The following is a 68,545-nucleotide window of genomic DNA, read 5'->3' as shown; positions in this document are numbered from 1 at the left end:
AGAGCTACAGAGACCCAGTCTCATAAATAAACAAACAACCAAGCAAACAAGGGATCCATTTCTCAAGTCTCTTTCATTGAAAAACGAAGAGACTGTTCTATTTCTATTGTATTTCAAGTTGAGTTTTCCTTCTCCTGGCAAGCAATGGTAGTTTCCCAATAGGATAACAATGGAAGCTTCCCCTTTTAAGTTGAGGTCCATGGACCAGTCATTATTTTAAATCTCTTCCTCGGGACTCAGCAAAGAGGCAAACAGCAGGGTGTCGGTCTTCCCAACCGTGTCCTTGCTTTCTCTGGGCTTCCCTGTCCTCTACCTTGTTGGAAATCCCAGCTACAACCACCCCAGTCATCCACTGAGCTGTCGGTGTCCTAAAGACAATCCGCACGGCGAAACTGTGAGCCTTGAGACTATCTGTTTTCACTGAACAGAGGAAACTGGGTTCGGGAGAGGTGAAAGACACAAGCCCAGGGCGTCTGGGATTAGAACCCAAACCCCGCCAGCCTGCTAGCCCCCCGCCATCTCCCGCGCAGGTACCCCAAAAATCAGCGCTAACAAGCATGGCAGGGTAACCAGGGGTGCGCTGAGAGAAGGCGCGGCGTGCGCGAGACGACGTCCCACTAAGCAGGTGCTACGGTCGGCTTCGGGCCCCCATTGCACAAAGGAGGAAACTGAGGCTCAGAAAAAGAAATCGCTTATCCGGTCGTAAAGTGTGGCCTCGCGCTAGAACCCGAGAACCCCGGCCACCACCCCGTTATCGCCATCCCTAACCTCCTCCGACTCAGCGCCCCAAACCCGGGCCCGCACCTCACTCACCTGGCCCAGCCCGGCACGCAGTCCAACCGAGCCGCCCGCCGCCCCTCCAGGTCGCGCCAACTGTCAGACACTCCTCCTTCCTCCTGGGCCGCCCGCCCCGGAAGTCCTGCCCTTGATGCCGGAAGCCGAGCTGAACCGCCCACACGCCTCTCTAGCCCTCCAAGCTGCCAACCAGCGAGAGTGTGGCGGTCGCGGTCACGTGACGGCACGCAGGCCTCCCGGGCTCCGCCAATCAGAAACGATCAGGTTCGGCCCCGCCCTCCCCCACACGCTTAACCCGAGTGCGCCTGCGCACAGGTGGGCAGGAAGGCGGGGCTAGGTTCTGGAGTAGAAAAACATGGAGTGCGGCCACCGTGCGATCCGGGGACGCGATGCCTCGTCTGCCCTCGCTGTTGTCACCCTCTCGTCCGTCATGCATCTCTCCTGTGTCGTCCTTGGCCCGCTTAGATGCCCCCACCTCTTCTCTTAAATCATATTCCACTTAAACCGTCACCACCCGGCTCGGTCGCCATGACCTTCCTTTGCGTCGCTTTTAATTATTTGTGGATCTATGACTGAAGTGGCCGGAGGCGATCAGAATACGTCAGAGTCCCTGGGTTTGTTTCAAAGGGTTGTGACACCACACACACCCCGACCGGTTTCCAACTCAGGCCCCGTGGAAAAGCAACATTGTGCTTTTAACTGCTGAACCATCTCTTCAGCATCGTCCCATTCCTATTAAGCCCATATTGGCCCGTATATGTGCAGTTTTCTGTTTGGGTGACGGGGTTCCATGGTAACCCAAGACTGGCCTTGAATTTTTCATCCATTTTTGCTCAGCATCCTGAGCACAGGGATTGCTAGTATGCTGACCCGCCTTCCTATCGTCTCGGTCACCCACGCATCTCTTTTGTTGTCGTTTCTCCTTTATGAAACTCTCATTTCCCCTAATTTTCTTCATACCACTTAGTCCCGTATTCCCCAATTCCATCTCTCCATAGCTTGCCCTACTGCCTCCGGCTCCCCGCTGCACCTGTGGCGCTGACAGCTGCCCTCTCTGGATCTCATGGCTCCAGCATTCCTCACAAGGAGCCACCGAGCCTTACAGCTTTTCCCCCCAGCGAGGGTACACGCTTCACCTATTTCCACAGTGTGAGGTATTATAGCGTAGGGTATGCCAGGGCCCCAAACTTCACCCCAAAACCTGTGGGGTAGCCCTGGCCACCAAACCATGCCTTTTTCCCGATGCCCGTTTTCCCACCTGTAAAATGCACACAGCAGCCAACAGGTTTGCGTGTTTGTAAACCCAGTGTTTAGGAAGTAAAGCAAGATTCTGGGTTTCAGGGTCATTCTCCAGTAAGTAACAAGTTTGAGGTCAGCCTGAGCTACGTGAAACTCTGTCGAACAACAACAAAAGCGCATAGGAAGGAAGAAATGTGAAGATTCTGAGTATGTGTTCCTCTGCCCGTTAGTTTATTGAGTCTTGTGTAGCTTAGGCAGGCTTTGAATTCCGTGGGTAGCCAAAGGTGGTCTTGAACTCCTGACCCTCTTGCCTCTGCCTATGGGCGTTGGCCACCATGCCCAGCTCTAACGAGTTCTTGTAACACAATTAATTTACTGTGGCATTTGGGCTGATGCTGTCACTTTGTTACTGACCATGTCACCCTCCCTCATCTGTGACCACCATCACCACTATGTTTTACGGACCTAGGTAGATGGATCTGTGGGTAGCACTTGGTGTGCAAGCGTGAGGTCCTGAGTTCAGATCCCCTGCACTCAGGTAAAACCTCTGATGTGGCGGCACATCCACCATGTGGGCACTGGGAATTGAATCCAGGTCCTCCTCGGCAAGAGCAGCCAGTACTTTTTAATTGCTAAGCCATCTCTCCAGCACCAGATTCTTCAGTCTTATTACTCAGACGGGCTTGTCAAGTCCGTGAGCTCCAGGTTCAGTAATAGAGAATGTCTTCCAAAAAAAAAAAAAAAAAAAAAAAAATCCTGGTCAGGCATGGCGGCACACAGACAGAGGCAGGGAGAGTTCTATGAGATCCAAGCCACCCTGGTCTACACAGCAATAGAGTTCCAGGCCAGCCAGAGCTACTGGGTAAGACCTCATCTCAAAATCATAGTGCTGGAGGGATGGTTCAGTATTGTTTTTTAAAATTACATGTATTATCAGTAGGCCCGGCTAGCGATCAATTAAGACACAGACACTTGTTATATTTTTTTTTGTTGTTGTTGTTGTTTTTTGAGACAGGGTCTCTCTGTGTAGCCTTGGCTGTCCTGGACTCACTCTGTAGACCAGGCTGGCCTCGAACTCACAGTGATCCGCCTGCCTCTGCCTCCCAGGTGCTGGGATTAAAGGCGTGCACCACCACGCCCGGCTTTGTTATATTTTAAAATAGCCTTGGTTAACCTGGGGCAGGGCAGACATCAATCCTCTAAACTACCTCCCATAGTGGGGCAGGCATGGGATCCCTGCCTCAATCCCATGCCATCTGCTTCCAATAACTTCTACCAAGCTCCCTCCCATCCATAATCCCAAATACTTGCTCATGTTCTTCATCTGGGCTGGATTCTCCATCCACGCAGCCAACCATGTGCTTCTCCTCCAGCTAAGCCATGGCGGCCTTCTCCTCTCTTCCCTTCAGGTCTCTCTCCTTTTCTGGTGGCGGTCCTTCTCCTTCCCAGAATTCCTCTCTCTCTAAGCCCCACCTACCCCTTCTACCCTGCCCAGGTGGGATGGCTTTTTATTAAGCAAAAGGTGGGTCAGACAGCAAGCTGTAATTAGCATCAAAACACGCCAGACCCATCCCCCAACAGTTCAGAGGTTAAGAGCACTGGCTGTTCTTCCAAAAGGTTCTGAATTCAAGACCCAGCAACCACATGGTGGCTCCCAACCATCTATAATGGGATCTGGTGCCCTCTTCTGGCCGGCAGGTGTACATGCAGGCAGAACACTATACAAATAATAAATAAATCTAAAAAAAAAAAAATAATAATAGCAATAACAATAGGTGAAGGATAGAGGAAAACCCTTGACATTGACCTCTGGCTCCACACATGTGCACACACAATTCTCTCCCGTAAACACACAGATACACACACACACACACACACACACACACACCCCACGTGAATCGCACTATCCCAGAGCCTGGCCTGAACTATAATGTCCATACGTCCACTGACCTCACACTGCCACCGCAGCCACACCACCCTAGCAGTCACCTCTGCAACTTCAGCGTCATGGACCCGAAACAGTGGCCTGTGAACTATCAGCAAGCTCGCTTCGGTACTTAAGTCTCCTTGTCTTGTTGGCTTGTGTGACCCTCGAGCGCCACAGTGAGGCCACTTGGGTAGGGGAAACTGTAGCTTAGAACTAGTTCTCCGTCAACTTCTAGAATGTGGGGGCTGGGATGCAGGCAGAGATAGGATGCAGGAACCTGACTTTAGTTAACCCTCAGCTGTGAAATGGTGGCACCCATCTTCAATCCCAACCCTAAGGAGGCTGCTCGATGTCTAGATCCTTAGGAGTTCAGCACCAGCCTGGCCTACATAGGGAGTTCTCGGCCAGCCAAGACTAGAGAGAGAGAGAGAGAGAGACCTTGCCTCAAAAGAAACAAAGTCAAACGTCTGTAGTGACAAGTAACCATGTGGAGAGGTAGCTTAGTCACCCTCCTGCAATTGTTTTGTTTTGTTTTTCAAGACAGGGTCTCTCTGTGTAGCCTTGGCTGTCCTGGACTCGCTCTGCAGACCAGGCTGGCCTCGAACTCACAGCAATCTGCCTGCCTCTGCCTCCCAAGTGCTGGGATTAAAGGCCACGCCCAGTTGTTGCTTGGATTTTTTGTTGTAGTTTGAAACAACATCTCACTATGGAGTCCTGGCTATCCAGGAACTCTCTATACAGACCAGACTGGCTTTGAATTCACAAAGATCTATCTGCGTCTGCCTCCCAAATACTAGGATTGAAAGTGTGAGCCGGGCGTGGTGGTGCACCCCTTTAATCCCAGCACTCGGGAGGCAGAGGCAGGTGGATCACTGTGAGTTCGAGGCCAGCCTGGTCTACAAAGCAAGTCCAGGACAGCCAGGGCTACACAGAGAAACCCTGTCTCGAAAAAAAAAAAAAGTGTGTGCCACCACAGACAACCTTCTTTGGTTGTGCTATTAGTAACTGAATGGCTGCATGCCCTAACAATGAACATATTCCATGATATGCCTGGGTTAACACACCTGCAGCATGGGCATAAAAACATAAAATAAGCCAGGTGTGGGGGCTCACACCTATAATCCCAATATTGTAGAGGCTGCGGCACAGGGGGATCAGGAGTCCGCCACCGTCATCTTTTGTTACATAGTAACTTTGAGGCCAGCCTGGGCTATGTGAGACCCTGTCTTGAGAAAAGAAAAAAAAGTGCTAAAACTGAAGGAAAAAAAAAAAACAAATTACTTGCTCGCTATATTTCCTAAGGATTTATTGTTGTGCCCAATACTGTGCCAGGCACTGGGGACAGATACACGACCAGAACACAAAGTTTCTTTGATCTTATGGGGATCTATGGTCTAGTTGACACAAGAAACAATGAGTAAATAAGAAAGTGAAGCATTTGATGGGTGACAAGGGGGTGCAGAATGCACGGCCAACTTGTAGTTTCAGAGCCTGGTATGATGTCATCCCAGCCCTTAGCAGCTGGAGAGAGGTGGATCTGGAGTTCAAGGTCATCTTCAGCTGCATAGTGAGTTCTAGGACAGCCCGGGCTACATAGAGAAACCGTGTGTGTGTGTGTGTGTGTGTGTGTGTGTGTGTGTGTGTGTGTGCGTGTGCGCGTGTGCGCGTGTGCGTGCGTGTGCGTGTGTGTGGGCGCGCACGCGCGCACATCCCCATTATGGTGACACATACCTGAAATCTAGACTGCTGAGTCTAGAGACTGAGACAGGAGAATCGAGAATCGAGAATTCTAGGCTGAGGCCGGATGGTGGCGCACACCTTTAACCCCAGCACTCGGGAGGGAGAGGCAGGTGGATCTCTGTGAGTTCGAGGCCAGCCTGGTCTACAGAGTGAGTCCAGGATAGCTGAAACTACACAGAGAAACCATGTCTCAAAAAACCAAAAATAAAAAAGGCAGGAAGGAAGAAAAGTTCAAGGACTACATAGTAGAGACACTGTCTCAAAAGGAGCGAATGTGCCGGGGCTGCAGAGACGGCTCAGAGGTTATGAGCACTGGCTGCTCTTCCAGAGGTTCTGAGTTCAATTCCCAGCAACCACATGGTGGCTCACAGCCATCTATAGTGAGATCTGGCGCCCTCTTCTGGTCTGCAGGTGTACATGCAGGCAGAAAATTATATACATACACAATAAATAAATAAATCTTTAAAAATAAAAATAAAAAAGAATGAACGTGCCTGGCATGACGGCACACGCCTTTAATCCCAAAACTCCAGAGGTAGAGGCAGGAGGATCTCTGTGAGTTCAAGGATAGTCGGGGCTACCTAGAGAGACCCTTTCTCAAGCGAAAAAGAAAAAAACGAGAACAGATGCGAGGCTCATAGAAAGCAGCTGCTTTTCCTGGGTTTCCTACGCCTGAGCCCAAAGCCCTGGCTATAGAGTCAGCCCGTTTAACATCGATGCATCCCCTAAGCCCAGACACAAGGTGACCTCACCTCTGTAAAGGAGGCCACTTACGCTCAGAAATGCCAAGACCGAAGCCACTCAGCAGGCAAGTGCAGGGATGGCATCTGAACCCTAAACCATCCCACCACAAAGAATGGATGACGGCAAATAGTACAGAGCGGATCCTCTACTGCTGAAGGGGAGTATACGGGGAGTCCTGGCCCAGCATCTCAAAAGCCCCGCCACGGCTGATGAGGTGGTTCAGCCCTTAAGACCACTGGCTGCAGCTGGGAGCTGGTGTCACACACCTGTGTGGGAGGCAGAGGCAGACAGAACTCCGTGAGTTCAAGGTCAGCCTGGTCTACAGAGTGAGTTCCAGGACAGCCATGGCTACATGGAGAAACCCTGTCTTGAAAAGCAAACAACAACAACACAATAGAGACCACTAGCTGCTCTTCCAGAGGACGAAGGTTCAATTTTTAGCACCCACATGGCAGTTCACAGCTGACTGTAACTCCAGTTCCAAAGGATCTGATGCCCTCTTCTGGCCTCCTTGGGCCCCAGACACATATATGGTACACAGACACATGCAGGCAAAACATTCATACAAATAAACTAAAATTGTTTGGTTTGTATGTTTGGTTTTTTGGGGTTTTCTTTTTTGTTTGTTTTTGTTTTTCGAGACAAGGTTTCTCTATGTAGCCTTGGCTGTCCTGGACTCACTTTGTAGACCAGGCTGGCCTCGAACTCACAGAGCTCAACCTGCCTCTGCCTCCTGAGTGCTGGGATTAAAGGTGTGAGCCACTGAAGCCCTGCTATTTTGTTTTTTTCGAGACAGGGTTCCTCCCAAGTGGTGGGATTAAAGGTGTGCACCACACCTAACATATAAACTTTAAAGATAGATAGATAGATAGATAGATAGATAGATAGATAGATAGATTGTTTGTTACTTTGAAACATGGTTTCTCTGTGTAGCCTTGGCTGCCCTGGAACTGGCTTTGTAGACCAGACTGGCCTCAAACTCACAAAAATCCTCTCTCTCTCTCTTTCTCTCTCTCTCTCTCTCTCTCTCTCTCTCTCTCTCTCTCTAAGCCTCACCTACCTAATCCACCTGCCTCTGCCTCCCAAATGCTGGGATTAAAGGTGTGCGCAGCCACCACCCAGCCAATAAACACATTTTTTAAAAGCTTTATTTATCATTATGTATACAGAGCACTGCCTGCATGTGCACCTGCAGGCCAGAGGAGGACATCAGATCACATTACAGATGGTCCTGAGCCACCATGTGGTTGCTGGGAATTAAACTCACGACCTCTGGAAGAGCAGCCAGTGCTCTTAACCACTGAGCCATCTCTCCAGCCCCATAAACACATTTTTAAAAAGCTCAGCAAATATTGCTTCCTCTTTGTGTACAGGCTGTGGTGTCACACCTGAACATGGACGGGACTGCAGGCCAAGGAACTGGGGGAAGAGTCTGTGGATGGGAAGACGGTGCATTTCCTGCCTGAGGTGCTCCCCATCTACAAAGTGAAACTATCAACTGGGTTGATCATGCTGGAGCCTGATGGAGGTACCGGAGCCTTGGGAATGCCTGCATAAAGGTGGCATGCGCCATGGAGGGATGCCAGCTTTCTGTGCCATGCACACCTCAGTCACACTCTGACCTCTGACCTCTGACCTCCCCAGGACATGTCAGACTCCTGCTCCAGTGGAGGCTGCAGGTCTCCAGAGGAAAAGGATAGGGAGGCAGGACTCACTAACTAGGGGCCTGAGCCAAATTACACTTTAGTTTCTATAGAAATTATGAACATTTGGGCTGGCGGGATGGCTCAATGAATAAAGGCATTTGTCAGTGAGCTTGACGGCCTTATTTCAATCTGCTGGCCCTACCTGGTAAAAGGAAAACTGACTCTTGCCCCCTGACTGCCACATGAGTATCTTGACACACAGAATAAATGTAATTTTAAAAAAGTGTAAAGAAATTAAAAATAGCATTTGAAATCGTCTAACAGTCAGTTATTTTTTGTGATACAGGATTTATGTAGCCCATGTTGGCCTCAAATTTCACCAGTCCTCTTGCCTCAAACTAGCGAGTGCTAAAATGACAGGTGTGTGCCACCATTCCCTGATAACTTAATTTTAAAAAAAGATTTATTTATGTCGGGCCGTGGTGGCACACGTCTTTAATCCCAGCATTCGGGAGGCAGAGGCAGGGAGATCTCTGTGATCTGGTTTACAAAGTCTGGTTTTACAAAGTCAGTCCAGGACAGCCAAAGCTACACAGAGAAACCCTGTCTCAAAAAAAAAAAAAAGCCAGGCAGTGGTGTCATGGGCACGCCTTTAATCCCAGCACTCGGGAGGCAGAGGCAGGTGGATTGCTGTGAGTTCGAGGCCAGCCTGGTCTACAAAGCGAGTCCAGGATAGCCAAGGCTACACAGAGAGACCCTGTCTCGAAAAACAAAAACAAACAAACCCACTACAAACAAAAAAGAAAAAACAACAAAAAAAATAATTTACTTATAAGTGTGTGTGTATATATATGTCATGACCGTAAAAGGGCGTTAGATTCCCAGGAGCTAACATTCCAGGCTATGTGGGCTTCTCCTGTGTGTGTGTGGGGGGGGGGGGGGGCTGAGAACTCAGCCCGGCTCCTCTGCAAGGGAAGTTCTGTGTTCTTCACCACGGGCCCATCCCTCTAGTCAGCTTTATTTTTCTTGAAGGTCAGGCCTGCCTCAAATTTGCTAGAATGCTCAGTGACCACCTTGTGCCCACTGAACCCCATTTCCCACTGTACATTCTTCCATAAAACATTTCTCATCAAAGCTTTCAGAAATTATGAAAACCGACCCTCTCTTTCTCCCCCTTCCCCCCCCCCCCTGTACTTCGCCCACTCAAAAGCTGCTGTCTTCCCCTCAGCCTCAGATTACCTTGGCACTTGTCCTTGCCTGTTGGATCCTGGCTTTTGCTCTTTTCTGAGACGGTCTCTTACTCGGCAGTCCGGGCTGACCTGGACCACATAGACTTCCTGCCTCAGTCTCCCTGGTTATTCAGGAAGCGAGGCTATACTAACAGGAGGATTGCTAAAAGGCCAGCCTGGGTTATATATACCGTGAGCTACAGACCAGCTTGGGCCGCGGTCTGAGACCTTACGGAAAATCACTCGCCTCCCACCCGAAAAGTTCATTAATACTAAGAAAACAGGCTGGGGACGCGGTAGGGCGTTTGCAAAGCTCGGGATCTAGCTCAGGAATACACATACACGAACCAAGAGGGTCATCCATCCCTAGAAGGCAAGCACAGGCCGTTCGTCTCAATAGCAGTGCAGGCGCTGTCTACTTCCTGTGTGTTTGCGAGCCAGCTAAGGGGTGAGGCGTGAGAGGGAGCCGCCTGTTTATTTTTCTAGCTTTAAGTCAAACGTGCATCAACCTGGGCCGTGTGAGATCCTATCTCAAAGACCTAAACTCATAAGTAGCTTTTTTCTTTTTTTAAATCCTACTTGGATAGAATATGGGATCTAGAAGTCTCGGTTTTTTTTTTTTTAATCTCTAAAAATAACGATTGACTTAAAAGGACTACCGTCATCCCAACAGACTCTACCAGAAAATCCACCACCTCCGTTGCCGTCCTCCCGTAGCACTGCGTGGGCTGTCTTCAGCTACATTATTCAACTTTGATCTCCCCGTTTTTATATCCAAGCGTCTTCAGAGACTCCGTCTTTTATGATTTGCTTTCCACTAAGTGCCCTTGTGGTACATAAATTCACATTTGTAGATCAGGAAAAGGGGTGAGATTCTCTGTGACTTCTAGGTCCTGCTCGGGGCGGGGGGGGGGGAGATGGGGGAACTGGGGTGGCGTGTGGCGAAGCCCATCCCCGACCCCCACCCCAACACTGTGCTCTCCCCCACCACACCAGACTGGTTGCTCAGGGCCATCCTCTTCCCCCGGGGTGGGGAGACGCTTGTACTGCGCAGACTCCCCGCTGCAGTGGGCGTGACCCCTGGAGGCCACTCCTCCTCCTCCTCCTCCTTCCTCCAGCCCCTCCTCAGCTGCCTTGGCAGAAGCTGGGGCCCCAGCGAGGTAGAAGCCGCCATCGGAGTAAGGCCGGGGTCTCATTAGGGTGGGGGGTGGGATGTGGAGGGTACCGGGAGGCTGCGATGACCTTGGGGTCTGAGCGTCAGGTGTCTGGTCAGGTAGGTACCTGGGAATAGGCAGACGCTCCACCTGGAACATTACGTGAGTCATGCCAACGCTGGGGGCAAAACCAGGCACAGGGATTCAGAGCTCTAGTGCCCCCCCCCCCAACTAGGAGTGTCTTTTGGGAATAAACCTAGATTCGAGCTCAACAAGGAACAAAAACGGGGTGCCGGTGGGGAGCAACGTGGGTGCGAATGACGGACAAGCTGGACGCTTTGAAAGGCAGCTTGAGGAAAAAAAAAAAAGAAAGAAAGGCAACTTGGATGATGGCATTGGAGTGAGAGAAGGAAAAAAAAAAAACCCTCCAGGGATTTCAACCCCCCTGCTGACCAGCGACCAGCTTCCTTCTTTTTGGGTGACAGACACAGAACCAGGGGGTCTCATGGTTATGGGGGAGGAAAGAGGCTTTCAGTGGATCTCATAAGCCTGAGAACATCCACTTTCTGCAATGCCCTCAGAAACCCCGGAACGCCCTACACAGCGCCTGCTTTTCGCTGACCCGGGTTTCCAGTCCCTGACACACCCACCTTGCCGCCTCCGATCTGCAGTCGCCCCCACCACCACCCCACCCCACGCCCCTCCCACCCCAGCTGCCGGGCAAGATGAAGCCTAAACTGATGTACCAGGAGGTAGGAGGATGGGATGGATTGCCTAGCGGGGAGGGGTTGGGTGTACTGAAGGGTAAGAGGCCCACCAAACCACTCGATTACTCCCACTTCCCCTCTCCCTGGCCCCGCAGCTGAAGGTCCCTGTCGAGGAGCCTGCCAGGGAACTGGCCGTGAATGAAATCGAGGCGTGGAAGGCAGCAGAGAAGGTAGGCGGAAGCCGCTAGCCTTGAACTTTGTCAGACGGCTGCAGGTGACCACCTGGTATAGGCTGACTGCTCTCCTCCCCTCCCCCTGCCCCTCCGTAGAAAGCCCGCTGGGTCCTCCTGGTCCTCATCCTGGCGGTGGTGGGCTTCGGCGCCCTGATGACTCAGCTGTTTCTATGGGAGTACGGGGACTTACATCTGTTTGGACCCAACCAGCGTCCAGCCCCCTGCTATGACCCTTGCGAGTAAGTGGAAGGGGAACTGGACGGTGGGCGGGAGGGGTCCAGCCAGCCCAGGGACGTTGAAATCTGCAAGAGCACCCTGCTCTCTAGTGCACCCGGTACTCCGGTGAGGGGGGAAGGGAGGGTTGTGAGTGCCCCCACAGTCTATACCCACTCCACCCCGCCCCCCTTGCTGTTTCCATGGCAGCCACAGCGTCATCATCCTTTATACGGGTCTGGGAACACTTGGGCACAGTGTCTTCTATCCACATCAGTGGAAGGACACGCACACGCGTGCGCGCGCACACACACACACAACCCTCCCACACTTCTAGACAGAGCAGTGAGACACACACACACACACACACACACACACACACACACATACACACACACACACACACGAGTTTTCTGTCCACATCTGGAGACCAGCATAGCCTTCCTTCTTCTTCTTCTTCTTCCTCCTCCTCCTCCTCCTCCTCCTCCTCCTCCTCCTCTTCTTCTTCTTCTGTTTTTTGAGACAGGGTCTCTCTGTGTATCCTTGGCTGTCCTGGACTTGCTTTGTAGACCAGGCTGGCCTCGAACTCACAGCGATCCGCCTGCCTCTGCCTCCCGAGTGCTGGGATTAAAGGCGTGCGCCACCACTGCCTGGCTCAGCATAGCCCTTCTATCCTCACCTGCCTCTGGCCCCTCTATGACTGACCGGTATCTCTCCCCTCCCCCCACCCGCACCCCCACCCCCATACCTTCAGGGCGGTGCTGGTGGAGAGCATTCCCGAGGGTCTGGAGTTCCCCAATGCCACCACGAGCAACCCCTCCACCAGCCAGGCCTGGTTGGGCCTCCTTGCCGGTGCTCACAGCAGCCTGGACATCGCGTCCTTCTACTGGACCCTCACCAACAATGACACCCACACGCAAGAGCCCTCTGCCCAGCAGGTACCTGCGAGCCTCCCTTCTCAACCCCACCGGCCGTGGGTGGCAGTGGAGAGGGAGGGTGAGGGACTTCCTGCTGCCCTGGAGACAGGCGGGAGTGTCTTACAGGCTGACTGGACACAGGTATTTAAAGTTGTCCGGTCGCACAACCTTCTGAACTAAGGGTGATGGGGTTTTTTGTGTGTGTGTGTGTGTGCGTGGGTTCTGGTTACCTGGGGGCCTCGGAATGTTAAGGGGTGACTTTGGTTATAATGGAATCGGCGTGCAGATGTCACCCTGAATCCTGCGGCAAAGATAGAACAGGTGACAGCCCAGCCCCAGCCTGGCTGTGTGTGTGACCTTAGTTAGGCAGGTCTCCTTCCATCCCAGGCTTCCCTCATCTTATCTGAAAATTGCAAACATGGTACTGAGTCCCTCGCTGGGCTCACGGGACGCTGCAGAGGGGTAATCTGTGTAAATTAGTCCAGTGCCTGGCGCAGACTCAGCCCTTTCTGCCTGTTGACTGTTGAGATAGGGGTGCTGGTGGTGGCGCACGCCCTCAATCCCAGCAGGCCTGAGAGGCAGAGGCAGGCGGATCTCTGAGTGCCAGGGCAGCCAGGGCTACACAGAGAAACCCTGCCTAGGAAAACCTTAAAAAAAAAAAAAGCTGGGCATGGTGGCACAGGTCTTTAACCCCAGCAATCGGGAGGCATAGGAGTTCCAGGGCAGCCAGGTCTAACACAGAAAAACCCTGCCTAAGAAAATCTTTAAAAAAAAAAAAAAGAAGAAGAAGCTGGGCATGATGGCACAGATCTTTAATTCCAGCACTTGGGAAGGCAGAGGCCGATGGATCACTGTGAGTTCGAGGCCAGCCTGGTCTACAAAGAGAGGCCAAGGCTACACAGTGAAACCCCGCGCCACTGCGGTACCGAGTCAAGGGCGAGGGACTGCGGATTTAACTCATACACACACACACACACACACACACACACACACACACACACACACACACACACAATAACAGCGGGTCCTTCGTGCTAAGAGAGCCACAGCAGCGGTTTATTATTCTCCTCCCCCTCAGAGTTCCAAAGAGCCTTTTTTTTTTTCGAGACAGGGTTTCTCTGTGTAGCCTTGGCTGTCCTGGACTCACTTTGTAGACCAGGCTGGCCTCGAACTCACAGCGATCCGCCCGCCTCTGCCTCCCGAGTGCTGGGATTAACGGCGTGCGCCACCACGCCCGGCTTCAAAGAGCCTTCTTATAGGTAGCAAAACAGGACTCCTCCTCCCAGGTGAAATCCCTCCTCAAGAGGTGATTGCACACAGGAGGACAACTCTCGAGGAAGGGAGGGGTGCGTTCTCAGAGCAGTAAACATGACTAGCTAACCCAGATAAACACAGACATGGAAGCTGCTAGAAACGACATGAAACAGCAAGAGAGGCAGGCAGCCCAGGTCGGGCCTGGTTCCTACAAAACCCTGTCTCAAAAAACCAAAAACGAGAGAGAGAGAGAGAGAGAGAGAGAGAGAGAGAGATGATTGTTGATTGTTCTGGAACATTCTGAAGGCTGAATGGAGAGGAAGGTGGAGATAGAGTTGCTGGCCAATCTGAGCTACACAGCGAGGCCTTTTACAAACAGGAACACACATACACACACACGCACACACACACGCACACACACACACGGCGCTTGCTCATACCCACCATATCAGCTCACCCCTCTTCTAGGCTCCCACTCAGCAGCTGAGGCGGGAGCATCTCAAGTTCAAGTCCTGCTGCAGCTACAAGTCGAGTTTGTGGGTCAGCTGTTCCAACTTAAGGAGACTTTATGATAAACTGAAATAGGAAAGCGGGGGTGGGGGGGTGGGGGGGGCAGGCTGGTAAGATGGCTCAGCAGGTAAAATTGGTCGGCACACAAGCCTGACTGTCTGAGTTCAATCCCAGGAACCCACAGTAGAAGAGGAGAACTGACTCCTGAAAGTTTGTCCTCTGACATCCACATGTGTGTGTTACACGCGCACACACACACTTTATAAAAAGGGGAGTGTATATATAACTCCGTGGTAGAACACTCGCCTGTCACGTGTGGGGCTGTGAGTTCCATCCGCAGCACCACACACCCACACAGAAAGAAAAGAAAAAAAAAAGTGAAGAGGTTTAGTATTGTAATCTGTGAGTCCTCTACTGGAAGGTGAGGCCATTTCATTCTTTTTATTTATTTATTATTTTATTTTATTTTATTTTATTTTATTTTGAGACAGGGTCTCTCTGTGTAGCCTTGGCTGTCCTGGACTCGCTTTGTAGACCAGGCTGGCCTGGAACTCACAGCGATCCGCCTGCCTCTGCGTCCCGAGAGCTGGCATTAAAGGCGTGCGCCACCACCGCCCAGCGGCAGCCATTTCATCCTTTTGGGGTACCTGTGAGGGTGACCTTAGGCCAGTGGCTGGCCCTGCCCCTCAGCAGCTGTCTCCCACAGGGTGAAGAGATTCTCCAGAAGCTTCAGGCTCTAGCACCCCGGGGTGTGCGGGTTCGCATCGCTGTGAGCAAACCCAATGGACCTCTCGCTGATCTGCAGTCCCTGCTACAGAGTGGTGAGTGGGCAACAGCCCGGGAAGGGGGGGGTGGAGAGGAGTGGGGGCGGAGGCGGTGAGCCTGGGGCTGCCCAAGCTGGCCCCTGACTGCTGCCCCTGTTGACCACAGGTGCCCAGGTCCGAATGGTGGACATGCAGAAACTAACCCATGGCGTCCTGCACACCAAGTTCTGGGTGGTAGATCAGACCCACTTTTACCTGGGCAGTGCCAACATGGACTGGCGCTCGCTGACGCAGGTCTGTGTGTACATACCCTGCCCACCTCCTTTGATGTCCCCCCTGGACCTCCCTATACACCCTGTGGTTCAGCCTTCAACTGCCTTGTTCCTGCTGCAGCCTAGGGTTCCCTTTGAGGCCTTTGTTTTTTGTTTTCTGTTTTGTTTTTTTTGGCCTCGAACTCAGAGGGATCCTCCTGCCTCTGCCTCCCCAGTGCTGGGATGAAAGGCGTGCGCCACCATGACCCGGCTAAAGATTTATTTATTTATTATGTATACAGTGCTCTGCCTGCATGTATACCTGCAGGCCAGAAAAGGGCACCAGATCTCATTATAGATGGTTGTGAGCCACCATGTGGCTGCTGGGAATTGAACTCAGGACCTCTGGGAGAGCAGACAGTGCTCTTAACCACTGAGCCATCTCTCCAGCCCCCTCCCTTTGAGCCCTGACGGCAGGACACAGAGTCCTCAAGGTCCTGCCCACTTACTTACCTGGCCTTCCTTATACATCCCTTGTGTGTATCTGAAGCCCATCTCTGACCTGGGGAACTCTGGGAACATGGAGGTAACAGGCAAGCCTCCTGGATAACGCAGTTGCCTGTCACCAGGCAGCCACGCCCCAGAGGGCTCTGGGCCTGGGTAGAGAAGGAACAGGCAGAAGTCTGGGGGTTGAGATGATGGTACGGGCAGTGTCAGGGTCGAGGGGTGGGGCGGGGAAGGGGGGGCGTGGCGGTACAGGAAGAGGGTCATGATGGACTATGGTACGGGCAAAAGTGAGGGACAAAATGGGGGGCCTAGGTGTGGGGTTTGAGTGTGGGGTGGTTGGGATGGGAGCAGAATGTGGGTAAGGACATGGGTAAGCAGAATGTTGGGATGGACAGGCAGACAGTGTGGGCTGGGAAGGAAGCGGTACAGGCAGAGGGGGCAGCCGAGACGGAGGTGGAGGCGAGTCTGGGGGTACCCTACAAATAGAGGGTTGGTCAGGGATAGGGGTGTGGGCAGAGAGAGGGTCAAAGCTGAGATGGATAGAGATGAAAACAAGAGAGGCTAGCTGTAAGGTGCGGGGGGGGGGGGGGGGGAAACAGAGGCAGGGGCTTAGAGGTGAGGTTGGGAGTGCCGAGGGCCGGGGTGTCAAGGGTAAAATGTGGAGGTGTGTGTATGTGCGCGCACGTGTGTGTGTGTGTGTGTGTGTGTGTGTGCACATGCATGTGTACGCATGCCTGTGTGTGCGCGTGTGCGTGTGTGTGTGTGTGTGTGCATGTGTGTGCATGTGCCTGTGAGTGCTTGTGTGTGTGTGTGTGTGTGTGTGTGTGTGTGTGTGTGTGTGTGGTGCCGAGGGCTGGGGTGTCAAGGAGAGAATGGAGGTGTGTGTATGTGCGCGTGTGTGTGCACATGCGTGTGTGTACACATGCGTGTGTGTACACGCGTGTGTGTGTGTGTGTACGCTTGCCTGTGTGTGTGTGCATGTGTGTGTGAGTGCTCTTGTGTGTACCTGTGTGTGAATGTATGCAGGAACGTGCGCGCGAGCGTGTGTGTGTGTGTGTGTGTGTGTGTGTGTGTGTGTGTGTGCAGAGCTCAGGGAACACAGTGGACCGAGTGCAGCAGTCCAAAGGAGACACCCGATCCAACCTGAGGCCTCAGGAAGGGTCCCCAAAGAAGGAGATGGCTAATCTCCTTGGCAGGGTCTAGCAGGCAAGGGACTGACTCAGGCAGACTTGACTCCAATTAACCCAGTAAACACTTCCCTAGACTCGGACTCTCAACGGTCAGAGACATGCTGAAGACACAGTATTCCTGTGTGCCTGTCTTCCCGCCCAGTGGGGCAATGGCCTTGTCACCAGAGGGTCCTAGTGAGGGCCCAGGGGAGTACCTGGCACAGCCTGAGGAGCCAACAGCTGAGACTGAGCAGGAGCAGGCTGGCACAGGGTAGAAGTGGCGGGCTCGCAGTGTCTCGGGAAACACACAGTTCCCAGGACCTGCTGCCTGGTCCTCCCAGGTCCTTGGGACTCTGAGGCAGGATGGGGGAAATTTCAAGGCCAGCCATAATTTAGTGAGACCTTGTCGCAAAAAATAAAATAAAATAAAATTTAGGGGCCGGGCATGGTGGCGCACACCTTTAATCCCAGCACTTGGGAAGCTGAGGCAGGCAGATATCTGAAAATTGTAGGATAGCCTGGTCTATACAGAAAAACTACGTCTCAAAAAACCAAAAATAAACAATCTTAAAGGGCAGGGCCTGTACCTCAGTGGTAAAGAATCTCTCTAGAATCCCCTGGTGAGGGGCTGGGATGTGGCTCAGTGGGAGCATCCAATGAATAAGGCCCTTGTTTCAATACCCAGTACCACAAGGAAAAAAAAAAAAAGAACCTGGAACATTGCAATGTTTCTTCAAAGCATAAGCCAAATTCATAGCTGTGCTTTTTTTTTTTTTTTTTTTTTTGGTTTTTCGAGACAGGGTTTCTCTGCGTAGCCTTGGCTGTCCTGGACTCATTTTGTAGACCAGGCTGACCTCGAACTCACAGGGATCCGCCTGCCTCTGCCTCCCGAGTGCTGGGATTACAGGCGTGCGCCACCACGCCCGGCTATCATTTTTTTTTTTTAAGATTTACTTTTTTATACAGTGCTCTGCCAGCGTGTATGCCTGCACGCCAGAAGAGGGCATCAGATCTCCTTATAGATGGCTGTGAGCCACCATGTGGGTTGCTGGGAATTGAACTCATGACCTTTGGAAGAGCAGGCAGAGCTCTTAACCTCTGAGCCATCTCTCCAGCCCCATCGCTGTGCGTTTAAGTTCCAGGATGTTAAGCTCTTCAGAGTTAAAGGCTCAGGAGAGACTGAGTGACAGAGAACGGAGTCGGCTGAGGAGGCCGACAGACCGTGAGCATTCCTGTCGTCTGTGGGCACCGGGCCTACCGTCCCCAAGCTCAGCACTGCTCTCCCTGCAGGTCAAGGAGCTGGGAGTGGTCATGTACAACTGCAGCTGCCTCGCTCGGGACCTGACCAAGATTTTTGAGGCCTACTGGTTCCTGGGCCAGGCAGGTAGCTCCATCCCGTCAACCTGGCCACGGCCCTTTGACACCCGCTACAACCAAGAGACCCCAATGGAAATCTGCCTCAATGGCACCCCAGCGCTGGCCTACCTGGCGGTAAGTTGAGGGGAGCCGCGAATAGGGCCTCACATGTTTCTGTCCATCCACACATCATCTCTTATGGCCTCCACCTAGCCTGCTTACTACTTATTGAGGAGGGAATCTGGATTATCACCCTTGGTCATTCGGCTTCATCAAAAGCCTGGGCAGTATCTTTTATTTTATTATTATTTATTTATTTATTTATTGAGTTTTTTGTTTTGTTTTGTTTTGGTTTTTGGTTTTTCGATACAGGGTTTCTCTGTGGAGCCTTGGCCATCCTGGACTCACTTTGTAGACCAGGCTGGCCTCGAACTCACAGCGATCCGCCTGCCTTTGCTTCCCGAGTGCTGGGATTAAAGGCGTGCGCCACCATGCCCGGCTGTTTTGTTTTGTTTTGTTCGAGGTCAGCCTGGTCTACAAAGTGAGTCCAGGGTGATCAAGGCTCCACAGAGAAACCCTGTCTCAAACAAACAAACAAACAAACAAACAAACAAACCCAAAAAACAAAAAACAAACCCAAACAAACAAAAAAACACCAGGCACCGCAGCACGTGCCAGCAATCCAGCCCCAGGGAGGTGGAGTTTGGGAGATCTCTGGCCAGCCGCCTATGCAAATCTGTAATCTCTGCTTCAGTGAAAGATCTTCCCGCTAAGTGAGAGGACTCCCTACTTAGCCGAGGCTACCCTTGAACGTCCGGTCCTCCTACCTCCACTCCTAGACGCCGACATTACCAGAGCTCCTGCCTCTTTTTCCTTCTGAAACGGGTCTTCCTAGCCCACGCTTAACACCCAATTCTCGATCCTCCTGCCTCAGCATCCTGAATGATGAGTTAGAGGAAAATTGGCCTCCAATCCAGCGTTGACTCTTCCATGGGGCGGATACTGCACATGAGAGACAAAGCACCATGGTTTTCAGCTGTTGCTGCATTTCACAGTTGAGGAAGGCCACTTGGGCTCCCTGTATTTCCCCTTGGGCCAGCAGCCATCAAGCCCAGTGGCTGTGGTAGAAGGTCACGCGTCAGGGATACAGGGAAGCGTGCTCTTTGGTGCCCTTCGTAACCCACAGAGATGACTACTTCCTTCTTTCACGGCCACTTCTCCATTTAGAGTTGCAGTTCCCAAGGGCACCCGGAGCAAAGGGACCATTGTGATCCCTGACACGTGAGAAGTTGCCTGGCTTGGGGCTGGATGTGACAGAGGAGGGTGACTAGAGGAAAGGTCTCCAAACAGTTGCCTGGCGGCCTCACCAAAACCCTATCCCTAGCCAGGGGAAGTGGCTCCTGCCTGTAAGTCTAGCACTACAGGGAGCGGAGGCAGGAAGATCAGGAGCCCAAGGTCACTCTGGCTACAGCAGTAAAGTTAGAGACCAAACTGGACTGCATGAGATCCTGTCTCCAGTAAAACCAACCAACCAACCAAAACCAGAAAAACAACAGTCATGAGCCGGGCGTGGTGGCGCACGCCTTTAGTCCCAGCACTCGGGAGGCAGAGGCAGGCTGATCGCTGTGAGTTCGAGGCCAGCCTGGTCTACAAAGTGAGTCCAGGACAGCCAAGGCTACACAGAGAAACCCTGTCTCGAAAAACCAAAAAAAAAAAAAAAAAAAAAAACACCAAAAAAACAAATTCATAAGGAGCTGGAGAAGTGGCTCAGTGGGTAAAGCCCTTGCCGTCCAAGCATGAGGACCCGAGTTCAAATCCCCAAGGCTCATGGAAAGCCTGGCATAGCTGGAACCCCACACGGCTATCACCCCCCGGCCCCTCAGTAGGAATGGTGCAAAGGGACCAACACACAAGACTGTCCTCTGACCTCCATTCACACACTGTGCCACATGGGCAACATGCATGCACGCATTTATCACACACACATACACGCACACACACACATCATCCACCAAGAAAAAAGAATTTGCATTTCAAGTCGGGCGGTGGTGGCGCACGCCTTTAATCCCAGCACTCGGGAGGCAGAGGCAGGCGGATCGCTGTGAGTTCAGACCAGCCTGGTCTACAAAGTGAGTCCAGGACAGCCAGGGCTACACAGAGAAACCCTGTCTCAAAAAACAAAAAACAAAAAACAAAAAAAACCCAAAAACATGAATTCTGGAACAAAGCAATTCAATGCAAGCTGCACTGATTGACTGATTGGCTGTGTGACCTTAAGCAGGTAGCTTACCCTTTCTGTGCCAGTTTCCTCACCCTCAAAACAGATAATGGAGGCTGGTTTTTAGTGAGTTCCACGGGGCCGGGTTCACGGTGAACTAGGCTCACTTGGGGGCCCACCGTGACACTGCGCCTGGCAGGACACAGGGGCTGACATGTGCTCTCCCCCTCAGAGTGCACCCCCGCCACTCTGTCCGAGTGGCCGCACCCCAGACCTGAAGGCTCTGCTCAACGTGGTGGACAATGCGCGGAGCTTCATCTACATCGCAGTCATGAACTACCTGCCCACCATGGAGTTCTCCCACCCACGCAGGTACTCCGGGAAGGGGCGGGGCTCAGGACGGGGAGGGGCCTCTGAGAGTAAAGGGGCGGGGGGGTGGGGTGGGGGCCCAGGAAGGAAGGCGGATATGAGGTGGCTGAGTGGTGTTACTCAGCCACAGAGCCACAGAGCTCTTGCTGTCGGTCCCTAGTGTCACCAAAAAGAGGTGGGGCGGTGTGTGTGTGTGATTGAATGTGTTTGGATCCCTAGCACCTCAGAAAAAGGGTAGGCATGACGGCGTGCATCTTTTACCCCAACATCGGGAGGGGGCGGGGGTGGGGGGGACACAGAGATAAGCGGATCCCGAAGGTTCACTGGCCAGCCATCTCTGCTGAATTGAGACATTCCACCTCCCACATGCAGTAAGAGACCCTCTCTTTTTAAAAAAGAAAGGTGGATTGGAGCTGTAGAGATGGCTCACCAGTTAAGAGTGTTTCCTGGTGCCTGGAGGTGGTGGCCCTCGCCTTTAATCCCAGCACTCGGGAGGCAGAGGCAGGTGGGGGGGTCTCTGTGAGTTTGAGGCCAGCCTGGTCTACAAAGCGAGTCCAGGACAGCCAAGGCTACACAGAGAGACCCTGTCTTGAGGGGGTAAAAAAAAAGCAAAGTCCAAGCTCACTGGTACACACCTATAATCTGGGGAGGCAGAGGTAGGCTGATCTCTGTGAGTTCGAGGCCAGCCTGGTCTACAAAGCGAGTCCTGGACAGCCAGAGCTCATGCAACACAGAGATGCTCTATCTTGACAAAAAACAGAACAAAAAAGAATGTTTTCTGCCTTTGGTTCCCAGCGTCTACATTAGTTCCTAACACCCACGTCAGGTGGCTCACAATTGCCTGTAATTCGAAGTGAGTGTGCATACACACACATAATACACACTCACGCATGCGCACGCGCGCACACGCACACACGTATGACACAAGAGGAAATCGGGCACGGTGATACATGCCTGTAATTCCACCTTGTTTACTGTCTCAAAACAAAAGATGTGAGGATGAGTTTTGGGGTACCCAAATAGTAGCCAGAAACAGGGGGTTGAGGAATATGGAGGGAGAGGGATGGCGAGCCAGGGCTGGGGTCCTCTGGAGGTTTGGGGAGCCCAAAAGCCCCGAAGCTGAAGGTGAATGCCTCTTCTGGGGTGCTGCACATAGACATGACGGTGAAACACTCATACACATAAGATGAAAGTAAATGCATCCTTTGTGGCTGGAGAGGTGGCTCCAGCGGTTAAGAGCGCCTGTTGCTCTTCCAAAGGACCCGGGTTCAAATCCCAGCACCCACGCCACGTGGCTCACAACCATCGGTAACTGTAGCCCCAAGTGATGTCATGCCTTTGTATTCTTGTGGCCCTTAGCGCTCACATGCACACGCCTACATGCAGACACAGCCGTACGCAGTTAAAACAATATCAAATTCTTTTAAAAAACAAACCAATAAGTATATCTTTTTGGTTTGGTTTGGTTTTGGCTTTTCAAGACAGGGGTGTCTCTCTGTGTAGCCATGGCTGTCCTGGACTCGCTTTGTAGACCAGGCTGGCCTCCAACTCACAGAGATCCACCTGCCTCTGCCTCGAGAGTGCTGGGATTAAAAGCGTGCGCCACCACGCTCGGCAAGTATATAATTTTTAAAAATTAAAAAGAAGGCAGGCAGAGGTAAGCGATCGTTGTGAGTTCGAGGTCAGTCTGATCTACAAAATGAGTCCAGGACAGTCAAGGCAACACAGAAAAACCCTGTCTTGGAAAAGCCAAAAAAAAAAAAAGCACCTGGTGGGGCTGGAGAGATGGCTCAGTGGTTAAGAGCACTGTCTGCTCTTCCAAAGGACCTGGGTTCAATTCCCAGCACCCACATGGCAGCTCACAACTGTCTGTAATTCCAGTTCCAAGGAATCTGACACCTCCATGCCAATGCACATAAAATAAAATTAAATACATAAAAAAAAAAAAAAAGTCTGGTGGTAGAGGCAGGTAGATCACTGTGAGTTCCAGGACAGCCTGGTCTACAGGGTGAGTTCCAGGGCAGCCAGGGCCGCACAGAGAAACCTTTCTCAAAATAAAGCAAACAAAATATTAAAAAGAAAAATGTACCTCTTCCCCCTTCCTTCCTGCACCCCAGGTTCTGGCCCGCCATCGACGATGGGCTGCGACGGGCAGCCTATGAACGGGGCGTCAAAGTGCGCTTGCTGGTCAGCTGCTGGGGCCACTCTGAGCCATCCATGCGGTCTTTCCTGCTCTCCCTGGCTGCCCTTCGTGACAACCATACCCACGCAGACATTCAGGTGGTAAGCACGCATCCCGCTGTGCACAGCCCTGGTGACACAGCCAACATGAACCACAAGCTGTGACAAGGCTGACTCGGAGCGTGCAGCCAAGAGAGGAAACAGTGAAACGTGCCTGGGGTCTGAGGGGTTGCGATGGGTTGGGGCTGACGCAGAGAAGGCATCTACCATATACTGGTGTTTAAGAAAGACTTCCTAAGCTGGGCGGTGGTGGCCCATGCCTTTAATCCCAGCACTCGGGAGGCAGAGGCGGGCGGATCGCTGTGAGTTCCTGGTCTACAGAGTGAGTACCAGGCCTCCACAGAGAAACCCTGTCTCAAAAAACAAACAAACAAAAACCCCAATACAAAACAAAAAACAGGTGAGTGAGGTGGCGCACGCCTTTAATCCCAGCACTCGGGAGGCAGAGGCGGGCGGATCGCTGTGAGTTCGAGGCCAGCCTGGTCTACAAAGCGAGTCCAGGACAGCTAAGGCTACACAGAGAAACCCTGTCTCGAAAAAATCAAAACAAAACAAAACAAATAAATAAAAATAAAACAGAAGGGAGGGCGACTGAGCAGAGACAGACTTTAGAAAAAGGACGTCAGAGATGAGGCTTCGGGTTGAAACAAGAGCCACAGTAGGTCCGTATCCACCCCCACCCCCACCCCCAACCCCGCCTCAGCTGGAATTTACTGAGGACCAGCTGCGCTGGGCCCAATTTTGGTCCAAGGATCCACCCCACCCCAGGGAAGCAGCCAAGCGCCATATGGAGAAGCCACTTATATGCCTACCCTGCCATCGTCTCAGAACTGCTCAGAGCTCCCCCCACCCCGCCCCACTCCGCACCACGCCCCCCCCCGCCCCCCGCACCTCCTCTCACCATCCTCACCTCCGCTGCAGAAACTGTTTGTGGTCCCTGCGGATGAGGCCCAGGCTCGAATCCCCTACGCCCGTGTCAACCACAACAAGTACATGGTGACTGAACGAGATACGTACATTGGTGAGTGCACACCCCTCCCCCACCCATCTCCCCCCATCCCCCGGCCTTCCCCACCCCCCACCCCCCCCCCACCCCGGTACCGGTGGGCATATCGAAGGAGGGAGGGCGTTGGGCACTAGGGCCTGGCCACCCATCAGACCCTTACTCCGCCCCTGTCCCCACAGGAACCTCCAACTGGTCTGGGAGCTACTTCACGCAGACGGCGGGCACCTCCCTGCTGGTGACACAGAACGGGCAGGGTGGCTTGCACAGCCAGCTGGTGTCCGTGTTCCTGAGAGACTGGGAGTCCTCCTACAGCCACAATCTCGACACCTCAGCTGATAACGTGGGCAATGCCTGTCGCCTGCTTTGAGTCCCAGCCCAACGGGACAGGCCAAAGCCTTCCAGGCCCCCTGGGACTCAGCTCTTGCGTCCTGGGTCCACGCGTCCCCACCCTTGCTTCTCTCTGTCCTATTGGGGCTCCACACTCTGCACTACGCTCCTCACCTCGCTACCTCCACTGGCCTGACACTCTGGTCCTTGTGGACCTAGCAGACCTGGGGGAGGGTCAGGCCCCAAATAAGTGGGGGTGCATGCTGGGCCCGGACCTTTGGCCCAACCCCCCACCCCCTCCCAAAGGGGCCAAGATTATAATGAGTAAATAATTGTCTGTACAGCCTGTGCTTAACTGAGTGCGGTGAGGTGGGTGGGATGTTGGTTAGTGGGCGGGTGGCAGGGACTTCCGGTGGGGACAGCATGCAATACACACAAGGCTGGCATGGGCTGGGCATGAAGTGTGTGACCACACTGGCAGGTATGGGCCAAGCTTGCGCATAACCAGCATAAATTGTACTGAGCATGCTGTGTGGGGTGGGGTGGAGCCACTGCTGATGGGGGCGGGGCCGAAAGGGGCCATTGGCAGACAGGCCGGCATAGCTGATCAGAGCATGCGCAAATGTGAGAGACAGAGCATGTGCGAGGGTCTGAATTGATTCCTACCAGTGTGTTTACACTTAGGATGTCCTGATGGTGCGTGAGCAAAAGTGCTAAGCCCATCCCAGATATACAGGGCCAGTGCTTGGCAAACTCTGATGGACACGTGTCCAACACAGAGATCATCCTAAGGGTAGAGTCCCAAGGGGCCAAACTTGGTCTTACTTTAAGCCCAGACTTGTAATTCTTATCCTGCCTCAGTCTTTTTTTTTCCCCCTTTTTGGTTTGTTTGTTTTATTTTTGTTTTTCGAGACAGGGTTTCTTTGTGTTAGCCTTGACTATCCTGGACTCGCTTTGTAGACCAGGCTGGCCTGGAACTCATAGCGACCTGCCTACCTCTGCCTCCCGAGTGCTGGGATTAAAGGCGTGGGCCACCACCGCCCTGGGCTCTCAGTCTTTTTCTGAGTGCTTGGAATTATAAACCCACTCTACCACGCCAGGTTTTATTTAGTGTATTTTTAGTTTTTCCCTTCCAGTGCCATAGTATCTGCTCCTCTGGCTTAGGCCAGTGGCTACCTAGTCACAGTCTGACAGATAGAGGCCCTAGGTGCCAAGCACCCCCCCCCATGGGTGGTGCAGGTTCACCCACTGGTAAGAGGCAGCACCACGGTTTGGAACAGTTATTTATTGCAATACACAGAGGCAGGCAGACCCAGGCATGCTCAGTGGCCAGTGGGGTGCACCCCTCTTCCTGACTCATTGGTCTGGGCGGGGGAGCGGGGCAGCCCTGGGCTGGACCCTAAAGACCTCCAACATGTAGGGCAGGGGAAATAGGAACATTCTGGGTAGCTATTTTTCTGTAAGAATAATCTGTAGGTTCAGAGGATGGCTCTAAGGAGCCATTTTCAGATCAAGAGGGAATGCCAGTCCTGCTAGCTCAGACCCCAGGAAATAATAGGGGGAGGGGGCTCCCCCCATCAGTGGTGCCCTCCAACGTGCTGCAGAAAGCTGGCGGTCCTGGGTGGCCCGTGCGGGTGGGCGTGGCGAGCTGGGAGCCCTTGAGCTCGGGAGCCCCGGATGCCCTCCAGCGTCCGTTCTTGCTCACTCAACCACTCCCCAGGACAGCTGCCAGGATCGAAGAGCTCAGGGCCTGACCTCTGTGGAGGGCAAGAGAGAGGGGAGCATCGGCAAGAAGTATGGGTACCCGCTGAGGTGCGTGCCTGCCTCCTGGGAGGGGTAGGCAGGCGTGAAGGCGCTCACGCCCCAGGCAGGCCTTCCCGCATGGAAATAGGTGTTAGGGACAGATGCCAGGGCCAGCCAGGAAAATGCTCAGCCTCTGAGCCACGCCCCCAGCCCCTCACTGGGGAACCCTAGGCAGATGCTCTACCACTGAGCCACGCCCCCAGCCCCTCACTGGGGGATTCTAGGCAGGGGCTCTACCGCTGAGCCACACCCCAGCCCCTCACTGGGGGATTCTAGGCAGGGGCTCTACCACTGACCACACCCCCAGGCCCTCACTGGGGGATTCTAGGCAGGGGCTCCACCACTGAGACACGCCCCCAGCCCCTCACTGGGGGATTCTAGGCAGGGGCTCTACCACTGAGCCACACCCCCAGCCCCTCACTGGGGGATTCTAGGCAGGGGCTCCACCACTGAGACAAGCCCCCAGTCCCTCACTGGGGGATTCTAGGCAAATACTCTACTGCTAAGTTACATCCCGACCCTCATATTGGACCGTAGGTAAGCACTGTACCTGCTGCCACTGAAGGCGAATTCCCAGCCTCTCACTGGGGGATGCTACACAGGAACTCTACTGCAGAACTAAATCTGCAGCCCTTTGTGGGGGAGGGGCTTGTTATTACTTTGTTTGTTTGTTTGTTTGTTTGTTTTTGAGATAGGATCTTGTGATGTCCCAAAGTGGATTTCACCTTGAGGTGACTCTCCCGTTTCAGCTTCCACGGATTACAGATAATTAGCTATACCGCTTACCACTTTACCCGTTCCTCACGAGGCCCGTCACTAGGTACCTATTTCCTGTCCCAGCCTTAGAGTTAGTATAAGCCTTGTCCTGTCCCCGAGGGTATTAGTGCAAGCCGAGCCTTGTCACCTTGTGTGGGACGTCGGTGTTTACTGAAATTTAGGGCCTGGGGTGAGATGACAAAAGCGCTTCAGTTGCAGGAAACAGCGCGTTCTCATCTGCGTACCAGCTATGCTAAGCTCTGGGTACCAGTCTCCAAACCCCACTCACCTCAGTATCCATGGTCCTGTCTTTGACGCTGGGCCCGTCTCCTTCCCGTTGTGGGATGACAGACGGCTCTGTGGAGGCCCCTCGGCCTTCTCCTTCCTCCCAGCCACTGCCCGGACAAGGTCCAGCATCCTCTGTTGAGGCCTGGCTCAGCCGGATGAGGTTACTAAAGTTGGAGTCAGATTTGGAGCCTGCAGGGGCCTTGCGGGCCTTATGGCGGCCAGTCAAGCGGCTGCCATAGAAGGCTAGGATGGGCTCCGGGCCCGAGTCGGGGACCCTATGGCTGGTATTGGCTACTTTGAGCGGGGCCAACATGTCAGAGACCACGTCGGCCCGGGTGTCGTTCCACAGCCCCCTCCTGGCCTCCTGCAGACTCAGGACATCGAGCTGATCAATGGTTCTCTGCACTCCCGGAGCCTTCTTCTCCTCCCTGAAGAGGGACCCACCCCCCGCCACACCCCCCAGGCCTACAGTCTCCTCCTCCTCAGCCAGGCGGTAGTAGGGTGGCCCGTCCTCTGCGCTGGCTATGACAGGCGGGGGTGGCTTGCCATCCACCTGCAGGGACAGCCGACAGCTACGCAGCGACAGCTGGTAGTAGCGGGTGGCCTCGTGGGCGCTGCGCAGCTGCTGCATGGACACGAAGGGGTGTCGCAGCGCCGCGCTGGGGCTGATGCGTTCGTGAGACTCCCACGTGAGCATGCGTTTCATTAGCTCCACCATGCACTTGAGGTCCGCGTGTTCCGCCAGTGCCTCGCGGTCCGGGAAACTCAAACGACTCACAGCCCCGCCGCCGTTCACCGTCTCGATCTGGTCCAAGGACTTGAGCATGTACTTGCGGCGCTCCAGGGGGCGTACCTGGTGGGACATGGGGCCGGGGTGGGTGGGTGGGGGGCGTCACCAGGTGGACATGTATCTAAAGTCGGGGCCCCTAAAAATCACCTGCTGTGGAAGCCAAGTAGGGTTCCCCCTGAATTCTGCTGTGTCCACCCCACGATCTGACTGGAAGCTGCTTTAGTTGGCTTTTCATACCAATCCTCGATGTCCAAATTCATAGCTCCTCTGCTGCCACGTGACTCTGTTCTTTGGTGCCCCGATCACCTTAACCCAGGCTCCACACTTCACCTAGACCTTCTGTCCAGCCCAGAGACATGGCTGTGACCTTTGGATGGTGCTGTCCCACCAGATTCATTGGCCTACCCCAATCTGACAAACAATTGTCAAGATAGTGGTCCTCCCCAAGGTCTAAACCTAGATTGTTTGTAATATGGCAGCTCCCCCGGCACCCGCCCCCGCGCGCCACCCGCAAAGCGCGCGCGCGCGCGTGCGCCCCCAGCACGGCTTCTCTTCACTCTGCAGGCTCCCCCCTCACACCTTGGTCTCCGCTAAGTAGTCCGCAGAGGACTTCAGCTGCCAGGGGTTGGTGGCGTCAGGGTGAGGGTTGCGCTTGAAGAAGTGGTGAGCCTTGCGGGCGGCGTGCAGCAGGTGGGGCTTGGGCAAGCCCTGCGTCTCGCAGATGTAGCGCACTTGGTCATACTCGTTGTTTCCCGGGTAGAGGGGCCAGCCCAGGTGCAGCTCCGCCATGACGCAGCCCAGAGACCACACGTCCACCTTCTCACAGAAGGGAAGTCCCAGCAGGATCTCTGGGGCCCTGTAGAAGCGGGACTGAATGTACGGCTCCTTGACGTAGCGCACCTCACTGAAGATGCTGGCCGAGCCGAAGTCGATCACCTGTGGAGGGGCCGAGGGTACGGGACACAGGGTGGGTTGGGCTGGTGGCGTGGTGGGAAGGACCGAACTGGGCCCCCTCTGGGATTCACCCCTGCATTTCTCCTGTGTCTGCCTAGCTCTGGACCTTCGAGACTTCTTTCTTATTTATTTATTTATTATGTATACAGTGCTCTGCCTGCATGAACTCCTACACACCAGCAGAGGGCATCAGGTGACATTGTAGACGGTTGTGAGCCACCACATGGGTTGCTGGGAATTGAACTCAGGACCTCTGGAAGAGCAGCCAGCCCTGAGATTTCCTTTTTTGGGGGCGGAATATCCCTCTCTGTTCTCCAGCTATTGCTTCTGGGGTAGGTGTTGGGTCTGACTCTATGTCTCTGGTTCTCTGTACTTGAACTTGTGCCTGTAACAGTTGGGACTCTACCCGGTGCCCCCCCTCCCCTCCCCTGCACTGCAGGGCCGGGGACATAGTAGACAAGTATTCTCCCATATGCGCTTTAGTTTTTGGTTAGTTTTTGTTTGTTTGTTTTGTTTTTGTTTTTCGAGACAGGGTTTCTCTGTGTTAGCCTTGGCTGGTCTGGACTCCCTTTGTAGACCAGGCTGGCCTCGAACTCACAGCGATCCACCTGCCTCTGCCTCCTGAGTGCTGGGATTACAGGCGTGCACCACCTTCGCCCAGCTGCCGGCTATAATTTTAACAACATTTCACATACTATGTATTTCACTTGTGTGTGTAGTTTGGTGTGTATATGTGTGTGGGGGGTTATAGGCATGTATGGGTGGGGTCATCACCCACTTGGGCAGGTGCAGAGGTCAGAGGTCAGAGGTCTATGTTGCGTATCCCTCTGTCACCCTACCCTGTTGTTTGAGGCAGGGTCTCTCACTGAACCTGAAACTCACTATTTTAGCAAGAGAGCTGGGCAACTGAGCTTTTATGGGTGTGCTGGCGGTCTGAGTTTAGGATCTTCTGTGTGTATGCAGCAAGCACTTGGCCCCACTGGGACTGAGAGGTGGCTCAGTGGTTAAGAGCACCGGCTGCCCTTGCAGAGGGCCTAGGTTCGGTTCCCAACACCCATGCCACAGTTCACACCTGTCTGTAAGCCTAGTTCCAGAGGATCCAAAGGCCTCTTCTGGCTTCCTGGAGGACCACACATCGATGCGCAGGCACTCACACAAAAAAATTAACTAAATTTTAAAAAAAAAAGGGAGGGCCAGGTGTGGTGTGGCACACACGCCTTTAATCCCAGCACTCAGGAGGCAGAGGCAGGTGGATCGTTGTGAGTTCCGAGGCCAGCCTGGTCTACAAAGCGAGTCTAGGACAGCCAGGGCTACACAGAGAGTCCCTGTCTCAGGAAAAAAAAAATAGAATTCCAGAGTCATGAGAACAGGAGCTTTGTATTTCCTTCAAGGCTGTGTCTCTTGAGACCTGGAACAGTGCCTGGCACATTGTAGGGCCCAGGGAAGAGTGGACAGTAAGCAAGTAGGTGTTTGAGACCAATTGTTATTTTCCTTCTTTCATTTGCGTGTCTGCCTTTCATGGTGCTGGAGGCTAAACTTAAGGTCTCGTGTATACTGGGTAAAAGTCCTGCTACTGAGCTAGGCTCCCAGTTTTGTTGTTGTTTTTATTTTATTTTATTTTATTTTATTTTGGTTTTTTGAGACAGGGTTTCTCTGTGTAGCCCTGGCTGTCCTGGACTCGCTTTGTAGACCAGGCTAGCCTCAGAACTCACAGTGATCCATCTGCCTCTGCCTCCTGAGTGCTGGGATTACAGGCGTGCGCCATCTGGCTGAGCACAACACTAGGGTTTTTTGACATGGGGTTTCATAAATCCCAGACTGGCTTATTACTCCTTGTGTAGTCTAGGGTGACTTTGAACTCTGGACCCTCCAGACTCCACATGTAAAGTCCTGAGATCACAGGTGTGTACCACCACGCTGGGCCTTCACTTTTTATGCTGGGACAGGCCTTGAATACATATTCCTCAACCAGCAATTTAAGTAACTAGATTATAGGGCTGCATCACTAGGTCTGGCTCCTGCCTGTGGCTCTCTGTCTCTGTTTCTCTCTGTGTCTGTCTCTGACTCTCTCTGTCTCTCTCTCTCTCTCTCTCTCTCTCTCTCTCTCTCAAGACAACGTTTCTCTGTCTAGTCTTGGCTGTCCTGGAACTCACTCTGTAGACCAGGCTAGTCTCAAACTCAGAGATCCACCTGCCTCTGCCTCCCACGTGCTGGGATTAAAGGTGTATGGATTGCTGTAAGTTCATCCAAAAAACAAACAAACCAAATAGACCAAAAAACAAACAAACAAATAAATAATAAAGGTGTGTGCCACCGTGCCCAGTGGCTGGCTGGCTCTGACACTGTCTCTCTCTCCCTCCCTCCCTCCAACTGCCTCTTTAGGTAATCTTTCATCTCGCAGTGTCTCTGTCTTTATTTCTGTGTTATGGACTGGAAAGGCACCGCCTCGAAAGCCAAATTGTCTATGTTCTTCACCGTCGGGCACTGTAAACACCCTGAAGGCCCTCAGCTTGTGACAGACACTTGGTAACCCATAAGCCATAGGCAGGAACCTTTTTCTTTTCCCTGCCTCCAGGTGGCGCTCTGCCAGTTTCACTGTGAATCCCGGTGACTCAGCGCAGGCCCCGGTCTCTCTCTCTGTTTTGCATTCAGCCACCCGTCACCTCCCTCGCACACAAGGCCAATCATGAAATCCTTATTAGTCTGGACTCAGAAGTCCCCCTCCCCCGAGAACATGAGTGACACTGGGGCATTGAGCCAGTCTTTGTGGGGGCCCCTTCGTTCTGAAAACACTGCCAGTGCCAGTGACCCCCCAGATGCTGTTCAAGCCCTGGTAGGTCACAGAAATCTCTCTTCTTGGCTCACTGTCCTTCCATCCCTCAGGGCAGAAATACCTGCCTGTGTCTTCCTGTGTATGTCTCTAACACTCAGTGTGGAGCTGCTGGGAGAAGCCAGGGACATAATGACGGCGGCTTTGGTCCAGCCCCGCCCTTGGGTGCTGTCAGCATTACCAGACACCTGCTGACACATAAGCAGGCAGAGGAGGCACAGAGGGTTGAGGAGGCACAGACAGAGGTTCTGCAGGAGACGTGGGACCAGGACGCAGAGGAGACCCCTTAGCTTCTCACTCAGGTCAGGAACAGAGGGTACAGTGACCTTAGCTTGCAGTTGCCTAGGCCGCCAGACTCTGGTCCCAGCTGAGTACTCTCTCCCTCTCTTACACTATTTGTTTGTTTTGTTTTGTTATTTTCCGAGACAGGGTTTCCCTGTGTAGCCTTGGTTGTCCTGGGCTCGCTTTGTAGACCAGGCTGGCCTCGAACTCACAGCGATCCACCTGCCTCTGCCTCCCGAGTGCTGGGATTAAAGGCGTGCGCCACCACCGCCCAGCCTTTTTTTTTTTTTTTTTTTAAGACAGGGTCTCAAGTAGTGTAGACTGGCCTTGGACTTGCTACACAGCCAGTGATGACCCGGAACTTTTAATCCGTCGACCTCTAACTCTGTGATGCTACAACTATAGGTGTCTGCCACCACGCTTAGCTCTCCCTCACACTTTTTCTTTTTTGAGCTTAATTAATTTAAGGGGGAGGAATATGCAAATGCAGAGGTACTTAATTAATTTAGGGCAGATGTGCAGAGGTCAGAGGATAACAGTTCTCTGTTTCCACCATATAGGTCCTGGCTATTGAACTCACATCCTTAGGTTTGGCAGCAAGTGCATTGATTGGCTGAGCCATTTTGCAGCAAGCGCATTGATTGGCTGAGCCATTTTGCAGGCCCTTTCTCTTTCTAAACTTCGTGTGTTTGTGTGCATATGCTCGTGTGTGTGTGTCAGTAGCTAGCATCAGATGCCTTCCTCTGTTCCTCTTTGCCTTGTATTTTGAGACAAGATCCCCTTATAGAACGTGGAGCTTGCTGATTGGCTAGACTGGCTGGCCAGCAAGCTCCACTTCAGGAAGCCTCCTGCCTCTACCTCCCCTATACCAATATTACAGGTGTGCTGCCACACCTGGCTTTCCCCCCTCCTCCAAGACAGGTTTGTTTTTTGGGGGGGAGGTTTCAAGACAGGGTCTCTCTGTGTAGCCTTGGCTGTCCTGGACTTGCTTTGTAGACCAGGCTGGCCTCGAACTCACAGCGATCCTTCTGCCTCTGCCTTCCGAGTGCTGAAGACAGGTTTTCTTGTGTAGCCCTGGCTGTCCTAGAACTGACTCTGGACACCATACTGGCCTTGAACTCACGGTGATTCACCTGCCTCTGCCTCCTGAGTGCTGGGACTAAAAGGCGTGCGCCACTACTGCTTGGCAATAGTCCTTCCCTCCTCCCCAAAACAGGGTCTCTCTGTGTAGCCCTGGCTTTGTCGACCAGGCTGGCCTGCCTCCCAGGGGTGCACCACCATGCCCAGAACCACACCTGACTCTTTATGTGTCTGCTAAGGGATCTGAACTGAGGTCCTCCTGTTTGCTGAGTGGGTACTGCCCCCTCCCCCCCCCCAGTGCCACCAGCATCTCTCCAGCCCTGCCCCCCCTCACTATGAAACCCACCAACAATGCTGTTGTCTCTAGCTCCAAAATCTGCCCAGAATTCATACATATCCCAGTTGCATCTGTCTCCCTCTCTCTTTTTAAAGATTTATTATTATATATGCAGTGCATGTGCAGGCCACAAGAGGGCGCCAGATCTCACTATAGATGGTTGTGAGCCACCATGTGGTTGCTGGGAATGGAACTCAGGACCTCAGGAAGAGCAGCCAGTCCTCTTAACCTCCGAGCCATCTCTCCAGCTCCATCCCCAGCTGCATCTCTTTTCTTATGACTCCTCCTATTTGGATGACTCCATCTGCCTTCTTGGTCCTACGCTCCTACCCCCTCCCCCCACCTCACCCAGAATGACTGCCTAAGTTAGAGCAGGGACCCTTCAGCTCTGAATCCACCTGTAAGCCCAGCCTGTTGGTGTGTGCCTTTGACCCAGTGGAGGATCTCCCACGAGTCTGAAGCCCGCCTGGTCTATACAGGAAGTTCAAGGCCAGCCAGGGATATACATTGGGAGACCCTGTATTAGAAAAGAATCTGGGCTGGAGAGATGGCTCAGAGGTTAAGAGCACTGGCTGCTCTTCCAAAGGTCCTGAGTTCAGTTCCCAGCCACCACATGGTGGCTCACAACCATCTGTAATGAGAGCTGGTGCCCCCTTCTGGCCTGCAGGTGTAGATACAGGTTCAGCACTGTATACATAATAAATAAATATTCAAAAAAGAAATAAAACTCCAAAGTAAAACCAGTCTTGACCGTTCCTGTGAGAAACTGTATAACCCTGCCCCCACATTCTTTGGTTTTTGGTTTTTCAAGACAGGGTCTCTCTGTGTAGCCTTGGCTGTCCTGGAACTCACTCTGTAGACCAGGCTGGCCTCGAACTCACAGCGATCCGCCTGCCTCTGCCTCCCGAGTGCTGGGACTAAAGGCGTGCGCCACCACACCCAGCCCTCCCTCACCTTCTTAATGTCATTTCTTCCCTCTTTGGTCCTTCCACTCTACGTCAGTTCCACAGAGCTCCCCTGTGTTGCTAACATACTAACCACATGTTCTACCTCAGGACCTTTGTACTGTCTGTCCCTTCCACCTGGAATCTCTCTCTCCTCCATCCATGGCCCCTCCCCTCAAGATTTACTCAGCCAGGCCAGGAAGAAGAAGAAGAACAAGAAGGAGGAGGAGGAGGAGGAAGAAAAAGAAGAAGGAAGAAGAAAAGAAAGAAAGGAAGGAAGGAAGAAAGAAAGAAAGAAAAAAAGAAAGAAAGAACAAAACCACAAAACACCTCAAAACGAGCTGGCTGTGGTGACACATACCAGCAAACCTAGCACCTGGGGTAGTGGAGGCAGATAGGTCATGAGTTCAAGTCATCGTCACCTGCATGGCGAGTTCGAGGCCAGCCTGTGCCACAAAAACGAAACCAAACAGAAAAAGCCTTGAGATGCGGAGGGCAGGTTGCCCGGCATCAGCGAGGAGACGCAGCTCAGGAATCAGGGAAACACCCCCTCCCACCCGCCCCCGCCCCGGAACTGCATCATGGGACTGACCTGTGGCGGACGCAGGTGTGAGCGCGGGAGCTGTTTGGCGGGCAGCCTCACTCACCTTTACCCGGAAGGGGCAGCGGGTCTGGTCCACCAGCATAATGTTCTCAGGCTTGAGGTCAGCGTGGATGATGGCCAGCTCCTTGAGCCGGGCCAGCGCCCTGAGGACCTGCAGTGTGACGGTGCGGATGTGGCGGGCAGGAAGGGGCGCGAAATTGTGCTCCCTCTGAAACTCGAAGAGATTCTGCTCCAGCAGCTCGAAGACCAGGTAGAACTTGAGGGCGTCGTGGAAGAACTCAAGGAAGCGGATGACATGGGCCTCGTCGGGGTCCAGGCCCCGGACGCAGCGCAGCAGCTTCAGCTCGTTCTTGATGATGCGGCTCCGGTACGCGTCGTTCTTCAGGATCTTGATGGCAACCATTTCCCCTGTGCTCCGACGCCAGCCCTTGGCCACCTCTCCGAAAGTGCCCTTACCCAGTACCTCAATGATGTCGTAACAGTCAGTCTCTGACTGGATGGTAGCCATGGTGCCCTGGCTGCTTTGCCTTTATCTGAATCACTGCCCCCCCTCCCCTTTGCCTAGACCTCCTCCTGCCCTGGCGACGGCGCCCCCCACCCCCTCAGCCCTCCCAGCCGAGGGAAGATAACCACACTTGTACCTCTCCCAGTGAGGTCAGCCCCTGCCTCCCTGGTACCCCTTTGACCCCCTTGGCCACACGGTGAGTCTCCCAGGGCCTCCACCCCTCCCCCCAAAGCCCTCCTGGCTTGGGATGAGGGGGCTCAGGCCCCCCCCTGAATGGGTTCCAGCGTTGCTGAGTGGAACAAAATTCTGTTGTTAGAGACCTGGAGTCTCAGGCTGGAATGGAGGGGGGTGGGGTGGGGTGGGGTGCCAGGCTGGGGCCCCCTCCCCCACCCGCTGATGGAACCCTGGAGAAGCCGACAGGGTGGACTCGGGCATTCGGAAATGGGACATACCTACGGGCACGCGAGAGCGAGGAAAGACTTCCCACGTTGGAGGTTTGCGTGCGTGTGTGTGCACGCGTGCGTGCGTGTAAGGCATAAAGGGGATGTGTGGATAGAGTAAGATCCAGCTTGTAAGAGGCACCCAATGCAGGCGAACACGTTTGCACTGGACCCTGGGGAGCCATCATGAAGGGCTAACCACTCAGTCAGCCATGAAGAAAGGTCAAGTGCGTAGGCAGGGAAGGAGGCCCCAGACCCCAGCAGCCCGAGGCTAAGTCAGGGCCCAGGTGGACGAGGCTGGTGGAGGGTTCAGGAGTTGATTGTGTGAGGCCCCTGATAGGGCAGAAGGGACAGGCTGAGGCCAGGGAGGAAGAAACCATCTAGGACAAGGGTTAGGGTAGTCGCTAGAAAGGCACCCAGACAGGGGACGGCTGACGGGAGAAGACTCTGAGTCAGATTAGGGAAGTCAACATTAAACGAACAAACAAACACTTCATTTTTCCCTGTCTTGATTTTTCTCTTCCATGCATTTTCTGCTCAATGTGTGGTTTGTTTTATTTTGTTGTGTTTGCAGTCAGCGTCTCCCGATGTAGCCCTGGCTGGCCTGGAGCACACAGAGGTCTACGTGCCTTTGCTCCCTTAGGTACCGGATGCACCGTGACACCTGATCAATTTTTATTTTTATTTATTTTTATTTTATTTATTTATTTTTTTTAACCTGACCAATTTTTTAAAAAGCTATTTCTCTTCTTTTCTCTTTAGGTTTCTTTGTTGTTTTCTTTTATGCATCCGGGTGTTAACCTGCATGTATTTATTTGTATGACATGCATGCCCGGTGCCTTCAAAGGTCAGAAGAGGACATCATATTCCCTGGGGCCAGAGTTATAGATGGTTGTGAGCTGCCATGTGGGTGCTGGGAATCCAATCCAGGTCTTCTGCAAGAACAAAAAATATTCTTTTTTTGGTTTTTCTTTCTTTGGGGGGGAGGATGGTTTCAAGACAGGGTCTCTCTGTGTAGCCTTGCCTGTCCTGAACTCGCTTTGTAGACCAGGCTGTCCTCGAACTCACATCCATCCTTCTGCCTCTGCCTCCTGAGTGCTGGGATTAAAGGGGTGCACCACCACTGCCCGGCTGCTTTGTTGGTTTTTCAAGACAATATTTCTCTATGTAGCCTGGGCTGTCCTGGACTCACTTTGTAGACCAGGCTGGCCTCGAACTCACAGAGATCCGCCTCCGGAGAGCTGGGATTAAAGGTGTGGGCCGCCACCACCCAGCAAGGGACGAAATTGAACACTTCTATGTTGGCTCTGTTTATTAACAATTAAACTTTATTATACAACCCAACTAGCATACACAAGAAGGAAAAAAGGTTAACAGGACAGAAGAATGAACCTTCCAGTCTCCGTTCCACGGGATAGGTCTTTAGGTGTCTGACCCACGAGCTGGTCCGTTCCGTTCCTCTTTCTCTGCGCTCTCTGCTCGCCTTCCCTCAACCTCTTGTTTTTCTTCCCACCACCTTCCCAGTCACATGCAAAGGGCAGTCTTCTTCTCCCTTCGAGGGTTAATTAGGAAAGCAATACCCACGGTGGGGTTCCCAGGTAGGCTTCCTGAATTCCAACCCCAGGAAGGCTCCAAACAGTCTCTCACAAGGTATTCATGGTGTGCCCCAAGGGTAAAGCCCGCCAAGACTGCTTCCACCTGTGACAAAGCTTAATATTTCCCACACTTCTACTTAGGTCATTCATTTGGGAACTCAAGATCTCAGAGACAGGATGGAAACTGCCATACATCTCCAGTATGGTGAATGAAATAATCACTTCAGCAATAGCTGGCTCCCCGTAGAGATGGAGAGACGTGTGGGAGTTGAGTCAGCGCTCAGATGAGGTGTGGAAACCGTAGACAATAATAAGGCGTCTTGCCAGGCAGCAGCGGGGCACAGTTTTAATCGTCCCGTCACTCAGGAGGTCGAGGTAGGCCAGAGCTCTGAGATGGAGGCCAGCCTGGTCTACAGAGTGAGTTCCAGGACAGCCAGGGGTTACACACAGAGAAAAACCCTGTCTCAAAAAACAAACAAACAAACAAACAAAACAGACAACAACAACCCTGCTAGTGCTGAAACCCCAAATGCTGAGATAACTCCTGTTAAGTGTGGTGGAGACAAAGGACCAGTGACCTGCACGGGGAAACCGGTCAGGAGAGAGCACTGGAGTGGGTGAGAGAGGCTCCTGCTCTCATTTTATCATAATGGAAGTGTGTGTGTGTGTGTGTGCAAGCAGGGCAGAAGTGACCCATGTAGAAGACGTGAGGCTGATCTGGGACTGCTCTCATTTTATTAAAAGTGTGTGTGTGTGTGTGTGTGTGTGTGTGTGTGTGTGTGCGCGCGCAAGCAGGGCAGAAGTGACCCATGTAGAAGACTTGAGGCTGATCTGGGAGTGTGTGCCACAGAGAGACACTCTGAAGACAGTGGGCGCTTAGATTCCTGGCAGTGGAAATACAACCAGGGAAAGGGCAGCCCACAGTCTCCAGGAGCTGACACCCAGCCGTGTAGGGTGTTCTGGGCCCCTGGGCCCTGGTCCTAAGACACAGCCAGTTATTAGATGCTGAGGCTCAGTACCCTTGACTCTGGAAGGAGGAACCAGGAGGAGCCTCCCTGGGTGGGGCCCGTGAGTGCACAGAGCGGTCGAACCAGACAGACGGGAAAGGCCGTGTAGAATCTGGCCCGGTGGCTTTCATAGCACAAGTGTGTAATCCTTGCTAGTCTCTGGAAGGCTGAGGCAGGAGGATTGGAAGCAACTGAAAAGGACCTCGAGCTACAGAGTGAGATCAAAGGCCACCTTGGGAAACTTGGTGAGGTTTGAAATTGAAACTTTTTGTTTTGTTTTGTTTTTTTGGTTTTTCGAGACAGGATATCTCTGTGTAGTCTTGGGTGTCCCTAGGGTAGGGTGTAGTTGGGTTGCTGAAGTGCCTGTCCAGCATGGGTGAGGCCTTGAGCTGCGTTGGTAGCACCACATAAAACCAGGCACGGTGGCACACATCTCCGATCCCGATCCTAGCTCTTGGGCTGCAGAGGCAGGATCAAAAAATCTAGGTCATCCTTGGCTAGTTTGAGAACTAGTCTGTATTATATGAGACTCTTGTCTCAAAGAAGAGAAGAAAAACAAACAAGCCAAAGGGGCGGGGGTGGGGGGAGGGTAGGGGAGAAACAGCTCAGTAGTTAGGAACACTGGCCTCTGTTCCAGAGGACCTGGGCGTGTCCTACCTAGCACTCACATGGTCTAGTGCTTTCTAGTCTGTTATGTCTAGTCTCCACAGGCACTGAGGCCACATACACATAAAATAGTAAATTAAAATTTTATAGCTGGAGCCGGGCTTGTTGGCGCACGCCTTTAATCCCAGCACTCGGGAGGCAGAGGCAGATGGATCGCTGTGAGTTTGAGGCCAGCCTGGTCTACAAAGTGAGTTTAGGACAGCCAAGGCTACACAGAGAAACCCTGTCTCAAAAAAACAAAACAACAACAACAAAAACAAAACAAAACAAAAAAGAGGGGGGGGGCTGGAGGGATGGCTCAGAGGTTAAGAGCACTGACTGCTCTTCCAGAGGTCCTGAGTTCGATTCCCAGCAACCACATGGTGGCTCACAACCATCTATAATGAGATCTGGCGCCCTCTTCTGGCGTGCAGGTGTACATGCAGGCAGAGCACTGTATACATAATAATAAATAAATAAATCTTTAAAAACAAAAAAAAAATTCTTTAAAGAAGGCTAGAGCTGTAGTTCTGGGTAGAATGTTTGCCTCCTTAGACCACCAAAAGGGAAATAAAATCTTGCCTATGGGAAGGGAAGATGGGCAACAGTTCACTTGCAGCGGACAGCCCACTCCCTGCAGAGGGTCCCTGTGTGCTCTGCTGGCCTCTCTCCTCAAAGGCCTTGGAAACTGTAGGGCAAGAGCAAGTGCACCCCTGTAATCCCAGCCCTCTGGGAGGCAGAGGCAGGCGGATCTCTGTGAGTTCGAGGCCAGCCTAACCTACAAGTTAAGTCCAGGACAGCCAGGGCTACACAGAGAAACCCCGTCTCAAAAATAAAGACAAAAACATAAGCCAGTTGGGGGAACATAAGGAGACCTTGTCTACACACACACACACACACACACACACACACACACACACACACACCACCACCACCACCACCACCACCACCACCACCACCACTCCCAGGAACCAGGGCACATGGCAACTTTTGAATTATTTTATTCACATAGCTTGGCATGATATACAGGCACTTCTGCCAATGAGGTGGCACCGGCCACTGGCTCCTGCCTCAGTCAGTTGCCCAATTTCAAGCCCTCTGAGAATTAGTGCTAGTAATGTCACACACAAAAGGAGGAGTTGGGTCGGGGCATGGGAAGACGGGCAGGGGGTGGGGGCGGGGGTGGGGCGGGGCGAGCGGTGATCCACAGCTGTCTTGGGGCTTCAGACTCCAGCAGCCTGCGTCCCCTCAATCCTGTTGGAGCCTGGAGCTGCTGCCTCTGAAAACCCCACGCTGGGCAGTCGGACCCTGAATCCTCCTTCTTCTCGGTCCCTGCTCCCACCCCGGGCTTTGGGGCTTAGAGACACCCTGGGAAAGCGGAATTTGGGTGACTTCTCCCCAACTGGGGACTTGGAGGTTGCGTCGCCCTCCTGTCCCTTAGAGACTTTAGTCGGGGAAGCCAAGCCTACCCGAGGCAAACGGACCCTCACCCGACCCCGGCGACCTGAAACCCCTTCCCCGCTGCCGCCTTCCTCCTCCTCAGGGCTTGGAGAGCCTTCTCCGGACACTGACTCGCTTTGACTGAAGCCCACTCTGGGCAGCCTGAGCTTCGGGCTCTTGGCCTTTTCTCCGGCGTCTGTTCCTTCCTTAGCCCTCACCAGACCAAACAGGGGCAGGCGAACCTTGAGTTTGTGTCCTCCGCCCTCCTCACCCTCGACCACTTGGTACTCAGCGTGGCTGCTCACTGGGGAAGCAAGTTCCACGTCAGGCAGTGAGAGGCGGAAGGTGCGCTGGCCCTCGGCGCCCTGGTGCTCAGCATCCTCGCCTTTGCCTCCCGCGCCCAGCGTGGGCAACTTCATCTTTAACCCACCCTCGCTCTTGGCTGCTTCACCAGCCTGGGCTTCGTGGCTCAGCCCCACATCCAGCTCTAGCTGGGGCACTGTCACTGTGGACATCTTGAAGACGCCCTCGCCCACTAACAGATCACCACCTGCCACGTGGCTTCCGGGCAGCTGCAGCATCACCTGGGGCACCTGGACCCTAGAGCCTGCTGTGCCCTCTGCGGAGGGGGCTGTGATCTCAGTGCCTGCCTCCCCAAAGCTGGCCAGCTCCACCTGGGGCAGAGAGACACCTAGTGTGGGCACCCTCAGCCCTCCCTCCTGGCCCTCTGCAACAACCTGCCTCGTGGTGGACAGCTGCAGGCCTGATGGTTTCACACCACTGGTGACCTCCCCTGTATCCTGAGCTCCCGGTGTGACCAATTCCACCTCGGGGATCTTAAGCTGCCCGGCTATGGCCTCCAGCTTTTCCACAGGGCTGACGCGTCCATCCTGACTTTCCGCTTCCTTCCCTCGGGACAGGCCAAAAGATGGCATCTTCAGCCTGGGCATCTTCACCTTCCCATCCCAGCCCCGTCCTTTTCCCTCGAGCCCAGCCTCTCCCGCCACTAGTCCGTCAGCCTCAGAGTCCCGGCCTTTCACCCCAAACTTGGGCAGAGCAAACTTGGACCCCTTGGGCTTGCTCTCAGCCCCTGCTACCTCCGCCTTGCCTGAGGGCAGGTGAGCATCCAGGCTGAGCTGTGGGATGGACAGATCGAGGGCAGGCAGCAGCACCACTTCCCCAGCTCCCTTGCCTTCAGCATCACTTCCCACTCGAGCTTTGGGAAGTGAGATACCAAACTTGGCTACCTTCAGCTTGGGGGCTCGCCCAGGCCCCTCCGCCGCCTCCGCCTTGACCACTTTGGACCCCGGAAGTCCAAATTTGGGCAGAGAGAACTTGGAAGTGGCTTTGCCTTTCACCTCCACCAACTCTAGCTGCTCTTCCTCAGCTTCAGCGGTGGGCAGCTGCGGGGTGACAATCTCCACAGAAGGCATCCGAAAGCCCGCCTCTCCGGCACCCGCTGCCACCCTGGGGCCCTCTGGGGTTTCCACTTTGCCGGAGAGGGTTTCTGGGATTTGTCCCTCCAGGCCCAGGGCCCCAGGCAAGTCAAGTTCAACAGACGGAAGAGAGAGCACAGGGCCACCGACACGGGCCACCTCAGTGCCCACTTCCGGCTGCAGACAAGGAAGTGTCACGAGTTTGTCTCGAACGTCAGTACCCGCCTCACCAGGCTTGCCCACCTTCCCCAACTTGGGCATGGTCACCTTGGGCAACTTGAAACTAAATTCGGTGCCTCCTGCTTGCTCCACTCCTGCAGATTTTCTCTGCACCTCAGGGGCCTTGGACAACTTCACCTCTGGCACCTTGGGAAGACGCACTTCCGGGACCTGGGGCACTTGCATTTCAGGCAGCCGGATGTCTGACACTTTGGGCAGCTGCACCTCTGGGAGGTGGACATCAGGCACGGCCATCTCGGGCACTTTGGGGAGTTTTATTTCTGGGAGCTTCATTTCAGGAAGTTTCATGTCAGGCACTTTGATCTCGGGCACTTTGGGCAACTGAACTTCCGGGAGTCGAACGTCAGGCACGGCCATTTCGGGGAGCTTAGGGAGTTTCATCTCGGACACTTTGGGCAGCTGAACTTCCGGGAGTCGAACGTCAGGCACGGCCATTTCGGGCATCTTAGGGAGTTTCATCTCGGACACTTTGGGCAGCTGAACTTCCGGGAGTCGAACATCAGGCACGGCCATTTCGGGCATCTTAGGGAGTTTCATCTCGGACACTTTGGGCAGCTGAACTTCCGGGAGTCGAACGTCAGGCACAGCCATTTCGGGCATTTTAGGGAGTTTCATCTCAGACACTTTGGGTAGCTGAACTTCCGGGAGTCGAACGTCAGGCACGGCCATCTCCGGCATCTTAGGGAGTTTCATCTCTGGAACTTTCGGGAGCTGTACCTCAGGAAGGTGGACATCAGGCACAGCCATCTCGGGCATCTTAGGGAGTTTCATCTCTGGAACTTTCGGGAGCTGTACCTCAGGAAGGTGGACATCAGGCACAGCCATCTCGGGCATCTTAGGGAGTTTCATCTCTGGAACTTTCATCTCAGGGACTTTGGGCAGCTGTACTTCCGGAAGGCGAACGTCGGGTACGGCCATCTCAGGGATCTTGGGGAGTTTCATCTCTGACATTTTGGGCAGCTGTACCTCAGGGAGTTGCACATCCGAGATGGCTGCCTCGGGCACTTTCGGGAGTTTGACATCAGGTATCTTAGGGAGCTTCACTTCGGGCCCTTTGGGTGCCTTGACCTCAGGCCCGGCCACACCAATGCCGAAAGAGGGCATCTTGAGGCTTGGTAGCTTCAGCTTGCCCTCAGCGACAGCTTCAGGGCCAGAGGGCCGGGGTTCCAGGAGAGAAAGCCCAAAGGTGGGCATTCGAAGTCTGGGACCCTTTGCTTTGGCTTCAGGGCTGCCCTTGACCACTTTGGCTTCAGTCGCTGCCTTCCCTCTTACCCCAAAGCGAGGGAAACTGAGGCGGGGCATCTTCAGGGCCACCTCGGGTACCTCTCCCTGAGCCTCCTCTACCTCGGTGCCTGGCAAAGCCAAGTCCACCCCCACGGAAGGTGCTACCACATCCAGTGTGGGGACTTTCACCACTACAGCCCCTTCCTGGGTGTCGAGGCATGGAATTGTGGGAAGAGTAGGTAGAGAAGGCAAGGTGGGGAGCTCTACCTGTGGAATCTGGATTCCTACGGCTGGGGGCTCCACAGCTGGTGTGGCTGGGGCCCCTAGCCCAAGGGACGGCAAGTGGAGGGCCTGAGGGACACCCACCTCGGCGCTTGGCAGCCGAGGCCCAACTAGCTCTATCTGAGGGGCTGTGAAGCCAGCTCCTGGGGTCGCCTCAGCCTCGGCCTTGGCCTTCCTTGGGGGAGGAGCGGCAGCAGCCATTCGGGCAACCTGGGCCTCTTCGGCCACTTCTCGGACACGTAGCCGAGGCAGCTGCAGACGCCGACGGGAAGAGGCAGCTGGGACAGGCCCCTTGGCAGCCTCGGCTTTGAGACCCCGACGCAGTCGGGAGAACTTGGGAAAAGAGAACTCCACGTCAACAGGGCCCAGATCTGTGGGGGTCCCCAGGGCTCCTGCCACCACCATCTTCTTCTTCACAGGGGACAGACTCTGGATGTTCTGAAGAGAGAGGAGAGAGGCAGGAGGCTGTGGGACAGTGGAGGAGGCTGGGAGGGGACAGAAAAATAACCCACCTCGTGTTATACCAGGCTGGGGGGTGTATTGGGGGTTGAGCATACCCCAAAACACATCCACCTTACTGCCGGTCACTTCACCCCAGGAAGGCATTGCCGCTTAGAACCTCAGTGAGTGGATAGGGCTGTAGTAATAGAGACCCCCTTATTCTGAAATCTCCCCATCCCTACTGCAGAGATGGGGAAATTGAGACCCAGAGAGGAAAAGAAACTTGGGTCCCTCAGTAACCTAACAGAATCTGGCCTTCCAGGACTCCATGACCCCTCATGAGCCTGGGTCCCATGGTGGGGGATGGGAAAGAGCCACCTTCTGATAGGCACACCCTCTGACAGAACCCGGCGTTCAGGAGCAGAGAGCAAGGGGGCCGAGGGTGGATTAGTGTTGGGTTAGTGACAAGACAGAGAGGCCAAAGTGGGCCATGGTGGCAGCGAGTAAGATTTACGGCGCAGAGACCGGGTCGCTGGGGCAGCCCTGGACCGGGACTGGGCTAAGCACGCGTACCAGCTTGGCCACTTTGGCCCGCGGGCCCTTCATCTCGTAGCCAGACACCGTCCCGGGCCGCAGTGCTAGGTCCCCAGTGGGCACAGTGCGCTTCAGGCAGAAGGAGACCTTGTAGGGCTCGGCGCATTGCAGGAGGCGAAGTGCGTCCTCATACTTGACGTTGTCAAAGAACACGCGCGCACTCAACAGCTGGTCCCCTGCAAGAGAGGAGGACGTGGGCTGGGGGTGAACTTCTCCTGACTCCACCCACACTTGACCGGGGTCTCTCTGTGTAGCCCTGGCTGTCCTGGACTCGCTTTGTAGACCAGGCTGGCCTCAAACTCACAGCGAATCCACCTGCCTCTGCCTCCCGAGTGCTGGGATTAAAGGCGTGAGCCACCATGCCCAGCTTTGTTTTGTTTTTCAAGACAGGGTTTCTCTGTGTAGCCTTGGCGGTCCTGGAACTCACTCTGTAGACTAATACGGCCTTGAACTCAGAGATCTGCCTGCCTCTGCTGCCGCTGCCTGGCAGACCATTTTTTTTTCTTCTTCTTAAGATTTCTTTATTTATTAGAAGGTGTTCTGCCTGTACCTACGCCTGGTAGACGGTTGTGAGCCACCATGTGGTTGCGGGGAATTGAACTCAGAACCTTTGGAAGGAGCAGCCAATGCTCTTAACCTCTGAAACACCTCTCCAGCGACCCCCTCCCCCGCGCCCCCAAGGCCCAGATTTTTGACCCTCTTTGATCACTGACTGGCCTCTGGCTTGAGGGAGGAATCCTCGGAGGTAAGGGATCTAAGAGCAAAGCTTGGTCCCTTGGCTTTAGCCCCGCCCCTTTCCAGATGGAACCAATCCACTCAGGCTACTTCCGGTTGCCTCTCCACTCTCCCATTTCCCCACCCGCCTCCGCCGCCCCCATCATTCAGAGGGTTTCTTCCGTGGTTAAAATCAAATATTAGCATCCGTGAGCGCCCACACGGGTTTCCTGTAGTCCAGTTTACTAATAGCCAAGAGTGATCTTAAACCCCTGACCCGTCTGCTTCCACCTCAACCGCTAAGACTGCCAGACACACTGATGGAAGATTCAGACCTTAAATTGTCTTTATCTAGATACACTGGCTTCAAATGAACAGAGATGCACCTGCCTCGGCTTAAGGGCTGGGATTTAAAAAGTGGGTTAAGAGCACTGTCTGCTCTTCCATAGGACCGGGGTTCAATTTCCAGTACCCACAGGGCAGCTCAGTACTGTCTGTAACTCCAATTCCAAGACCTATGCACATAAAATAAAACTAAATAAAGATTGTTTTTTTTAAAAATGTGGGTTGGGGCCTGGAGAGATGGCTCAGTGGTTAAGAGCACTCACTAACTGCTCCTCCAGAGGTCCTGAGTTCAATTCCCAGCAACATGGTGGCTCACAACCATCTATAGTGAGATCTGGCGCCCTCTACTGACTTGAGGTGTACATGCAGGCAGAGCATTGTATACATAATAATAAATTTTTTTTTTTTTTTAAGTTTCTCTGTGTAGCCTTGGGCATCCTGGACTCACATTGTAGACCAGGCAGGCCTGGAACTCACAGAGATCCCCTTGCCTCTGCCTCCCCGAGTGCTGGGATTACAGGAGTGCACCACCACACCAGACAGTTGCCTCGGCAAACCTCTTGCCCTAGACAAAAAATCTCCCTTAAACTCAAGATCCTCGTGCTCCAAACTCCCAAGGCCTGCTGGGATGCCAGGCCAGCACCACAAACTACAGATTATAATATGCCATACAGTGTATTGCAACATAGATAGTTGTTCCTTTGTGTTTTAAGGCTTATTCTTACTTTGTGTGTATGAGTATTTTTGCCTCCATGCCTGCTAGTGCAGACGCCAGAAAAGGGCATGTGATCCCCTGTGAAGGACCGCTGTGAGCCACTGTGTGGGTGCTGGGGACTGAGAGATAGCTCTGATTTTTTTTTTGGTTTTTTGAGACAGGGTTTCTCTGTGTAGCCCTGGCTGTCCTGGACTCACTTTGTAGACCAGGGTGGCCTCGAACTCACAGGGATCCACCTGCCTCTGCCTCCCTGAGTGCTGGGATTAAAGGCCTATGCCATCTCAAGAAATTAGAACAAAAAGCTCACAAGGAAGGCAGCTTTTGCCCAGCTTCTATCATATAGCACTTTGGAGCCTGGTAACTGTTCCTCTTCTTTCTTTTCTATTTCTGTCTCTTTTGGATACTGCTCAGAGCCTGGGCATGCTTTCATTGACAGAGTGTTTTCCAACTCTTCCTCTGAGCCCCGCCCCCTTTAGCCATCTGACTACTTTCTTTTTTCTTTTTCTTTTTTTCTTTTTTTTTGGTTTTTCGAGACAGGGCTTCTCTGTGTAGCCTTGGCTGTCCTGGATTCACTTTGTAGACCAGGCTGGCCTCGAACTCACAGCGATCCGCCTGCCTCTGCCTCCCAAGTGCTGGGATTAAAGGCGTGCGCCACCACACCCGGCTCCCCTGACTACTTCTTAAACTTAAAGACCCGGCTTTCTCTCTTCCTCTTCTTCCACTCAGCAATTCCTAAGACTTACAGCCTCGTCTGCCTTGGTGTTTTTCTCCCAGTCTGTAATGAAATTGTCCTTTGAGTTTAAAAGCCAAACAAAACAAAACAAAACAAAAAAGTCTTCCATTTAATTAAGCTCCTCTCTCCACCTCAACTAAACTCCACCTCTTTCTCCTGCCCCAGTAGGACTGTAATTAGCACTTACACAGTGCTTAACTGTGCGACACTTAGCTGTGTGCTGTTTGCAAAACTTGACTCACTTAAGCTACATTAATAACCTCATGACCTCAGTCCTAATTATTCCCATCTGAAGATGAAAATACTACGGAGGCACGGAAATATCACGAGGCTTCTGGGAGTCCAACATAGGCAGTGATCTGGCCCCAGATAATCACAGTGACAGCTGGGCATGGTCACGCAGGCCTGTCATCCCAGCTACCCCAGAGGCTGAGACGGGCTGGCAGGATGGCTCGGCAGTTAAGAGTGCTCTCCGAACAAGCCGGGCGGTGGTGGCACACGCCTTTAATCCCAGCACTCGGTTGGCAGAGGCGGGCGGATCGCTGTGAGTTCGAGGCCAGCCTGGTCTACAAAGCGAGTGAAGAACAGCCAAGGCTACACAGAGAGACCCTGTCTCGAAAAACAAAACAACATCTTAAAAAAGGAGTTGGAAAGCCGGGCATAGTGGCTCGTGCCTGTAATCCTAGCACCGGGGAGATGGAATCAGGCCACTCTCTGCTGTGTAGTGAGTTCGGTGAGAGCCTGCGCTCCATGAAGCCCCCCCTCCCTGTCTCAATTTCGCCGAGCCCCTAAAACAGTGAATGAGACGTAAATCAGCAGTAGAGCGCTTGCCTGGCATGCTTGAGGAACTAGATTCCAGAGAAGAACAAGGGAAGTCTCACTACAGCCCCTTTAACCCCGCCCCCTCACAGTTAAGTACAGCTTCAATTGCACGTCTGCCAGGACTCTCTAGGCTTATACCTAACCACACCTGCGCAGCTCAGCTCTGCACCACCAGGCCCCCTAGGCCCCGCCCCAAAACAGATTCCTAACCCCGCCCCCCGCAGACCCGCCCCGCCCCGCCCTCCCCAGGCCACACCCCCCAGGTCTCCGTTTTCCTAGGCAGGTTCTTAGCTCCGCCCCCACGCGCCGGCTCCGCCCTGCCACCTCCAGGCCACGCCCACCTTCCTGCAAGCTGAGGCTCCTGGCCGCAGGTGAGTCCTCGCGCAGCTCGCGGACGAAGATCCCTTCTTTGCCGCCTCCCGCCACGTTGAAGCCGCTGACCCCGGTCTGCGCCTCGGTCTCCACGATAATCTCCACCAACTCCGCTCGTCTCAGTTCCTACAAGGGGGCGGCGAGGGGTCGCCATGGGGCTCCAGGACGGGCCACTCGCCCAGAGCCCCCCCCCCCATGGCGTTCCTGCGTTTGCGGTTAAACAGCCTTGCTCTCCCGCTTGCTCTCCGGGGGAGTCGGGGTGCCGAGAGACAAGGGGCAGGGGCTGGGAGAAGAGGGGGTGAGTGGCCGGGCCAGATCGTCCGGAGGGGGGCCGCTTGGAGGGCGGGACCAGCAGAGCCAAAGAGGCGATTTTGTGAGGCTTGGTTTTCCTTCCTCTCTTTTCCTTCCTCCGTTCCTCCCTACCCTTTTTCTTCCCTGCCTCCCATTCCTTCTCCTTCTTTTTGAGACATAGACTCCTGTAGCCCACACGAGCCTTGAAAGCCTCGAACTCACAGAGATCCACCTTCCAGTGCTGGGATTAAAGGCATAAAACAACGTATCAACTCCAATATCCATATTCATATCCTAAAGGCCAGGTAGGGCTTTAATAATAACAACTGCACAAGAAGCCCTAGGGATTTAAGGCAGTGGCAGAGCCCTTGCCTAGCGTGCGCGAGGTCCTGGGTTCTGTTCCCAACACAGCATTCAGCAAACAAACCAAAGCACTTATATAAAATAATCCACTTGATAGTAGTTAGTCCTCCAGAACAAGGACATGCTTCTAAGAAAGGGAGCCACCCAAGCCGGGCCGTGGTGGCGCACGCCTTTAATCCCAGCACTCGGGAGGCAGAGGAGGGCAGATCGCTGTGAGTTCGAGGCCAGCCTAGGATACAAAGTGAGTCCAGGACAGCCAAGGCTACACAGAGAGACTCTGTCTCGAAAAACAAAAACAAAAAAAAAGAAAGAGGGCTGGAGAGATGGCTCAGTGGTTAAGAGCACCGACTGCACTTCCAGAGGTCCTGAGTTCAATTCCCAGCAACCACGTGGTGGCTCACAACCATCTCTAATGTGATCTGATGCATACTGTATACATAATAATAAATAAATCTTTAAAAAAGACAGAAAGAAAAGAAAGAAAGCGCCCTTAAGCCATGAAGGACCTTGCCCCCTGTGGGCTTGAATATATGTGAGAAGGAACTCTCTAACTCCAAGACATGCATAACTCCCCCGGGACAGGGAATCCAGTGAGGTGGGGTGCGTGGGTAATGAATGGTGACCACAGTACAAGTGGTATTCGTGGTATTTACTGGCCGCGGCTCTGAAACACGCTAGAGGATTGGTTCGCATCTGCTTCCCAGAAAGGGGGAAGCGAAAGGTCTGATTCTGTCTAGGAAACCAGGGGACAGACGGTGTGTGCGTCTTGCGGGCCAGCGCTTCGGGGCACTGCTGTACTGCAAAGCTGGGTGATATGGAAGAAGCCTCTGGTGGTGACCTGTGACCTGAACAGGCAGAGGGACGAAACCGGCTGAGATCAGCCAGGAAAAACAGACTAGATGCCCGACTGCAGTGGCCTGAAGGGACTAGGGCAGAGCAATGCAGGACAATAGAAGATTGCATCCTCCCTATGTTTTTGTTTTTGTTTTTTTAAGTTATGAGAAGGCAATAAAGCCTAGAAAGTTTTATTTATTTATTTTTCATTTTTGGTTTTTTCAAGACAGGGTTTCTCTGTGTGTAGCCTTGGCTGTCCTAGACTCACTTTGCAGGCCAGGCTGGCCTCGAACTCTCAGCCATCTGCCTGCCTCTGCCTCCCGAGTGCTGGGATTAAAGGCGTGTGCCACTACACCAGGCTTTGTTTGTTTTTTTGAGACAGGGTTTTTTACCCCTTCTTTATAGGAGGGTTTTTTGACTCGGGGTCTTACCCTGTAGTCCAGGTTAGCCTCTAACTCACAGTAGTCCTCCTGTCTCAGCTTCTTGAGTACAAGTGCTGATATCATAAGCATGCATCCGTGCCTAGTTATACAAGTCTCCTCTGATGAAATAGTTCTGTTAATTTATTTTTGTTGTTGTTGTTGTTTCAAGACAGGGTCTCATGGCTCTGCTCGGAAACTCACTGTGAATACCAGACTGGCCATGATTCTCAGAAATCCACCTGCCTCTGCCTCCCAAGTGGTAGGTTTTAAAGGCCTGTGCCGTCATGGCCAGATGTTTTTAATTTAGTTTTAAAAGATTGGGGGAGGGGAAATAAAAAAAACAAGACCAACAAAAGACTTTTATATGCATTGGCGTTTTGTCTGCGTGTATGCCTGTGCGCCACACGCATGCTGGCGTCAGTGGAGGTCAGAGGAGTGTGTCAGATCTCATGGAACAGGAGTTACAGATGGTTTTTTCTTTTTTTTCTTTTCTTTTTTTTTTTTCTGAGACAGGGTTTCTCTGTGTAGCCTTGGCTGTCCTGGACTCACTTTATAGACCAGGCTGGCCTCGGACTCACAGAGATCCACCTGCCTCTGCCTCCCTAGTGCTGGTATTAAAGGCGTGCGCCACCATGCCCGCCTATGGCTAACCGATTTTTGTTTTCCTTTTATTTATTTATTTTTTTTAAATATTTATTTATTTATTTACTTATTATTATGTATACAGTGCCCTGGCTGCATGTACACCTGTACACCAGAAGAGGACATTATATCACATTATAGATGGTTGTGAGCCACCATGTGGTTGCTGGGAATTGAACTCAGGACCTTTGGAGGAGCAGTCAGTTCCCTTAACCTCTGAGCCGTCTCTCCAGCCCCCTTTTATTTATTTATATTTCATGTACATTGGTGTTTTGCCTACACGTATGCCTGTGTGAGGGTGTCATGTCCCTTGGAACTGGAGTTACAGACACCTGTGAGTTTCCATGTGGGTGCTGGGAATGGAATCCCAGGTCCTCTGGAAGAGCAGCCAGTGTTCTTAACTAATTAAGCTGTCTCTCCACCACTGATCCACCACCACCACCACCCCCCCCCCTTTTTTTTTTAACCTTTTTGAGACAGTCTTGCTAAGGTGCTCAGGCTGACCTTGAAGTTGAGATCCTGTTTCATCCTTCCCGGTGCTGGGATGACAGGCCTGCACTTCCAAGCCTGGCGCTCACTGTTCATCCAACTCTCCATGATTCAAAGAATCAGCTGCTTTGAGTGTTTTTTTTTTCTTTGTGTTTTTGTTTTGTTTTGTCTGAGACACAGTATGCAACTCAGTAGCCCAGACGGACCTTGGACTTGAAAGCTAAGATGGAAGCCAGGCGGTGGTGGCCCACGCCTTTAATCCCAGCACTCGGGAGGCAGAGGCAGGCGGATCTCTGTGAGTTCGAGGCCAGCCTGGTCTACAAAGTGAGTCCAGGACAGCCAAGGCTACGCAGAGAAACCCTGCCTCCAAAAACCAAAAAAGAAAGAAAGAGAGTTAAGACAGACACCATCTTATGCCCCTCACCCAGCTGCCTTGTGTTTCCCACCTGAGGCCCAGAGACGACGGGACTTGCCCTCTGGAGACCCTGGCCTGTGGACACCCACCTCAGCGCTGCGGCTCCTGGCCTCCATAGCTCTGCAGAGAGTCACCTGGGGCTCGGGCTCCTCTTTCCTCTCCTCCTTCTGCTGAAGGACCAGCTTTAGCTCTTCATGAAGCAGCTGCCGCTGAGCCTGGGTTGGGGGGGGAGGGTACAAGATGGAGGCCTGAGGCACAGGGGGATGATTGTGGGGGCGTAGAGGTTGGGGGCTTGTCAGAGAAGTCAGAGCAGGGATGGCGTGAGGCGGGCAGAGAGAAGGGCCCCTCACCGCTTCCTGGGTGACTGGCTTTTCTCCCGACAGAGGTCCCCTTCCGGGCAATGCAAAGCTGTGAGCGGGGATCTCACTCTTCCTTTGAAGTCTTGCTGCCTGCCAAGGAGAGACAGAGGGGCCATGGGACACCAGGCAGGGGGCCCAAGAAAGATCTGGAAGGGTTTGTGGTACCAGGCAGCACTCACCTGAGTGCCACCTCCAGCTCCCTGGGCCTCCTGGGTCCGGGTCTGGGACTCTATAACAACATACATAGTAGTATTACCTCATAGCGCACCCCGCACCCCAACTCCCAACCCCGGCCCCCCCCCCTCCCCCGCCCTGCAGCTTCCTGAGGGCCTGACCCTGTGCTGATTCTGGCAACTCTTTGCCCTCAAGTGCCATATAGTTATTTCTAGGCCAGCTGGGGACACATAGTGCCTCAAATCCTGAATGCAGAGCCAGGCCTGGTAGTACATACTTGTAATCCCACCATGTCTGGTTTATTCCCTGCTCCGGAGTCTATCCCATGGCTTGGTGCACACAAGGCCTCTGTTCTGCCAGCTGAGCTACATTCCCAGCCCTCGCTTGGAGTTTTGAGCCAGGGTCTCAGCCCTTCTTGGCCTCAGTTTCTCTATGTAGCTGAAGCTGGCCTTGAACTCCCGAGCCTCCCATTCCAGCCTCCCGAATACTGGGGTTACAGGCATGTGTCACCATCTTGTGTTTACCAGATGTCTGCTCTGCTTCTGGAAATACACCCTCAGAGAAGCCAAGCAAAGTTGTGCCCAGTTAGGACACACAATCCAAGAGAGGGCAGCCTCCAGCCAGGCCCAACTAGGGACATGGAGGAAGAGACTGTTCTGCACTTGCCCCGCCCCCCCCAACCTGGCATGCCAGCCCGCCCGCCAACTCCTGCCACACAGGAAAAGGTCAGGCACATGCGGCACATTCCCGGACACAATGGCCCATCTGCTGTGGCAGTCACATTCTGCCCCTGCCCACCCACCCACCCACTGCTGTACAATGGCCCTTCATAGTTCTCCACTGAGACAGAGGAGCTCAGTTGCTGGAGTGCTTGCCGAGCATGCACCAAGGGCCAGAGTTCCATTTCCCAGCACGAGGGAAACCAGGCGTGGGGGTGTGTGTAACTATCATCCAGCACTTGGCAGGTAGAGGCAGGAGGATTAAGAGTTCGGTGTGTCGGGCTGGAGAGATGGCTCAGGGGTTAAGAGCACTGGCTCATTTGCCAAATGTGCTGTGTTCAATTCCCAGCAACCACATGGTGGCTCACAACTATCTATAATGAGATCTGGCGCCCTCTTCTGGCCTGTTGGTGTACACGCAGGCAGAGCACTGTATACATAATAAATAAACCTTAGGGGTAAAATAATAATAATAATAATAATAATAATAATAATAATAATAATAATAATAATAATAATAATAACAACAACAACAACAACAACAACAAGAAGAAGAGGCCTGGCGTGGTGGCGCACGCCTTTAATCCCAGCACTGGGGAGGCAGAGGCAGGAGGATCGCTGTGAGTTCAAGGCCAGCCTGGTCTACAAAGAGAGTCTAGGACAGCCAAGGCTACACAGAGAGACCCTGTCTTGAAACACAAACAAACCACCACCACAACAAAATAATAATAATTCAATGTCAGTGGGGATGGTGCACCTCTTTGATCCCAGCGCTCGGTAGGCAGAGGCAGGAGGATCGCTGTGAGTTTGAGACCAGTCTGGTCTACAAGGGGAGATCCAGAACAGCCAGGGCTACACAGAGAAAACTCTGTCTCAAACGCCACCCCCTCCAAAATAAAAATAAAAGAATTCAATGTCATCCTTAGCTACATGGAATGGTGTATCAAAAACAAGAAACTTAGCCCGTGATTGACCTGGCCAGACAACCCAACCCCCACCCCCCACATAGCTGCTGTAACCACCCCAACCCAACAGCTCGGCCCCCAGAGTGTCTGAAGACTCCTGTCTGCAACGCCTCGGGATCTTAGATTCCGTATCCAAGCCCAGGCTCCTTTGTGGGCAGCCCTGGTGCACTGCACAGGAGCTGAAGGCCTCTCCTAAGCTGGCCTCCCTGTACACCATGGCGCGTGAGGGCAAGCGCAGATCTGAAATTCAGCCCGAATATGCTAGTTGTTAATAGGTCTCGAAGAGGAGAAGTTGCCCATCCAGGGGCACCAAGCCAGGACAAAGAAGAGGAAAAACCTGTGCCTGTCACCCTGTCACCTCTACGCCATACCTCACTTGCAACGGCAAGGTCCAGTTCTCAGAGCCACGGGGGCCAGAGCTAAAGTGGGCAAGAGGAGTCAAATTGAATTCCAAGATGGTGCACACCTACAATCCCAGCACTCAGGAGGCAGAGGCAGGCGGGTCACTGTGAGTTCGAGGCCAGCCTGGTCTACAAAGCGAGTCCTGGACAGATAAGGCTACCCAGACAAACCCCTGTCTCGAAAAACCAAAAAGTAAATAAATAAATTCCAGAAGAACCTTGTTAGTGTCAGGCCTGGCCATGGGGGCCCCTATTTTACTGGTGAGGAAAGTTAGAGACAGATTGTCATATGCTGGGTACAGCTGAGGACCCCCCTGCAGTCACACAGGATTATGAGCTCAAAACGCAGCCTGAGCTACATGAGACCCTGTCTCAAAATTACCGAAACATCACAAGTTGGAGGCAGGAAGATTCATGGGTTATGGCCAGTCAACTTGGGCTACATCACGTGACATCTGTCTCAAAAAAAGAAAAAGCTGGGTGGTGATGGCGCACGCCTTTAATCCCAGCACTCGGGAGGCAGAGGCAGGTGGATCGCTGTGAGTTCGAGGTCAGCCTGCGAGTCCAGGACAGCCAAGGCTACACAGAGAAACCCTGTCTCAAAAAAAAAAAAAAAAAAAAAAAAAAGAACGGAAAAAAGAAATCATCATAAAGTCTGTGGGAAACTTTAGCCTGACATGGCAGATACCAAGAAGGCTACTGTAGGCCACCGTCTCCTTGCTCTGGACCCAGGCAACCAGGCCACACCTAGAACCTGACACAGGAAGCCTAGGCAGGGCAGGGACAACCCAGTGTCCACCCCCCCCCCTCATCTGGGCCCGGAACAGCTGCCCAGCCCAGGTTATATTTAGGCTGCTGAGCCCTTCCCGTGCCACAAGCCCAGCTCCTGGGCAGGGGTGGGGGCAGCTTCCGAAGGAAACAGTACCGTCCACGGGCACTCTTTGTTCTCAGCCGTGCCCACCCCACTAGGTAAGGAAGTGGGGGGCAGGCTTCCGGGGAGTCCCTGGTTTGTGCCACAGGAAGAGAAGATGGTATTCTGCTGGTGAACGGTGGCCAGGCACAGCTTTCTGGATGCCACCGGCTCATTTCTTATGGCACTACCCTACCGTATGCCTGAAATTCTTCCAAACCTTTCAAGAACCCTGTTTCTTTACCATTTACTATGTGATAAGGTCTACGTCTTATCCAGGTGGCAGTGATGAATGCCTTAATCCGGCTCTCTGGAGACAGAGGTAGACAGATCTCTGAGTTCGAGGCCAGCTTGGTCTACGGAGCAGGTTCTAGGACAGCCAGAACTACATAGAGAAACCCTGCCTTGGAAAACTATAATATGAAAAATAAATAAATAAATAAAAGAATTGCAATGTCTTTTTATTGGTGCTGGGTATTGAGCCCAGAGCCTACCTCATGGTTGTTGGCCAGGCACGGTACCACTGAGCTACCTCTGAGCCTCTCTACTTTTCTTTCTTTCTTTTAATTTATTTTTTTGCGGGGATAGGGTCTCACATACCCCACGCTGGGCTCTGGCTCCCTATGTACCTGAGGATGACCTTGAACCGTTGATCTTCCTCCTTCTGTCTACCGCGCGAGTGCTGGGATGACAGACTCAGCCACACCAGGTCTTACGGGATCCTGGAGATCAAGTCCTTGGCCTCTTGCCTGCTAAGCCAAGCACCCTACCAACTGATCTGTGCTTGCCACCATATCCCAGCCTTCCCTTGCCCTTCCCTTCGGAGGCAGGGTCACACTAAGTTGCCCGTGCTGGCCTTGGAAGTTGGCTTCACAGGCCTACACCATCAGCCCCAGATCTATTTGTCCATTTTAGGCGCCGCTCGAGCCGCTAGTGTGGTCGGAAGGCAGATGTCACCATCCGGGCTACAGTCTTTCCATAGCCCAGCTAAGGGTTCTGCCCTCTGGCTCCCTCCCCTCACGGGCTGCTGTCTGCCCCAAGTGCGAATTCTGTGCACTCAACGCCTTGACTTCCCTGAAGCTACCTGTGACCTGCTGCCCTCAGCAACGCCCAGATCATCCTGGCCACTGAACACTAGCTAAGGTCCTAAAACAAGGCTGAGAGCAGGTGCTAGGCAGAGTAGCCCCTGGCCCGTTAGGTTGACCCAGCTCTGGTACTTCTTTTTTGTCGTTTGTTTTTTTGAGACAGGGTTTCTCTGTGTAGCCTTGGCTGTCCTGGACTCGCTTTGTAGACCAGGCTGGCCTCGAACTCACAGTGATCCACCTGCCCCTGCCTCCCGAGTGCTGAGATTAAAGGCATGCACCACCACCGCCCGGCTTAGCTCTGGTACTTTTTAAACCTCCTCTTTTGGGGGGACTCGATTTCTTCACCTGTAAATATGTACCCAGTAAAAGTGGAATCCCACCCAGCACTTGGGAAGCCGAGGTCACTGGATTGTGAATTGGAGGCCAGCCTATCTTCATCTCTCTCTCTCTCTCTCTCTCTCTCTCTCTCTCTCTCTCTCTCTCTCTCTCTCTCTCACACACACACACACACACACACACACACACACACACACACAGTGGGTTTGAAAATTTGAGCCAATAGGTACTTTGACTATTCCTCATATATGTTAAGTGCTCAGTCACTGGCAACAACAGAGGGTGTGGGCATGGACTATCCCAGCTGCCGTCCACAATCAGCCTTTTCACCACAGCAGCCCTCAGGTTCCTCCCAACCAAAAAAAAGGGGGGGGGGAGGATTATTAAGTTGAACGACCAACTAAAGCTCAAGTCCAGCCTCCTACCTATGGGGTCTGGTGCCACCTCTCCATCACCCACTTTCAAAGACCAAGAGCCCTTTCTGAGCAAATCACACACTACACCAGCCACGCAAGGGGGCCTCCCGCTACCCAGCTTACAGATGGGCAAAGGTTGACGTCTCTTGCCTGAAGCTACCAGCCAGGTGTAGTTAGTTGGGCAACACCTATAATCTCAGGGCTCATGAGACTGAAACAAGAGGCTTGCCAGAGTCTAAAGCCAGCCCGGGCTATATATAGAAAGACCCTGAGACTGTTCTCACAAAAACACCAAAGGAAGGGCTACGGAGAAAGCGCCATGCCTAGAGCTTCGCCTAGCATGGATGTGGCCCTGGCTTCCATCTCCAGTATCCTATACGCTCAGGCGCGGTGGTGCATGCCTGTGATCCCAGCATTCCACAGGAGGAAGCAGGAAGCTCGGACGTTCAAAGTTACACTCAGCTCCAGAAATTGGAGCTCAGCCTGGGCTACACGAGATTAAAGGACTGCCCTCCACCCAAAGGGGGAGCATAGGACTTGAACCCAGAGCCTGGCTCCACAGCCCTTCCCAGCCCTCCCAAGGGCTGCTCAGCCCGGTCCACTCCAGACTGGCCAGCTGCTCGCTTCTTACCGGTGGGTCTCCAGACACCTTCAGAGCTCCTCCTGGTCCTTCTGTTCAGCCCCAGCCTTGGGCTGGGAGGGAAAAGGAACGGGAAGGAGGAGGAGAAGGGGAGACCCTGGCCATTGGCTGCTCGGCTGTGATGTCACCAAAGGGTGGGTGGTCGGGAAACAAACATCCCCTTCTCTGAAGTACATCCTTCTGCAAGGGGGTGGGGATCTTGGCACAACCACCCTCTCCCGTGCCCTGCCGGGGACAGAGCAGGGACCCTCCACCCCAGCCTTGGTTGAAGAATTTGCATAGCACCCCACCCGCATCATCTCTGGGCCCCTGACACTCTCAAGACAGCCTCCTACACTGTCTCCCTGATATCTGTGGGTTCAAATCCCAGCTCAAGGCACTCCTGGCTATGGGAACTTGGGCAGTCACAGGGCATCTCTCTGGGCCTCGATTTCTTTGTCTTTGAAACAGGGGCAGGCAGATCTCTGAGTTTCGAGTTCGAGTTCAGCCTGCGTCTACAGAGTGAGTTCCAAGACTGCTAAGGCCACACAGAGAGACCCTGTCTCCAAAACCCGAAAATGCATGCATGCATACATACATACATACATACATACATACATACATACATACAAACTTGCCTCTTGGAATGGAATTGTAATGTTGTTATGGAATCAAAGGAGCTTTAAAACCTAAGGTCGGTCTCAGTAAGATGGCTCAGCACACGAAGGCCCTGGCCACTAAGCCCAAGGACCTGAATTCAGTCACCGGGGCCCACATGATGAAGATGGAGAGCCAACTCATGCAAATTGCCCCGTGACTTACACACACACACACACACACACACACAGACACACATACATACACACACATATAAACAGACACATATACACACACAGACACACACACACTGACACACACACATACACATACACAATAAATAAATGTAGTTTAAAAAAGAAAAGAAAAGAAAAGACTAAGGCAGGGACTGAAGAGAGGGCTCAGCAGTTAAGATCATTTGCTGTTCTTCCATAGGACCCAAGTTCTGTTCCCATCACCATGTCGGGTGGCTTACAATTGTTAGTAACTTCAGCTGGATGTGGTGGCGCACGCCTTTAATCCCAGCACTTGGGGGGCAGAGGCAGGTGGATCGACGTGAGTTCGAGGCCAGCCTGGTCTACAAAGTGAGTCCAGGACAGCCAAGGCTACACAGAGAGACCTTGTCTCAAAAAAAAAAAAAAAAAAAAAAAAAAAAAAAAAAAAGACCAGGTGCGGTGGCGCACACCTGTAATCCCAGCACTCGGGAGGCAGAGGCAGGTGGATCTCTGTGAGTTCAAGGCCAGCCTGGTCTACAGAGCTGTTCCAGGACAGCCAAGGCTATGCAAAGAAACCCCGTCTCAAACCAAGAACCAAACAAACACATTCAAAATAAATAAATAAATACATGGCAAGAGGAATACATTACCTTTTTGTTTTGTTATGCTTTTTCCAGACGGGGTTTCTCTATGTAGCCCTGCCTGTCTTGAGATTCTGTTGGCTACATACTGAGTTTGAGGCCAGGCTCACGAGTTAATGTCTCAAAAACACAAACAGCAACAATGACCAAAAAAAAAAAAAGAGAGGCCTCTCCTAGGGTTGGGGGTGGCTTTGAACCTTTGATCATAGACTGGGAGACATAGGAGAACTCCAGTTTATTGATTGGTGAAGCCGCTGTCACTGACGTTTGGCTATATCCCAAGTCATATGCTGGGCCCCAGAGCTTTGCCTCTGCCTCAGGGTCAGCTCTTGCTACCCAAGAAACAGGCGATGGAGTTGACCTCCAACGTCAGTTCGGCCAGGTTCCAAAGATGCCTTGCTCTCCTCCGGCCTCCCAACTCACTGGTAAGGAGTCTGGAAAGTTCACAAGATCACACAGCAAGCAACTGTATCACACACTTAAAGCCAACCCGGCCCAGCTCTCAAACCAATGCCTAAAGGCCTCACCCCCAACTCCACTGATACCGTGCCCCCCCCAAACACCCCTCCCCCCCAGCACCCATCCCGCCCTGACTCACCAGACCCCGGGGGGCGGCAGAGGAAGCACAGATACCCCCACATGCCTTGTCACCCACAAGGCCCGCTATCTCAGAGGCTCTCAGCTCTCTGAGCTAAGGCCTAGAGCTGGGGCCAGACTGAGGCTGGGGGATTACTCCCAAAGCTATAGTCAGCAGCTTCTGACCCATTGTCCATCCAGGCCCTAGGGCTGCACCCTGGCCCCTCACACTGCCTTGGGTAAGTCTCTCTGTGGACCCCCTTGTCACCCCATAAGGAGGGATCTGGGCTTCGTCGGCTGAGGGCATGGGGTCAGGATCAGGGTGGCAGGATCCGAGCGCTAGGGCTGCCCCCTTCCTCTGTGAAATGCCCCCTGCCCACTCGGAGCCACCAGGGAGGGCTGGAATGTGCTGAGCTCTGGGAAATGCCTTCTAGCTCTGGCAGGCACCAAGCAGAAGGGTGTGGCCAGATCGTAGCCAGCGCCATCCTGGAAGTGAGGGGGGGCGGGGGCGGGGGCCGCTGATGAGCATAGGGACCCTCCCCTAACTGTACCCTCTCTGTCGTGTGTCCATAGAAACACTGGAACACCCGTTTGTTCATCCAGGAAGCATTACAGCGGCAGATGTGGCAGCATGTACCTACGGTCCCAGCGCTTAAGAGGCGAAGGCAGGAAGATCCGGATGGAGTTCACGGCTATCCTTAGTTTGATTCTGAGTTCAAGGTCAGCCTGGGCTACGTGAAACTCCCCTCCCCCAACCCCCCCCCCACCTTCTCAAAAACCACCACAACAAATACAACCACAAATAAAAGTGAAAGAAATCAGGACACGGTGTCCTCTCTATTTCTCAGAAAACGGAGCTCCCCTCCCTCTGGGACAGAGCATCCCTATGTAGCCCCGGCTGGCCCGGAACGCGATAGTTAGAACAGTGTGGCTTCAAGCTCAGATACCCATCTGCCCTTGTCTATGGTACTGTGAATAAAGCCATTCGCCACCATGCCCACCTTCATCACTGCTCTCACGGTTTTGTTTGGGTTTTGTTGGCTTTTTGAGACAAGCGTTCCTCCGTGTAGCCTTGGCTGTCCCGGACTTGCTCTGTAGGCCAGGCTGGCCTCGAACTCTCAGAAATCTGCCTGCTTCTGCCTCCTGAGTGCTGGGATTAAAGGTGTGTGCCTTGGGGCTGGAGGGGGTGGCTCAGCAGTTAAGAGCACTGGCTGCTCTTCCCGAGGTCCTGAGTTCAATTCCCAGCAACCACATGGTGGCTCACAACCATCTATAATGTGGTCTGATGCCCTCTTCTGGCCTGCAGGTGTACATGCAAATAGAGCACTGTATACATGATAATAAATAAATCTAAAAATAAAGTGTGTGCCTTTTAAATTTTTTTGTTTGTTTTTTAAGATATATTTATTATGTATACAGTGCTCTGCCTGCATGTACACCTGCAGGCCTGAAGAGGGCATCAGATCACATTATAGATGGTTGTGAGCTACCATGCGGTTGCTGGGAATTGAACTCAGGACTTCGGGAAGAGCAGTCGGTGCCGTTAACTCCTGAGCCATCTCTCCAGCCCAAGACAGGGTTTTAAACTGGGTGGTGATGGCCCACACCTTTAATCTCAGTACTCAGGAGACAGAGAAAGGCATATCTCTGTGAGCTTTTTTTAGGAGGTTGCAGGGATCGGGTGGGGGTGGGGTGGGGGGGCGGCGAGTGTCAAAACAAGGTTTCTGTGTAGCCGAGCCTGTCCTGGAACTTGTTCTGTGGACCAGGCTGGTCTTGAACTCACAGAGATCTGCCTACCTCTATCTCCCAAGTGCTAGGATTAAAGATGTGTGTCCCACCGTTGCCGGCTTCCCTCAAGGTTTTGTTGTTGTTGTTGTTGTTGCTTGATTTTTTCGAGACGGAATTTCTCTGTATAACAGTCCCAGCTGCCCTGAAACTTAATCTGTAGGCCAGGACGGCCTCGAACTCACAAAGGTCTTCTTGCCTTTATCTCTCTAGCACTAGGATTAAAGGTGTCTGCTGCCACCTCCCAGCCCCCTCAAGTTTTAAAAATGTGTGTTTATTATTTTGGTATGTACTCTGTAGGGTGTGTGTGTGCACGCGTGCGCTGTGTGTGTGTCTGTGTGTGTGTACCCATGTTCTCACACAGTATTCATGTGGAAGTCAAAGGATAACATTCAGGAGTGGGTTCTCTTCTTTCTTTTTTCTTTTTTTTTTTTTTTTTTGTTTTTTGAGACAGGGTCTCACTGTGTAGCCTTGGCTGTCCTGGAGTCACCTTGTAGACCAGGCTGGCCTGGAACTCACGTCAATTCCGGCTGCCTCTGCCTCCCGAGTGCTGGGATTAAAGGCGTGTGCCACCATGCTTGGCTTTGCATTCCGTTAGAAGAACTAATAGAAATGATGCCACCAGCACGTTCAGTGACTCATAGCTCCAGCGTTGTAGAGACTGGGGCAGGCACGTGGCTAAGTGTAGGAGTTACACACCAATCTGGGCAACATAGCAAGATCCTATCTCAACAAATCACAAAAAACAAACAAGCAAATAAACAACAACAACAACAACAACAACGTAAGCTACAACAAAAAGATTTGCTGCTTGAAGCCAGCAAGACGGCTCAGCAGGTAAAGGCTTTGACCTCGCTTTGACCCCCGGGACCCATTTGGTTGAAGGCAAGAACTAATCCTTGTGAGCTGAGCTGCCTTCAGCCAGCCACATGTGCACTGTGACGTGACGCATGCGCAGCCTCTCAAATAGATGCGGACACGCAACAGAATAAAAAGGCTTACTGGCCGGGCGGTGGTGGCGCACGCCTTTAATCCCAGCACTCGGGAGGCAGAGGCAGGTGGATCGTTATGAGTTTGAGGCCAGCCTGGTCTACAAAGGGAGTCCAGGACAGCCAAGCCAAGGCTACACAGAGAGACCTTGTCCCGAGGGAAAAAAAAAGGAAAAAAAAGAAGAAGAAGAAGAAGAAGAAAAGCTTGCTGCCAGCTGTCATTTTGTTGTTGGTTTGCTTTTTTGAGATAGGGTCTCTGTTGGCTTAGGCTCTCCTAGAATTCACTACGTAGCCCAGGCTAGCTCCAAGACCACAGCGATCCTCCTGCTTCAGCTTTCGAAGTGTAAATTCCGGAACGATGGTCATGAGCCACCGGATCCAGGTGATCATCTGTTTCTGAGCGTGGGCTTTCGCTATGTAGCTCAGGTTGGCTTTAACTTTGTGACCCTTCTGTCTCAGCCTCCTGAGTCCTGGGATTGTCGGGGTGGAATTGTCTGTCGATCTTGTCTAAATCTGTCCCTGGCTTGCCAAGACATAGGAATGGTGTCTCTTCATGCCTGTCCTTATTCCGTGCCTAGTCCCTCTTTTCCTGTCTCTCTCTCTCTCTCTCTCTCTCTCTCTCTCTCTCTCTCTCTCTCTGTTTTGTTGTCCCTAACCCAAAGAGGTGTGGTCATGGGAAGCTGAGTTGATGGGCGTGGCACAAGCTCAGGCCACCTCCGTAAACACAGGACATCCTGTGGGACGGGAGGAAGGGATGTGGTGAGGTAGAAGTGGCCCTCCTGGGACCACCCTCTCCTGACCCAGCCTAAGCCATGAAGGATCCTGGGCCTGCCAAGCTCAGCCCAGGGTCACTAATGTCTCCCTCGTGCCATCCATCAGGCCCTTTCTCCCCCTCCCCACCATCCCCCTCCTGGACTCTCTTTGGAGTTCAGTCCCAGGCGTCAATGCCTTTTCCTCGTTTTTTCATATCCTCCAATACACATGGCGTCCCTCCATGGGCTCAGCACCAACTCCAGACCTACCTACGTCTGGTACTTATTTTTCTACGTCCCCTAGTAGCTCCGTCCTACAGCTGACCCCGTGGGTGCCCTTGCTGTCCCTACGGCTGCTCTGCTCCTCCCTGGGGACTCTACCCTGAGCTCCTGAGCTCCAGCGTGACCTCACACCCATGTCCACTTGCAGCTGGCAGCATCCAATAAGGAAATTATTGGCTCCCTGGAGTTTTCACAATAAAGTCTCTGCTTGTGCCTATGTGCGTTGGCCCTTGAAGCCTTCCTTTCCTACTCTCACTGAATGTCTGGCTTTCCTTCCTCGTTCAAGCCAAACCCAGCTGCTTCGAGACCCCTGAAAATGTAAGGTCTGTTATCTCCTTCTTTTTTCTTTTTCTTTCTTTCTTTCTTTTTTTGTTTGTTTTGTTTTTTGAGACAGGGCTTCCTCATGTAGCCTTCGCTGTCCTGGACTCACTCTGTAGACCAGGCTGGCCTCGAACTCACAGCGATCCGCCTGCCTCTGCCTCCCGAGTGCTGGGATTAAAGGCGTGCGCCACCACTGCCCGGCTGTCTATCATCTCTTAGCAGGTATAAATGCTGTTCCCTTTTTCTTTCTAGAGGAGCAACCCTCTAACTCTTCAAGTTTTCAGAGGCCCGTGGGGCTCAGAAAAGTTAGGTCACATAGCCCCATGGGGGCAAAGTTGGTTGGTGTTTAAACCCAGAACGAACTCTGAAGTCCAGGTCTGTAATTCCAATTAAGCAGGAGGACCAAGTGTTCGAGGGCAGCCCGGACTGCAAAGACCGTACGTAGCAACGTGAAGGGAAAAGCCGGATGTGGTGGCATACACCTTTTATTTCAGCACTCAGGGGGCAGAGGTAAGCAGATCTCTTGAGTTTGAGGGCATCCTGGTCTACACAGTGAGTTTTAGAATAGCCAGGGCTGCATAGATCCTGTCTCAAAAAGCGGGGAGTTGGCTGGGGGGGGGGAGGGTCATGGGAGGCTGGGAGTATGGCTCAGTGATCTAGACATCCACAGAGTCCCCACCATCACAATAAACAAAAGAATAAACAGACCCAAGTGGTCCAGGGCTTTGTTACTGTTGTCGAGACAGGGTTTCTCTGTGTAGCCTTGGCTGTCCTGGACTCGCTCTGTAGACCAGGCTGGCCTCGAACTCACAGCGATCCTCCTGCCTCGGCCTCCCGGGTGCTGGGATTTAAAGGCGTGAGCCACCACATTCAGCGTGGTCCAGGTTTTAGGCACCTCTTGTTCCCCCCATGCATTGCTCGAAGCTCATCACTTCAGTAGTGTCTGTGAGCATCATTACATCTTCTCCTAGGGGCCAATGCTGCTCCCTGTCCCCGAGTGCCTCGTAGCTATGGCTGTACAGGCTCAGCGTGGAGCATGTGCTCCATCTTTAAGGCGCCATGTCCCGGGTAGCACACACTTACATCTCTGCAGATAAAAGTCAAGCTCCTGAAGGAAAAGGGCTCCAGTTCTGCACAACAGGCAAAGTGTCAGTCTCATCCTCCTGGACCCTTTGTGATGAGTCTGTATCTGAGATCCCATCCCTTTCTCCTCACACCTGACCTCCTCGGGAGGACTGTGTGGGACTCTGTGGTACAGCTGATGCTGTGCAGGTTCCCTTCCAGAAGGACACGCCTCCTCAGCCAGCAGATTCCAGAGCCCACTGCATTCCAAGCTAAGTGCCGGGTGCCCTGGCTGGCACTGTGACTCCTTTTCACACAGCCATTGTGTATTCAGGCTATGACATCCTGCCACCGCCCGCCCCCCAGGGTAGCTCCCTCTCTAGGCATTCAACACCAATACAAACTGTTCTCAGCCACCTTACCCTCCCTCTTTCTTATTTCAGTAGTTAGGAACACCTACTGTGTACCTGCATCTAAGTCTAGGGCCGGAGGCAAGGGGATTGACCACAGTCCAAGATCTGTCTAGACTCCATTATGGACACTATGTTTCAAGAAGCAACCAGCCAAAGCCTGGTGTGCTAGCACTCGCCTTTAATCCCAGCACTCGGGAGGCAGAGGCAGGTGGATCACAGTGAGTTCGAGGCCAGCCTGGTCTACAAAGCAAGTCCAGCACAGTCAAGGTTACACAGAGAAACCCTGTCTCCAAAACCTAAAAAAAAAAAAAAAAAAAAAAAGCAACCAGCCCGGCCTGGTGGCACAGGTGGATTTCTGTGAGTTCAAGGCCATCTTGGTCTAATTAGGGAGTTTCAGGACAACAAAACAACCCCTACCCCCCCCCCCAAAAAAAACCCCACAATTAATACCTGGGGTAGTGGCACAGGACAGCAGCAAGTCTGAGGTCAGCCTGGGCTAGATGATAAATTCAAGGCCAACCCGAAATCTTATCTCAAGAACTGTAGTTTGCACATTTCTGTAATCCCAGTTTGTAAGGAGGTGAAGGAAGGCAGAAGGTTCGGGAGTAGGCTAGAGGCCATCCTAGGATACAAGAGCCTCATCTTTTAATTAATTATTTATTTTTGTTTTTTCGAGGCAAGGTTTCTTTGTGTAGCCTGTCCTGGACTCGCTTTGTAGACCAGCCTGGCCTCAAACTCACATAGATCCGCCTGCCACATGAACCTCATCTTTAAAAAAAAAAAATTAAGAAATTAAAAGAAATAAAAATTTAAAAAAAGCGGGAGACCCACATCAGAAAGATCGCTGTTACTTCGTAGATTCCAGACCAGGCACAAGGTGGCGCAGCAGAGCTCAGTCCAGGCTCCTAAGGTCTTGGCCAGGGGCCGTCAATGTCCTGTGGTCTAGGCATGGGAGTCTCCAGGATTTGGGTTCAGGAGCCTAGAGGATCCTTAACTTGGCACTAGCTCCCCGAAGCTATGTCCATCTGCTTCTCTTGGTAGCCCACCTCGGCCACTTCCAGAAATGGGCAAAGCTTCCTCCGCTCCTCCAGGAAGCCAAGCTCCGCCCGCCCCTTCCCGGCCCCTGGGGCTGCGCGCAGCAGCTCCCGCCTCTCCAGCTCCACCCCGGTCCAAGTAAGTCTTGGCGCTTCCGGCCCCTGGGGGAGGCACAGGAGTGGCCCTCCGGTGTCGCTGTCCCCGGATTCAGGATGAGTCCTGCCCTTTGGGTGGCAGTCCAGCCCGCCCCCCCCCCCGGCTCCTCCCTCCCAACCCTCCCCACCATCCTTCCGTTCCCCGGGCCGTGCCCTGCCCTGCGCCCTGCCCTGCCCCCACGGCCGCCAGGAAGGACGCAGCCTGGGTCCCGTGCCAGGGCTGTGAGTGTGCGGCCCCTCCCAGCTCGGCCAGGAATGCAGCTGGACCGCGGGGGCGGCCGCAGACTCCCGGCTCCGGCCAAGGCCCAGCGCTGCGCTCAGGCAGGCAGGTGGCCCCGGCTTGCCCGGACCTGGATTGCTTTTAAAGCTGCCTGCCCCTGAAGGTCCTGCCTTTATTTAAGGAGATCTCCTGAAAGCTTTGCTCAGAGGTTACTTTGGGGGGGTGGGGGGGTGGGTGCATTTTATTCCACTATAGCTGCGAGGGGGAGGATGTCGCCGAGTTTGATGTTATTTCATCCCAGGTCAGTACAGATGTAAAGAAACACACAGACTTGCTATTTCCCAAAGCTGTTTTTAATTTCAAAAAAATTATGAGGTCTCTTCCCACACTGGGGATAATGGGATGGGATAGCCCAGACTATTATCCCACGGTGGGGTGGGGTGGCGATCAGTGCAAACTCCCGCCTGGAACACACTGCAGTCACTGGGTCCTGTCATTCCACCACTGGGGACTTACTTTCAACACCCTCCCCGGTTAGGACAGGTGACAGCTGGATACGAAGTTGCCCAGGACTCAGTACTGTCTCTCCAAAGTGGCCCTGGCCCTCTTATGTGAGGGAAAGCCACCCGTGGCATGCCAAGGTGGACTGGTCTACCCACTAGGCTCAAGTCAAGATGCCAGCCATCCCTGGGTCTAAAGGTCAGCGCCCAGGCCCCGGCGGCCGCTCCAGTGCCTGTGTGCCTACTAGTACGTCCATGAGGTAGTCTAGCTCAGCCTCGTCCAGCTCTGGGGTTTCCTCCTTGGCTGGACCATTCTCAGGGCCAGGTTTGAGATCCTCAGAGGCCGGTACCCAGAGTTCGCTGTCATACATGGAGGTATCAATGTCCTCAAATAAACCCTCCAGCCCATCGTCCAGCAGACAGCCAGTGGCTGGGCCTAACAAGTCCAAGGATCCCAGGGTGGGTGGGACACCGGCTACGGCCCGGCCCGGAGGCCCGTCCTCAGCTTGGGGTTGGGGGGCCTGGTTTAGGTCCTCAATATGGTCCAGATCTTCCAGAAGGCTGGCCATGGAGGCTGAGAGGCCAGCGTCTGAACTAGCCAGAAGGCTATCTGCCACAGAGGGGGCCGGGGGTGACACGGGCACAGGTGTCAGGGCAGCCGCAGTAGGTTCCATGGACGCCTGGATGCGCCGCAGCGTGTTCACCACCAGCACCAGGTGCCGGAGGTCCGGCTCGCTCTGGCGCAGGCTGTGGTGGAGTTTGAGCACCGAGAGGTCAAAGAGCGAGCTGGAAGCCACGGCCGGAGGGGTCTGCGCCACCCCTGGGTGG

At 53.2% G+C, this 68,545-nt stretch overlaps 5 protein-coding genes across 9 annotated transcripts in view; 1 reads left to right on the top strand and 4 right to left on the bottom strand.

Annotated features, from left to right (window-relative positions):
• LOC311591682 (uncharacterized protein C19orf47 homolog) overlaps nt 1–963 on the bottom strand; it is a 22,676-nt gene extending 21,713 nt beyond the window's left edge. For all 3 annotated transcript variants that reach the window (XM_084771590.1, XM_084771591.1, XM_084771592.1), the window contains exon 1: nt 814–963. The gene's annotated coding sequence lies outside the window, so the exon portion shown is untranslated. The remainder of the gene's footprint in view (nt 1–813) is intronic.
• A 9,391-nt stretch (nt 964–10,354) lies between these two features.
• On the top strand, nt 10,355–24,857 carry PLD3 (phospholipase D family member 3). The gene is made up of 12 exons (XM_084770943.1): nt 10,355–10,498; nt 11,056–11,226; nt 11,337–11,411; nt 11,511–11,653; nt 12,382–12,565; nt 15,015–15,129; nt 15,239–15,366; nt 18,290–18,490; nt 20,806–20,945; nt 23,060–23,225; nt 24,105–24,204; nt 24,369–24,857. The coding sequence occupies exons 2-12, from the start codon at nt 11,200–11,202 to the stop codon at nt 24,554–24,556; spliced, it is 1,467 nt and encodes a 488-aa protein (XP_084627069.1). The 5' UTR covers nt 10,355–10,498; nt 11,056–11,199; the 3' UTR covers nt 24,557–24,857.
• An 806-nt stretch (nt 24,858–25,663) lies between these two features.
• HIPK4 (homeodomain interacting protein kinase 4) lies at nt 25,664–36,187 on the bottom strand. Its single transcript, XM_084770942.1, has 4 exons — nt 35,228–36,187; nt 28,733–29,089; nt 27,365–28,216; nt 25,664–26,273 (listed from the first exon to the last, which is right to left on the bottom strand). The coding sequence occupies exons 1-4, from the start codon at nt 35,690–35,692 to the stop codon at nt 26,094–26,096; spliced, it is 1,854 nt and encodes a 617-aa protein (XP_084627068.1). The 5' UTR covers nt 35,693–36,187; the 3' UTR covers nt 25,664–26,093.
• Nucleotides 36,188–40,361: 4,174 nt separating this feature from the next.
• On the bottom strand, nt 40,362–60,283 carry PRX (periaxin). Of its 3 annotated transcripts, none has more exons than XM_084770939.1 (7): nt 60,226–60,283; nt 52,729–52,778; nt 52,541–52,639; nt 52,280–52,405; nt 48,704–48,860; nt 45,013–45,209; nt 40,362–44,436 (listed from the first exon to the last, which is right to left on the bottom strand). In XM_084770939.1, exons 1-7 carry the CDS (start codon nt 60,266–60,268, stop codon nt 40,600–40,602), a joined length of 4,509 nt encoding a protein of 1,502 aa, XP_084627065.1. In that variant the 5' UTR covers nt 60,269–60,283; the 3' UTR covers nt 40,362–40,599. The 3 variants fall into 3 exon arrangements, with proteins under 3 accessions (XP_084627065.1, XP_084627066.1, XP_084627067.1); XM_084770940.1 differs by lacking the exon at nt 60,226–60,283 and adding an exon at nt 59,637–59,655; XM_084770941.1 differs by lacking the exon at nt 60,226–60,283 and adding an exon at nt 58,187–58,246.
• A 7,265-nt stretch (nt 60,284–67,548) lies between these two features.
• The window catches only part of SERTAD1 (SERTA domain containing 1), a 3,651-nt gene continuing 2,654 nt past the window's right edge, over nt 67,549–68,545 (bottom strand). The window contains exon 2 of the mRNA XM_084770914.1: nt 67,549–68,545. This exon is cut by the window's right edge and continues 98 nt beyond it. Within this exon, the coding sequence (XP_084627040.1) occupies nt 67,918–68,545 (628 nt within the window). The 3' untranslated portion in view covers nt 67,549–67,917.

Source organism: Acomys minous (genome assembly GCF_964271855.1).
Source record: "Acomys minous genome assembly, chromosome: 20".
NCBI classification, from domain to species: domain Eukaryota; kingdom Metazoa; phylum Chordata; class Mammalia; order Rodentia; family Muridae; genus Acomys; species Acomys minous.
The sequence above is the reverse complement of the archived record's forward strand: the minus strand, read 5'-3'. Positions and strand labels throughout refer to the sequence as shown.

Bases quoted from the DNA above. Each gene is read 5' to 3' on its own strand.
- PLD3 (XM_084770943.1), top strand. From the start codon at position 11,200: ATGAAGCCTAAACTGATGTACCAGGAG. The intron at 20,946-23,059 runs GTACTCCGGGAA...CCTGCACCCCAG, and splicing joins GAGTTCTCCCACCCACGCAG to GTTCTGGCCCGCCATCGACG. The intron at 24,205-24,368 runs GTGAGTGCACAC...CTGTCCCCACAG, and splicing joins TGAACGAGATACGTACATTG to GAACCTCCAACTGGTCTGGG.
- HIPK4 (XM_084770942.1), bottom strand. From the start codon at position 35,692: ATGGCTACCATCCAGTCAGAGACTGACTGTTACGACATCATTGAGGTA. The intron at 29,090-35,227 runs GTGAGTGAGGCT...GCCCCTCCACAG, and splicing joins GCTGCCCCTTCCGGGTAAAG to GTGATCGACTTCGGCTCGGC. The intron at 26,274-27,364 runs GTGAGTGGGGTT...TGCCCTCCACAG, and splicing joins ACAGGACCATGGATACTGAG to AGGTCAGGCCCTGAGCTCTT.
- PRX (XM_084770939.1), bottom strand. From the start codon at position 60,268: ATGTGGGGGTATCTGTGCTTCCTCTGCCGCCCCCCGGGGTCTG. The intron at 52,779-60,225 runs GTGAGTCAGGGC...ATGTTGTTATAG, and splicing joins CTGCCGCCCCCCGGGGTCTG to AGTCCCAGACCCGGACCCAG. The intron at 52,640-52,728 runs GTGAGTGCTGCC...TCTCCTTGGCAG, and splicing joins GAGCTGGAGGTGGCACTCAG to GCAGCAAGACTTCAAAGGAA.